The sequence below is a fragment of the Lactuca serriola genome, chromosome 2, assembly GCF_051521515.1.
Source record: "Lactuca serriola cultivar US96UC23 chromosome 2, Lser_US96UC23_V15, whole genome shotgun sequence".
Classification (NCBI taxonomy): domain Eukaryota; kingdom Viridiplantae; phylum Streptophyta; class Magnoliopsida; order Asterales; family Asteraceae; genus Lactuca; species Lactuca serriola.
The window spans coordinates 26,393,873-26,465,961 of record NC_136409.1 but is presented as its reverse complement, the minus strand read 5'-3'; the positions used below and the strand labels follow the sequence as shown (position 1 = coordinate 26,465,961).

At 37.7% G+C, this 72,089-nt stretch overlaps 2 protein-coding genes and 3 pseudogenes across 3 annotated transcripts; 1 reads left to right on the top strand and 4 right to left on the bottom strand.

Moving 5' to 3' along the window:
• Positions 1-6,387: 6,387 nt before the first annotated feature.
• LOC145089092 (uncharacterized) lies at positions 6,388-13,409 on the bottom strand (annotated as a pseudogene). The gene is made up of 3 exons (XR_013701379.1): positions 12,656-13,409; positions 6,924-8,272; positions 6,388-6,835 (listed from the first exon to the last, which is right to left on the bottom strand). The product of XR_013701379.1 is annotated as an uncharacterized LOC145089092 (transcript).
• A 1,714-nt stretch (positions 13,410-15,123) lies between these two features.
• Positions 15,124-21,332, bottom strand: LOC145089091 (uncharacterized). Its single transcript, XM_079027583.1, has 2 exons — positions 15,553-21,332; positions 15,124-15,467 (listed from the first exon to the last, which is right to left on the bottom strand). The coding sequence occupies exons 1-2, from the start codon at positions 21,248-21,250 to the stop codon at positions 15,172-15,174; spliced, it is 5,994 nt and encodes a 1,997-aa protein (XP_078883709.1). The 5' UTR covers positions 21,251-21,332; the 3' UTR covers positions 15,124-15,171.
• An 11,223-nt stretch (positions 21,333-32,555) lies between these two features.
• LOC145089090 (MDIS1-interacting receptor like kinase 2-like) lies at positions 32,556-46,544 on the bottom strand (annotated as a pseudogene).
• A 1,133-nt stretch (positions 46,545-47,677) lies between these two features.
• Positions 47,678-51,424, bottom strand: LOC145090254 (uncharacterized; annotated as a pseudogene).
• Positions 51,425-70,393: 18,969 nt separating this feature from the next.
• LOC145089089 (uncharacterized) lies at positions 70,394-70,864 on the top strand. The gene has a single exon (XM_079027581.1). The coding sequence runs from the start codon at positions 70,394-70,396 to the stop codon at positions 70,862-70,864; it is 471 nt and encodes a 156-aa protein (XP_078883707.1).
• The last annotated feature ends 1,225 nt before the right edge of the window (positions 70,865-72,089 follow it).

The following is a 72,089-nucleotide window of genomic DNA, read 5'->3' as shown; positions in this document are numbered from 1 at the left end:
CAACGCGGAGGAGACCATAGAGAAGGATCAACAAGTAAAGAATGTAGTTACAAAGCAAGAACTAAAGAATTACAAGCTTCAAAGGGTCGACATGTGTGTAATTATGAGAATTGCATGTGCATTCCAATATAAGACCATCCCGTACACACTTTCCCTATTCTTCTTTTGTGGAACGCTCTTGGTGGGCTTCGTAGACACCATGGTCGATCACACCCAATAACAAGCGAGAGACATTAATTTATCCGTTCTTTGATGTTTAGACTAACGGTTTCCAACAGCTAATAGGTAAAAAGAAAAAATATCAAAATTTTAAAAGTAACCTATAAATTTACCATTTCAAAACATTATTTTTCACACAATTCTTTTCTTCTTTTATTATATACGTACATAAATTTTGCAATCTCTCTATCACGGAAAAAAATAATAGCCCGCCAGTGAAATTTATTAGCCAAATTTAATATAGTTGAAATCTTTAGACATATTTAAACATAACAAATGTGACAATTATTAGCCACATTGGAACAATATGACCAAATGTCATCATTGGCCACAAATTTATTAGATATATGGAAAAAAATTTGTGATGGTTTTTATAAGAGATGATAGATTATTATATGGTCACACGAAGCAAATGTATATGTAATTGTACATGGAACAAATATTGACATTTGAATGTAGTGTAGCTAATCACAACCCAAAAATTAACTCTAATTAATAATCAGGATTTTAACCCCATAATTGAAGGTAAAACTTATACTTTAACTTAGTAAGGGCAAAATACCATTTTGATGTTCCCTTACATGACCCAACCAGACAAGGTCCAAAACCCCTAATTACCCAAGACCCAAAGATTTCTCAAGATTTTTTTTCTGGGCGTACGCCCTGCATACTCCTAATTACGCTCAACGTATAACTCGTTCTCGAAAGGGTTACGAAGCCGCAACCCATTACAACAGGCACTCTGTTTCACTGGAATTGGTGGCCTGTATTTATCAACAACAGGTTGATCAGAAGTAACTGAGTTAGAAGCAACAAATTCATAGTTCAAGGAGTCATTGGATTGTTCAATAGTGTTCTCCTTGTTCTCATCTTCCGCTACTTTACCTACACAGGAAGTAGAAACATCAGTATTCTTCACCTCAACACCCTCAGTTGGCCTTTATTGTTTAGTCTTAACTGAAGCTGGAGCAGGGGTTTAGCCATACTGAGCAGGCATTTCTTCCTCATTGGTCTCAAGAGGTGGGTTATAGTTGTGATTAAAAGGAGGTGGTACATTGTGATACCTTAAACCCATGGTTTGATTATCTTTAAAACTCAATTGTTTTTCTACTAAGGACTCGACTGTCTTATTTGACGCAGTATAATTTTTGAAACTAACATCTGTTTTTCCACACTTAATTTTCAAAGCGTCAAGTTCTTCAGTTACAACAACAAGTTTTTTCTTAATGTGATCGTAATTTTCACACTTGTTGCTGTAATCTTCTTGCAGTTTTCGGAAATCCTTGATTTTGGCTTCTAATTATGCTTTTAAGGGTTTTTGACATTTCCTTAGAGTATAGCCTTCATATTTAAGGTCCTCATTTTCTCTTTTTAATAAATCGATTTGATCGCGAAGAAATTTAATTGTAGCTTCACAAGATGGAGTACACGAAACTTCATTTACCGGAATGGATGAAGAACTCATTTTTATTAAAAAATATATATATTCCCCTTTGACTAAAAACTCAAAAGTCAACCTTAAAAGCCAAATTTAAAAAGTCAAACTTAAAAAGTCAAACTTAAAAGTCAAACCGAAAAGCTAAATTTGAAAATTAGAAAGTTAAACGAGAAAGTCAAAGTTTAAAGTCAAAGTTCAAATTTAAAGTCAAAGTCAAAATTTTAAGTAAAAACTCAAAAATAAAAGTTAAAAATTAAAAACTATAATTTTTGGGTGAAAAAGGAATTTAAAAATAAAAGTAAATTGTTGTTGGGGTGAAAAGTGTTAAAAATGCGAGAGTTGAATCGAAATAAGGACACTTTAACTTTTAAAAAGGGAAGGAAGAAACCATCCAACAAGCTAATTCAGATGGTAAGGCCTTTCTTTGATTAAGGGGATGGCGCAAGTTTGATTCCTAGCTACTACAAATTCCCTTCCTTTTTTTTAATAAGATGTTGCGAAGTCTTGAGCTGACCAGGAGCTCCGACGACTGAAGCCTCGCACACCGTCCGAAGCTACTTAGCCGAGAATACGGTCTGAAGCCGCACACTCCGAGCTGCACACCTTCAATATATTCGCAAAAAAACGACGTTTTTCACCCCTTTTTGCTCCAAAACTCGATCAAAAACTCGTTTTTATAAAAATGCAAAGAAGAAACCCCCCCTTATTTTTTAGAGATCTATCCAAAAACGCAAATATATTTTCAAAATAAGATCAAATAAGCTCCAGATCTGACAAAATTGACTGATACAATCCAAGCTCTGATACCACTTGTAAGTCCTCAATCTGATTGTGTATCAATCAGATCCAATTGATGGTGCAGAATCCCAATCAATTGGATGATATCAGATCAAATAGAAGAGAAGAAGAAGATGATGATGATGAATATTATGTATTGATGATATGAATTATGCTCCTTACACCAGATTATCGCTCACATACATTATTATTCTCTCTAGTTTTCTCTCTACAAGATGCTCCTCTCCTCTTACTCTTCTCTAGGCCTTCTTACCGTACACTTGCATGCACTCCTCACCCTATATGTATGAGACACCATCCGTACACCCGTGTACGACCGTACACAGGTGTGCGGCCGTACACACGAGTACGGCCGTATACAGCCACAAAATTACATATTATATTATAGAAAAATATATTTTCCTAGAAAAACAAAGTATAAACCATAATTTTGACCCAATATTAACTTTACTAATTAATTTTTTGGTTTGTTTATAAACAGGCAAACCTTGAAGCAACTGCATTCAGGACCAAAAAAATATATTCAAACTACAATCAATTGCTGATGTTATTTTCAGATGATAGAGCATCGGGATCAAAAGAAAAAACAGCAAAAGAAAAAAAATGTCCGGTTAAGCAAATCCAAAGAAATCAAAATTGAAAAAATTGCTGATGTGTGGATAAACTAATGGCAAACAAGTAGGTAATTTTAGAGATCGAAGACAAAGATGATGATGAGGACATTCAAATAGTGTCAGCAACATATGTTTCACCTGATGGGAGTTCAAAAGCCAATAAACTGGAGAGTAAAAAAAGAAAACTAGAAAGAAAACTTCAAGATGAAGATGAAGTAGTAGCTGAACCTGAACCCCAACCTCAACCAGAATCTTTTGAACACAATATTGTGCAAACATTTAAAGAAATCGTTGATGTTATGAGGGAAGGGAACAAATCTCGTGACTATACAGGTGAGGAAATCGAGAAAGAGTTAGAGTTGATGGGTTTGGATGACAATGAATTCGCAGATGCTTTCATATATTTGTTGTGTAATCAAGCCGACGCTAGGACAATTTTTAGTTCTTCAATGAAGATGCGAAAGATATTTTTATTAATTCATATTTTTCGGTTTTATGGGAATTTTTTATAGTAGGTTGCATTGGACTTCATTTGTAAGAGGGGGAATTTTGATTTTCTATTTTTTTTTTGTTGTTGTTGACTTGAGTTTATTTGATTAGTTGATTGTTTGATTAAATGTTTTTGATTGATTTTGATTTTCATTGTAGTTTATTCATATTGTTTACATGTTCTACGCATGATATGTAAATAAGGGTATAATTGTAATCTTTTAATTTTCTTTTCTTTCCCCTCCTAGCTCGGGAACACATAAACTAAAAATTTTACTTTCATTTCCTTCGAACTCGGAAACACGGATTAAATAAAATTTTCCTTCCCCTATCTTTCCTTCCGTTAATATTTTCCCTCCCTATCCTTTAATGAATTTATAAAAAACTCACGAACAAGGCGTAAGAACACAAGAGCACCACCATCGAGTACCACCAAAACACCCTCGGTGAGAAATTGAATCCTCCATATACAACAATAAGCTATTATCCTCTTCGAATCTTCTAATTTCTTGGAATCATCTAATTTCTTCTATTATCCTCTGTGAGAAATTGAATCCTCCACCTTTGTCCAATAGTAAGCTATTATCCGAATCTTCTAATTTCTTTCAACCCTGTCCCCGAGTTGTTTATTTGCATAATTTAATTAGAAGATGATATATGAATTTCAGTCACTGTTTTAGGGTTTACTTAATTGGATTGCTTTCGTTCTCTAATAGTACTTAATAGGAGGCCTTTCAAATGAGGGCCAATCAATTTGAATTTCATTTTGTTTTATATTTTCTACAAGCACTCGGACAAAAACTGGTTCTGTTTGTTGCAATTGTTTGCTGTAATGACATGACAGTAATTGAATTTAAAATTATGTGTCCTGGTTTGATTCAAAATGTTTGCTGCAAGCCTACGATGATATTTTTTTAGCTTTCAATTAGGTTGATCGGTGGTTTGTACTAACTAATAGATGATGCAATTTGCTTGAATCTTGAAAAAACAAAGTGTGAGATTACTCTTGTTCTGTGACTACTTCTTGGTAATTCCTTCTGATATAGATCGGGTTGCAGTCTTTTTTTCAATAATCTGATGTTATTGTCTTAAAATTGTTTATTTCCTAATAATTTATCATTTTGCCATGATCATCTCGCATTACAGAGTATCCTGGATGGCATAATTGGTCTTTCTTGAAAAGATCTTCAATTTATGTATCGAATAATGTATCATTTTGCCATTATCATCTCGAAGTTGTTATACTTAATATAAAGGATCCTGAGCCATTCAAAGGTTCTCCATTTTACTTTAGAGTGTGAATTGGCTCATCTTAGGTTATCCGTTATACCTACTACATACCACATATGTAGTGAGTGTCACATCAACACAACATTCCTCTACCACTAACATAGGATACCTATCACTAAACATAACACTCCACCTCATTTTTTTAATTAAATTTAATTAAAAAATACAAAAAATTCATATAATTTTTTTTTAAATACTAATTTCATTAATTTAAAATACTAAATTACATTAGTTAAAAACTACATTAAGTAAAACGAAAAAAAAATTAAAATAACTTTAAAACTAAAAATTACATTAACTAAAATAAAAAACAAAAAAATAACATTAAGAATTAAAAGGATAAAATATCAAACTTCTAATTTGTGTTTTTTTAAGCAAAGTTATTCCATTTTGGAGAATTCTTCAATTTTTGCTAAGCTTTGACATGTCTAAAACGTTGATGATTTGTGTTTTCATATTTCTCCATTGCCACATTAACTGGATCGATACCAGCTTCATGTATGTTGTTTACAATAAAATTGTAAATTTCATTGAACTCAGAACATTTGGGCCTCATATCGCGACACTTCAAACATATTTCATCAACATTTTGAATTGCACAACCCATAAAACCATGGAAAACACTTTCAACATTTATCCAAAAGAACCGAAAGTTTTACCAGCATCGTCTTCCGAAACTATCACCATGTGCTAATTTCTCTTCTTCCTCTTCTAACCATTTATTATTTTTGGGAGACATAGTTTTTAAAGGATCAAACAACAAAAATGTATCTAAATGGGAGAAGAATTGTATGAAAATAAGAAGATGAGTGGTAGTATTTATAGGTGAATGTTGAAGAAATAGAAAAGAAGCCGTTAGGGAGGACAAGAAAGTGGTCAAACGAGATTTAATGCAAGAAATTAAACTATTGGCCATTTGGGTTCGTTGTCCGGAGCACGGAGGGCCACGACCACGAACCACCAGGGTGTTGTGCATGGTCGTGATTCATGGCCACCTAGACCACGAACACTCCCGTGCTATCTATACCAGAAGGCCTTAGACATCAAGTTCACATAACGATTATTGCATTCACCATCTAGTAAGTAATCTAAGATATGGTTATGCTCTATGTATTGTTTTACTGGTTTCTATTTTCTGTATTGTCTTTGTAATGAATACCTATTATGATGGGCCTACGTTTCATCATCAGATTGTAAAATTATGATATTTCTCATTTGGCATTTAGGTAAACACAATACATTGCAATGTCACAATTGCTGTTTGAACTACGATTTGGAATGCAGATGATCAACACTAAAGAGTGATAGATTTGGGACCCTCATAATTATATGATATCCAATATGTCATACTTTACAACATTAATTTGTAGAAGGTTATAACATAATTCTAGCCAAAAATTCTGTATGCAAGTGCCTGGGTATAGGCATGTTGAAGATTTAACATTTAGTTCATACGTTAAGGATGCTACAGAGGAAGTCCGGTGTTCTTTAGCTCTACACAAAGTTTTGAATCTCATATCAGTTGCACAATAATGCACATCATGTTGATGTATTATGTATATGAGAACTAGTTTTGAATAAAAAACAATAAGACCACATAAACAGGTTTCACATAAAAACAAACGTGAAAGAAGTTTTAATCGGGAGGTACCGAAACAAAGATATGGTCATTAAGTACAAATGGTGACTCATCACTTGGATAATTCCTGAGACACGTTTCTCATTGTCGGATGAGAATTTGGGTCCATGCGAATGCATGCTAGTGCAACATCATAAACACGGAGAATTTCAATTTTAATCCGTCTGTCATCAGTTGGATAAGGGAGTCGCTTGTCAAATATACTTTCCAAAGTTGCACCTTCTCGGTTAGAATAGTTGAGAGACGTTAGGAGGTCTCCAGGATGCTTCCCTCCAATTGTTTCAAGTGCAAGCACTCCAAAGCTATACACATCACATTTTTCCTTCACAATGATGTTATACGCAAGTTCTACATGTTTATACCGAATATTTGTTAGTATAATTTCGCCTACTAATTAACATAGGTAAAGGAATCATTAGAATCTACACATACATACCTGGAGCAATGTATCCCAAAGTTCCTACGACAACGGTTTGGTCGGAGGAATTAGGGTCAAGCAATTTCAATGCTCCAAAGTCAGCAACAAATCCTTCCATTTCTTTGTTCAAGAGAATGTTGTTGCTTGATATGTCTCGATGAATGATGGGTGGGCTGCAGTCATTATGCATGTATGACAAAGCATGGGCTACCTGTTTGATAATGTTTACCCTGTCTTCCAATCCAATATGACAGCGAATTCATTGTTATTCAATGCACAAAATTGGCTCCCTTTTTCCATGTATTAATATATAAGGAAGTTGCATTGGTTATGCAAACAAAAGCCATAGAGTTTCACAATGTTTTTGTGCCTTAGGTTGGTTAAGACTTGGATCTCATTCTTGAAACTCTTGTCAAATGCGGGTTGCTTGGCTTCAAACCGATGGAGTTTCTTCAAAGCAAATGTTTTACCGTTAGGCAGTTTCGCTTCATAAACACTTCCATAGCCACCGGTTCCAATGCAATATTTGAGGTCGAAGTCCTCTGTTGCCTTGATGAAGTCTTCGAATGCAAGTGTCCCATCATAATTTAATATGGAGCACACATCTCCATGTTTTTCTATTTGTGGTTGACTTTTCTTTGTGGTAGCCTTTTTACGACGGTAAAGCACATAACCAATCACTAAAAAACAAAATCCAACAATCATGGGAATAAGAATGTCCAAACGGAGGATGGATTTGTGTTCTTTGGAGGTGTTGCATAGAAAGCCAATTTCTGTACAATATCCCCAACAAGAAACGTTTAGACTATATTGTTGTAACCATAAGAAATTTGAACAATTAACTGCTTGTCCAACAAAAATATTATCGCTAAGGTTTAGATACGTTAAATGGTAGCAGTTATTTAATCCGTTGTAACAAGTTAAAAAGTTATCAGAGAGGTCTAGATACTCTAATATACTTGGATACTGAAACGATACATTCCCAGACAAACGGTTTGATGAAAAATCAAGGTAAGAGAGTCTAGGAATTTGAGTTTGATCATGGAACCAAAAGACGGATGGATTCGACTAGTTAACCGATTTCGGCTAAGATCCAGAAATTCTAAATTTTTTAGCCTCCCCAACTGAGATGGCAGGGTACCAATGAAACTGTTACAGGAAAGGTCAAGGTGTTCGAATCGGGTGATATTGAACATGTAATTAAAAGATTGAAGGATTGGACATGTCAACTGATTGTGGCTAAGATCCAGAAACCTCAAGTTCTTGAGACTCCACAACTGAGATGGGAGGTTTCCGCTGAGATTGTTACCAGAAAGGTCAATGTATTCTAATTGGGTGAGATTGGTAAAGGATACAGGCAAGGTATCTCATGTGTTATAATTCCATGAGACAGAAATATAGGTCAGATTTTTCAGCAAGCCAATCTGGTGTAGGCTGTTTCTTTCAAGATTACTTTTTGAAATTTCTAACCTCTCAAGGCTCGGAAATGTTGAAAAGAGTAAGTTTTTTAGTACACTTTCATCACGACGAAATATGTCTATTTCAACTACACTTGCATTGTTGCAGGTGAAATGATTCCAACCACAATAACAATAATATAATCCTTGAATATCAGTAGGACACTGGGATGCTAACATGAAAGAAAGCATCATCAGCATGGTTAACGTGTGCACAGGAATGCTAATTATGGAGGAGGTTTTCCGCATTGTTTGATGGTGTGACTTGTAAGGACAATTAATAACTTCATTTTATGCAATATCGAGACTATAGAATTTTAGAGTCAATGTAGAGGAGGAGACCCGAAGTCAATAGGTACTTGTTTTGATATATTTTTTCTAACCCCTCGTATGGGTTGTGTTTCTTCTAGCGTATTTAGAGTCAATGTAGAAGAGGAGACCTGAAGTCAATATAGTTTTTGTATAATTATTATTTTTATTTTTAAATGGGTTGTTTTTAGAAATTATTTGCAAAAGTGGTTTGATTCTAAATTCATTTGTAAAATCAGTTGTTCTTACTTTTTTGGATGACCCCACACAAAAAAGCAACGACCACTTCTCGGTTAATGGTTTATTTTATATATTAACCCTTTCAAGTATTCTGTTATATTCATTTTACATCTTTTATATTAAATCAACAACATATTGTCTTATTCAATTTTTATTTTATATATCAACTATTTCAAGTATTATGTCATTTTATTTACATATTTTACATTAAAACCCCTACTTTTTGTTCTTTATTGTATATGACATAAATTTATGTATTAAAAATATAATTGATTCTTTTTTCATAGCAAATTATACCATTCGAAAAAACATACCAACAAATCCAAAAGAACTTAAACACAAATCGAATATATTACAATATCACAAAATTACAAGATTAATTAAACATAAAACTATAAGAAAACTTAAAAACCAAATTACTGAATGACTTAAACACAAATTACAAGACAAAAAAAATTACACAACTCACTTTGTATTAAATCTTAATCGAGAATTTGAACAATTTCACCAGGTTGATGATATATTCCACATCTATGGGGTTCATTAGGGTGACGAACGTTTTGACGAACGTTCACCTCATTACGAAATCGATTTGTACGTCGTCAACCTCAACTAACCGAACATTAATCTACTTTAATCACCCAATTAGTCTCCATCTAATAACCAACTGAGGAAGTGGGGAAAATCCATAGGTATATTGTTGTTTATACATCGCAGTTGTCTAAACAACATTCATAATGAAAATAAGTTATCCACTCTAAGCCGACTTACGAGAGAATGTGAATATGTGAATCTTTTCATCTGTCACTTACCACATATAGACATATTCTAAAAATAACGGACGGTGTGGGTAATTTCTCTGGTTCCATTTATCCATAATTTACCATTTAGGGTGTTGATATATGATTTTCAGAGAAATATAGACCATCCAATTCATCTCTTACAATGTTTGTGTATATATTAATCACAATTGTACTCGAACCAGGCACGGAAAGACTTAGGTTGCGTTTAGTTACGGAAAAACAATTTTCATTTTTCGTTTTTTGTTTTCCCTTTTCGATTTTCATTTTCCGTTTTCATTTTTCATTTTCCGTTTTCATTTTTCATTGAAAAATTTTGAAAACGCGTTTAGTTAAACTTATTCATTTTTCATTTCAGTTTTAGAAAATTAGAAAACGTGTTTAAATGTGTATTTTTCTATCGGTTTTCATTTTTAGAAAACGGTAGCGGTGGTAGGGTGTGGGTGGGGGCAGTGACGGTAGCGGATCGGCGGCGGCGGTGGTGATGACAGGCGATGGTGGTGGCGGCGGCAATTGTGTCGGTGGTGGTGATGGTGGCAACAGCGGTGGTGGTGGTGCTAGTGACGGGTTCGTAGTGGTGGAGGTGGTGATGGTAGGTCGGTGATTGTCGTGGTGGTGTTGGGTGGGTGGGGGTGCGAGTGTGTGTTTGTGGGGGTAGGTGTAGGTGTGTGTGTGTGTGTGGGGGGGGGGGTTGGGGGGTTGGTGGGTGTGTGTGTGTGGGTGGGTGGATATGTATGTGTGTATGTTTGTGGGTGGGTTTGTGTGTGTATGTGTGTGGGTTGGTGTGTGTGTGTTTGTGGGTGGGTGGGTGTGTGTGTGTGTGTGGGTATGTATGTGTATGTGTGTGGGTTGGTGTGTGTGTGTGTGTGCGGGTCGGTGTGTGTGTGGGTATGTATGTGTGTGTTTGTGGGTGTGTGTGGGGGGGGAGGGGGTATGTATGTGTATGTGTGTGTGTGTGTGTGTGGGTCGGTGTGTGTGTGGGTATGTATGGGTATGTATGTATTTATGTATATGTGTGTGTGTGTTTGTGGGTGGGTAGGTATGTATGTGTGTGTGGGTGGGTTGGTGTGTGTGTGTGTGTGAGTGGGTATGTATGTGTGTGTGTTTATGGGTTGGTGTGTGTGTGTACGGGTGGATGGGTGTGTGTGTGTGGGGGTGGGTGGGGGTAGGTAGAGGTGGATGGGGTGGAGTGGGTGTGTGTTTATAAAAAAAATTTGGAATTAGAAAAATGTGGAAAACAATGATTATCAGTTTTCCAAAATTTTACAACTTCTTTGTAATTTTAGAAAACGGAAAATTTTCATTTTCCGTGAAAAATTTAGAAAAATAGACGAACTAAACGCGTTTTCAAAATTCTCATTTTTTTTGGAAAAATTTTCCGGAAAACGGTGCATTTTTCCGCAACTAAACGCACCCTTAGTTTTTTAAGGAAAACCGAATAATTGACCATTTAGGGTGTTAATATACTGATTTTCATAGAAATATAGATAATCCAATGTGTATCTTACAATGTGTGTGTATCGTTTGATGATGATTGTACCTGAACCGGACACCGAAAGACTCAGTTTTTTTAAGAAAATCTGAATAATTTACCACTTAGGTTGTTAATATATTGGTTTTCATAGAAATGTAGATCATCCCATGTGTATCTTACAATGTTTATGTATAAATTGATGACAATCGTACCTGAATTAGGGTGTTAATACATTGATTTCTAGAGAAATATACATCATCCAATGCGTATCTTACAATTTTTATGTATATAATGATGACAATTATTCACAATGATTTTGTGCCTTAGGTTGGTTAAGACTGGGATCTCGTTCTTAACGTATAACTTGTACAAATCTTTCCATTTTCCAAGTCGATCCAATCCATTCGTTCGTAGAGCTATTTACTCGATCGCAGATATTTCTGGAACACCTCTAACAGAGGGACAAATAGTCAATTTTGAAAGAACTTATTGTCAACCTCTTTCAGATATGAATCTATCTGATTCAGAAGGGAAGAACTTGTATCAGTATCTCAATTTCAATTCAAACATGGGTTTGAAACTCTTGTCAAATGCTGGTTGCTTGGCTTCAAACCGATGGAGTTTCTTCAAAGCAAATGTTTTACCATTTGGCAGTTTTGGTTCATAAACACTTCCATAACCACCGGTTCCAATGCAATATTTGAGGTCAAAGTCCTCTGTCTTCGAATGCAAGTGTCCCATCGTAACTCAATACCGAGCACACATCTCCATGTTTTTGTATTTCAAGTTGACTTTTCTCTGTGGTAGCCTTTTTATTAGGGTAAAGGACATAACCAATCACTAAGAAACAAAATCCAACAATTATCGGAAGAAGAATCACCAAAAGGAGGATATGTTTGTGTGCTTTGGAGGGCTTGCGTAGAAAGTTAGTTTCAGTACAATATCCCAAATAAAGCCTAGACACGTTTAGACTATAGTACTCCAACCATAAGAAATTCAAACAGTTAACTGTCTCACCAACAAAAATATTATCACTAAGGTCCAGATATGATAAATAGTAGCAGTTATTTAATCCATGGTAACCAGTCAGGAAATTATCAGAGAGGTCTAGATACTGTAATCTACAGGTAGCTAGACTCAAAGGATACATTCCCGGACAAACGGTTTGATGAAAAATCAAGGTAAGAGAGACTAGACAAGTTTCTAAATTCAAGATGAATCACACCAGAAAGCTGATTATGATTAAGGTCGAGTTGTTTTATGTTCTTCAGATATTCTATATGTGGAGGAATGGAGCCACTGATGTTATTCATACTAAGGTTCAATGTTTCTAGCTTTTGTAGATTACAAAGTTCCTGTGGAATTGGCCCTCTTAGTTGATTTATGCTCAAGTCTAGGAATTTGAGATTGATCATTGAACCAAAAGATGACAGGGTACCAATGAAACTGTTACCGGAAAGGTCAAGGTGCTCTAATTGGGCTAGACTGACCATGGAAGCAAAAAAATTCAGGGATTGGACCGGTCAACTGATTGTGGCTAAGATCCAAGAACGTCAAGTTCTTGAGACTCCACAACTGAGATGGGAGGTTTCCGCTGAGATTGTTATCTGAAAGGTCAAGGTGTTCTAATCGGGTGAGTTTGGTAAAGAATACAGGCAAGGTTCCTCCTGTGTTATAATTCCATGTGAGAGAAACATAGGTCAGATTTTTCAGCAAGCCAATCTGGTGTAGGATGTTTCCTGTAAGATTACTATCTGAAACATAAAGCCTCTCAACACTTGGAAATGAGGAAATGACTACCTTTATCATGTCACTTTCATTACATCTATAGATGTATATCTCAACTACACTTTCGTTGTTGCAAGTGATATAATAATTCTCACCATTATGACATTGTTGAATATCAGTAGGACATCGGGATGCTAACATGAAAGAAAGCATCATGAGCATGGTTAACATGTGCATGGGAATGCTAATTTTGGAGTAGGTGTTCCACATTGTTTGATGATATGACGAGTAAGGACAAATGATAAACTCATTTTATGCATATCAAGATGGTAATATGATAGACTCAATTTAGAAGAAGAGACCTCAAGTCAATAGGTACTTTTTTTGTTATATTTTTTCTAACCCCTCGTATGGGTTGTGTTTCTTCCAACAGTTTGGACCACAATATTTATTCTCTTCAGTTATTTCATAAACCATGTCTGAGTATTTATCGCAAACTCTGGCATTCTTTTTTTTAAACAAATGTTTCTAAGCATGAATGATTTAGAAATATGACAGTGAAATTGTAAGGGAAGCTTCTATATAAACTTGCATAAAAATCATAATATATAAATTTACATAAAATCATAACATATAAACATTAATTTTTTACGTATAACTTTTTACATCTCTTCAAATCGAATCTGTTTAAGAATTCCCTCTCAAATTTCCATCTCCCTTATATCTCTTCTTACAAATCTTGATTTCCCGTAAATTATATAAATATATACAATTTTAGGACAGATTTAGAAAAACATGCGTATTTATGTAAATGATCCCTAAAAACATGCTTATTTATGCAAATTGTCTACCTATTTGTGTAAATGGTCCCTGACTAAAATATTACAGATACTGTCGTTATGTTTCATATAATTACAACAATGGGACTCTGACTAGGCCAAATTTACAAAAATGATCTCTATTTTTCAAAGTTACAAAAATGGTCCTTTTCTAATAAAAAACTTACAGATTTTGTCCTGTTGTTTCATAAAATTATCCCGTTCTTTGCTGTCGGAGCAACCACCAAAGACGATGACTTTTGGATGGCGCTACTCCTTTTTGAACGACATCTTATCCACCCTCTTTACACGACATCTTCTTCCCTCGCTAGAAAACTCCCCAACCAAATGTCTAGAGATTTTCATCGGAGACCTAAACAAAAGCAGAGCAAATCAAAGAAAGAAAGTGGGGTGAAATTGTTACCTTTTGTTTTATGCTTTGACTTACATGTGTATGAGTGATAAGGAGATGAAATCAATGATGACGAGGGGTCGTCGATTCAGAGTTCAATCGCAAAATTTATTGCATAACCAAATCTGATTACCTCACCTATCGATTGAATCATTGAAACCTGCTACTTATTAACTCCCCATGTCAGTTACGAGGGAGAGGGTGAAAATCAAGTTGGGTGATTCAGATTTGAATATGGGTTTTGATTTTAATTTTGAGGGGGGAAATCAATTTACAAGTTTCAGATTCTAATCTAGTAGAAATTTTAGAAATAAAGATGACGAACAAAGGAAAATTACTCAATCCACATCCAGTCTTATTACTCTTTGGTGTAAAATAGCAAAACTTTTGGAAGCAGTTCACATCCACTTTCATTTCTCTTTGTTTCTCCTGTTTGGTATCTAAGAACACAAGAGCTCCACCTTCGACAACCACCAAAACACCCTCTATGAGAAATTGAATCCTCCATATTCAGCAGTAAGCTATTCTCCTCTGCGAATCTTCTAATTTCTTTCAACCCTGTCCCCGAGTGGTTTATTTCGGGAAATTAATTGGCAGATCATATATGAATTTCAGTCACTGTTTTAGGGTTTACTTACCAAGCAATTTGAATTTCAATTTGTTTTATATTTTCTACAAGCACTCGGACAAAAACTGGTTCTGTTTATTGCAACTCTTTGCTGTAGTGACAGGAACAGGACAATAATTGAATCTGAAATTGATGTGTGCTGGTTTGATTCAATCTGTTTGCTGCAAGCCTGCAATGATATTTTTTTTAGTTTTCAATTAGGTTTACACCAAGTTTTGTATCTCATATCAATTGCACAAGAATGCACATCATGTTGATGTATTATGTATACAAGAACTAGTTTTGAATAAAAAACAATAAGATCACATAAACAGATTTCATATAAAAACAAACTTGAAAGAAATTTCAACCGGAAGGCACACGAACAAAGATATGGTCATAAGGTACAAATGGTGCAATATCACTTGGATAATTCATGAGAGACGTTTCTCATTGTCGGACGAGACTTTGGGTCCATGCGAATGCATGCTAGTGCAACATCGTAAACACAGAGAATTTGCATTTCAATCTGTCTATCATCAGTTGGATAAGGGAGTCGCTTGTCAAATATGCTTTCCAACGTTGCACCTTTCCCGTTAGAATAGTTGATGGATGACAGAAGGTCTCCGGGATGCTTCCCTCCAATTGTTTCAAGTGCAAGAACTCCAAAGCTATACACATCACATTTTTCGTTCACAATGATGTTGTATGCAAGTTCTACATGTTTATACCAAAGGATTGTTTAGTGTAATTTCATCTACTAAAAAAGCTAAAGGAATCATTAGAATCTACACATACATACCTGGAGCAATGTATCCCAAAGTTCCTACGACAACGGTTTGGTTGGAGGAATCAGGGTCGAGCAATCTAGCTGCTCCAAAGTCAGCCACAAATCCTTCCATTTCTTTGTTCAAGAGAATGTTGTTGCTTGATATGTCTCGATGAATGATGGGTGGGCTGCAGTCATGATGCATGTACGACAAAGCATGCGCCACCTGTTTGATAATGTTTACCCTTGTCTTCCAATCCAATATGACAGCGAATTCAGTGTTACTTAATGCGCAAAATAGGCTTCCTTTTTCCATGTATTCATATACAAGGAAGTTGCAATTGTTATGCAAACAAAAACCATAGAGTTTCACAATGTTTTTGTGCCTTAGGTTGGTTAGGACTTGGATCTCGTTCTTGAAACTCTTGTCAAATGCTGGTTGCTTGGCTTCAAACCGATGGAGTTTCTTCAAAGCAAATGTTTTACCGTTTGGCAGTTTTGCTTCATAAACACTTCCATAACCACCGGTTCCAATGCAATATTTGAGGTCGAAGTCTTCTGTTGCCTTGATGAAGTCTTCGAATGCAAGTGTCCCATCATAATTCAATACCGAGCAAACATCTCCATGTTTTTGTATTTCTGGTTGACTTTTCTGTGTGGTAGCCTTTTTATGACGGTAAAGCACATAACCAATCACTAAGAAACAAAATCCAACAATCATCGGAAGAAGAATCTCCAAAAGGAGGATGGATTTGTGTTCTTTGGAGGTGTTGCATATAAAGCCAATTTCCGTACAATATCCCCAACAATGCTCAGAACCTTTTAGGCTATAGTATTCCAACCCTAAGAAATTCGTACAATTAACTGCTTCTCCAACAAAAATATTATCACTAAGGTCCAGATACTTTAAATGGTAGCAGTTATTTAATCCGTTGTAACCTGTCAGGAAATTATCAGAGAGGTCTAGATACTGTAATATACAAGGAAACTGAAACTGAAAGGATACATTCCCAGACAAACGGTTTGATGAAAAATCAAGGTGAGAGAGTGTCGACAAGGTTGTAAAATCAAGATGAATCACACCAGAAAGATGGTTATGATTAAGGTCGAGATGTTTTAAGTTCAGATAATCTATAAGTCGAGGAATGAGGCCACTGATGTTATTCATACCAAGGTTCAAAAGTATCAGTTGGCTTAAACAACCCAAAGCTGAGGGAATTGGACCTTGAAGAAGATTGTCACCCAGGTTCAATGTTTCTAGCTTTTGCAGATTACAAAGTTCCTGTGGAATTGGTCCTCTTAGTTGATTTGTGTTCAAGTCTAGGAATTTGAGATTGATCATGGAACCGAAAGATGGAGGGATTGGACTGGTTAACCTGTTTCTGCTAAGATCCAGAAATTCTAAATTTTTGAGACTCCCCAACTGAGATGGTAGGGTACCACTAAAATTGTTACGGGAAAAGTTGATGTGTACTAATCTGGTGAGATCGACCTTGGAACGAAAAGATGTTAGTATTGGACCGGTCAATTGATTTTGGTTAAGATCCAGAATCTCTAAATTCTTGAGACTCCACAATTGAGATGGAAGGGTACCACTGAATTTGTTACGAGAAAGGTCAAGGTGTTCTAATTGGGTGAGATTGACCATGGAAGCAAAAGATTGAAGGATTGGACCGGTCAACTGATTGTGGCCAAGATCTACAAACTTCAAGTTCTTGAGACTCCACAACTGATCAGACGGGAGGGTACAAATGAATTTGTTATGAGAAAGGTCAAGGTGTTTTAATTGGGTGAGATTGACCATGGAAGCAAAAGATTGAAGGATTGGACCGGTCAACTGATTGTGGCCAAGATCTACAAACTTCAAGTTCTTGAGACTCCACAACTGATCAGACGGGAGGGTACAAATGAATTTGTTATGAGAAAGGTCAAGGTGTTTTAATTGGGTGAGATTGACCATGGAAGCAAAAGATTGAAGGATTGGACCGGTCAACTGATTGTGGCTAAGATCCAAGAACTTCAAGTTCTTGAGACTCCACAACTGAGATGGGAGGTTTCCGCTGAAATAGTTAGCTGAAAGGTCAAGGTGTTCTAATTGGGTGAGATTGACCATGGAAGCAAAAGATTGAAGGATTGGACCGGTCAACTGATTGTGGCCAAGATCTACAAACTTCAAGTTCTTGAGACTCCACAACTGATCAGACGGGAGGGTACCAATGAATTTGTTATGAGAAAGGTCAAGGTGTTCTAATTGGGTGAGATTGACCATGGAAGCAAAAGATTGAAGGATTGGACCGGTCAACTGATTGTGGCCAAGATCTACAAACTTCAAGTTCTTGAGACTCCACAACTGATCAGACGGGAGGGTACCAATGAATTTGTTATGAGAAAGGTCAAGGTGTTCTAATTGGGTGAGATTGACCATGGAAGCAAAAGATTGAAGGATTGGACCGGTCAACTGATTGTGGCCAAGATCTACAAACTTCAAGTTCTTGAGACTCCACAACTGATCAGACGGGAGGGTACATATGAATTTGTTATGAGAAAGGTCAAGGTGTTTTAATTGGGTGAGATTGACCATGGAAGCAAAAGATTGAAGGATTGGACCGGTCAACTGATTGTGGCTAAGATCCAAGAACTTCAAGTTCTTGAGACTCCACAACTGAGATGGGAGGTTTCCGCTGAAATAGTTAGCTGAAAGGTCAAGGTGTTCTAATTGGGTGAGATTGACCATGGAAGCAAAAGATTGAAGGATTGGACCGGTCAACTGATTGTGGCCAAGATCTACAAACTTCAAGTTCTTGAGACTCCACAACTGATCAGACGGGAGGGTACCAATGAATTTGTTATGAGAAAGGTCAAGGTGTTCTAATTGGGTGAGATTGACCATGGAAGCAAAAGATTGAAGGATTGGACCGGTCAACTGATTGTGGCCAAGATCTACAAACTTCAAGTTCTTGAGACTCCACAACTGATCAGACGGGAGGGTACCAATGAATTTGTTATGAGAAAGGTCAAGGTGTTCTAATTGGGTGAGATTGACCATGGAAGCAAAAGATTGAAGGATTGGACCGGTCAACTGATTGTGGCCAAGATCTACAAACTTCAAGTTCTTGAGACTCCACAACTGATCAGACGGGAGGGTACCAATGAATTTGTTATGAGAAAGGTCAAGGTGTTCTAATTGGGTGAGATTGACCATGGAAGCAAAAGATTGAAGGATTGGACCGGTCAACTGATTGTGGCCAAGATCTACAAACTTCAAGTTCTTGAGACTCCACAACTGATCAGACGGGAGGGTACCAATGAATTTGTTATGAGAAAGGTCAAGGTGTTCTAATTGGGTGAGATTGACCATGGAAGCAAAAGATTGAAGGATTGGACCGGTCAACTGATTGTGGCCAAGATCTACAAACTTCAAGTTCTTGAGACTCCACAACTGATCAGACGGGAGGGTACCAATGAATTTGTTATGAGAAAGGTCAAGGTGTTCTAATTGGGTGAGATTGACCATGGAAGCAAAAGATTGAAGGATTGGACCGGTCAACTGATTGTGGCCAAGATCTACAAACTTCAAGTTCTTGAGACTCCACAACTGATCAGACGGGAGGGTACCAATGAATTTGTTATGAGAAAGGTCAAGGTGTTCTAATTGGGTGAGATTGACCATGGAAGCAAAAGATTGAAGGATTGGACCGGTCAACTGATTGTGGCCAAGATCTACAAACTTCAAGTTCTTGAGACTCCACAACTGATCAGACGGGAGGGTACAAATGAATTTGTTATGAGAAAGGTCAAGGTGTTTTAATTGGGTGAGATTGACCATGGAAGCAAAAGATTGAAGGATTGGACCGGTCAACTGATTGTGGCTAAGATCCAAGAACTTCAAGTTCTTGAGACTCCACAACTGAGATGGGAGGTTTCCGCTGAAATAGTTAGCTGAAAGGTCAAGGTGTTCTAATTGGGTGAGATTGACCATGGAAGCAAAAGATTGAAGGATTGGACCGGTCAACTGATTGTGGCCAAGATCTACAAACTTCAAGTTCTTGAGACTCCACAACTGATCAGACGGGAGGGTACCAATGAATTTGTTATGAGAAAGGTCAAGGTGTTCTAATTGGGTGAGATTGACCATGGAAGCAAAAGATTGAAGGATTGGACCGGTCAACTGATTGTGGCCAAGATCTACAAACTTCAAGTTCTTGAGACTCCACAACTGATCAGACGGGAGGGTACCAATGAATTTGTTATGAGAAAGGTCAAGGTGTTCTAATTGGGTGAGATTGACCATGGAAGCAAAAGATTGAAGGATTGGACCGGTCAACTGATTGTGGCCAAGATCTACAAACTTCAAGTTCTTGAGACTCCACAACTGATCAGACGGGAGGGTACCAATGAATTTGTTATGAGAAAGGTCAAGGTGTTCTAATTGGGTGAGATTGACCATGGAAGCAAAAGATTGAAGGATTGGACCGGTCAACTGATTGTGGCCAAGATCTACAAACTTCAAGTTCTTGAGACTCCACAACTGATCAGACGGGAGGGTACATATGAATTTGTTATGAGAAAGGTCAAGGTGTTTTAATTGGGTGAGATTGACCATGGAAGCAAAAGATTGAAGGATTGGACCGGTCAACTGATTGTGGCCAAGATCTACAAACTTCAAGTTCTTGAGACTCCACAACTGATCAGACGGGAGGGTACCAATGAATTTGTTATGAGAAAGGTCAAGGTGTTCTAATTGGGTGAGATTGACCATGGAAGCAAAAGATTGAAGGATTGGACCGGTCAACTGATTGTGGCCAAGATCTACAAACTTCAAGTTCTTGAGACTCCACAACTGATCAGACGGGAGGGTACCAATGAATTTGTTATGAGAAAGGTCAAGGTGTTCTAATTGGGTGAGATTGACCATGGAAGCAAAAGATTGAAGGATTGGACCGGTCAACTGATTGTGGCCAAGATCTACAAACTTCAAGTTCTTGAGACTCCACAACTGATCAGACGGGAGGGTACCAATGAATTTGTTATGAGAAAGGTCAAGGTGTTCTAATTGGGTGAGATTGACCATGGAAGCAAAAGATTGAAGGATTGGACCGGTCAACTGATTGTGGCCAAGATCTACAAACTTCAAGTTCTTGAGACTCCACAACTGATCAGACGGGAGGGTACATATGAATTTGTTATGAGAAAGGTCAAGGTGTTTTAATTGGGTGAGATTGACCATGGAAGCAAAAGATTGAAGGATTGGACCGGTCAACCAATTGTAGCTAAGATCCAAAAACTTCAAATTCTTGAGACTCCACAACTGAGATGGGACGTTTCCGCTGAGATTGTTATCTGAAAGGTCAAGGTGTTCTAATCGGGTGAGATTGGTAATGTATACAGGAAAGGTACCTCCTGTGTTATAATTCCATGAGACAGAAATATATGTCAGATTTTGCAGCAAGCCAATCTGTTGTAGGATGTTCCCTATAAGATTACTATGTGAAATTTCTAGCCTCTCAACACTCGGAAATGAGGAAATGATTACCTTTATCAGGCCACTTTCGTCACAGTAACCGATGTTTATCTCAACTACACGTCCATTGTTGCAAGCAAAATTAGTCCAAGCATTATGACATCGTTGAACATGATCAGTGGGACATGGGGATGCTAACATGAAAGAAAGCATCATCAGCATGGTTAACATGTGCACGGGAATGCAAATGTTGGAGGATTTGCTGCTCATTGTTTGATGATGTGATGAGTAAGCGCAATTGATTACCTCCTTTTATGCATATCGAGACTATATAAGTTAGAAGAGGAGACCTGAAGTCAATACTTGTTTTGTTCTATTTTTTCTAACCCCTTGTATGGTTTGTGTTTCTTTTGACACTTAGGACCACAGTAATTATTCTCTTCAGTTTCATAAATCATGTATGTAGTTTTTATTGCATATTCTCCAAATCTTTTTAAAGAAATGTTTCAAAGAGTGAGTGTTTAGAAATACGACTCTGAAATTGAAAGTGAAACTTGTATATAAACTCATAAACATCATAACATATAAACATTAATTTTTTTCTCATGTCTCTTCACAATTCACATCGAATCTATTTAAGAATTTCCTACCAAATTTCCATCTCCATTTTATCTCTTCTTATAAATTTTGATTTCCCGTACAATTTCCGGACAGATTTAAGAAAACGTGTCTATTTATGTAAATGGTCCTTGAAAACATGTCTATTTATGAAAATCTTCCCTGAAACATGGCAATTTAGGCAAATGGTCCCTACTTAAATTATTGCCGAAATGGTCTTTATGTTTCATAAAATTACAAAAAATTGACCTTGCCTATACAAATTTACAAAAATGGCGTCTATTTTTCAATGTTTAAAAAGATCATTTCCTAATAGAAAATTCATAGAAATTGTCTTTTTGTTTCACGAAATCATGAAAATTCGTCCAAACTTTTGATTTGTTTAAACAAAATTATAGAAATGGTCCCATTTGTTTAAGAAAATCACATAAATGGTCTCGTCTAATGCATCTAAATAACAAAAAATTGTCATCGTGTTAGACCAAAATTACATAAATGTTATCTACATGCTATTGAGTTTACTGACATGGTCCACGTATTTCACAAAAATTACAAAAATAAACCTCAAGTAAGAGATTATTATAAAAATAGTTTCAAAATCTATAATTATTAAACCCTAAGGTTCAAATTAATCGGTTATCATCACGCGAGATGTCCTTGACTGTCAACTTCAATCGCAGCCTTAACTCCTTCCTTCTCTTCCAACAATAAGCTATCCTCTTCGAATCTTCTAGTTTCTTTCCACCCTCACCCGAGTTGTTTAATTCTGGAATTTAACTGGTAGATCATATATGAAATTCAGACACTGTTTATTTCTGGAATTTATGTTTATCTCAACTACACTTCCGTTGTTGCAAGTGAAATAATTCTGACCATTATGACATTGTTGAATATCAGGACACCAGGATGCAAACATGAAAGAAAGCATCATCAGAATGGTTAATGTGTGCACTGGAATGCTAATTTTTTAGGAGGTGTTCCACATTGTTTGATAATGTGGCAAGTAAGAACAACTCATAACTTCATTTTATGAATATTGAGACTGTAGAAGTTTAGAGTCAATGTAGAAAAGGAGACCTGAAGTCAATAGGTACTTGTTTTGTTATATCTTTTCTAACCCCTGTATGGGTTGTGTTTCTTCTGACAGTTAGGACCACAAAATTTATTCTCTTCAATTATTTAATAAACTATGTATGTAGTTTTTATCGCAAACTCGACATTCTTTTTAAAGAAATGTTTCTTTCTAAGAATGAATGATTTAGAAATATGACATGAAATTGAAAGGGAAACTTGCATGTAAATTACTAATGTATTATGTCAACTTTTAGATTCAAATTCAATGTTCAACACATGTTTAATGTGAAGTTATCTTAATATAAAAAGAAATGTTCTACTTAGCAGGTTCAACATGGCGACACCAAAACCATAAGTTTAGTGTTTACCTATCAAACGTTTCATTAAAGGACAAAAATTATGCATATCCAATTGCAAAATTACAAAAATGGTCACACTTGTTTACCAAAATCATATAAATAGTCCGATGAAATAACAGAAATAGTATCTACATATTAATTTACCAACATGGTCCCTAGTTTGACAGAAATTGGAAAAATAAACCTCATATAAGGTATTATTACAAAATTTATTTCAAATATATATAATTAGTATAACACAAATCGGTCGCCACAACTCCCTCTCGTCCCTAGTCTGTGTTTAGCATCACCCCAAATGTCTTTGACTGTCGACTACAATCGAAGCCTTTTAACTCCCTAAGTTGCACGGAAACGGATACAGCAACAGGAAACGGGTACGGAATGGAAACGGGAAACGATAAAACTCAAAAATTCAAGATACGGATCCGGCAGAGATACAGCGATATAAAATTATAAAAAAAAACATATATATTATAAAAAAAATCATGGTTACAAAATTGAAAATTCTTAATAATAATTAAGAACATATTGATAATCTAAACATTTAAAGTTTAGGGATTATATTTATGGAATCTGTAAAACCACAAGGGTGTTACTGCAAATTATTTGAACAATTTATATTGTCTTAAGTGTATCCATTAACCAATAGGATGATAGCATTTAGTCACGTATCCAATCAAAAGCCTCCACGTACGAAAAGCTAACGTGGATTCTAGAATATATATATATATATATATATATATATATATATATATATATATATATATATATATATATATGGAAAAGTGAATATATGTTATAGCCCCACACAAGCTTAGGTATGTGTGAATATATATATATATATATATATATATATATATATATATATATATATATATATATATATATATATATAACATGCTACTTGAAGACTCCTTTCTACTACCGCACCATTATTTCGGAAGCGTTTTGTCCAATCTCTGATTCTGAAGAATCAATGATTTACACTTGATACCAAGATTCCGGCACCGATGGAGTCACACAACGTCGGTCTCCTCCGTGCTTTGGAGCTCGCATTTTGCGTCGCCGGTATTTGGATAACTTATATATATACCAACAAAGCGTTCTTCGAGAGACTCTGTAACTAAGGCTTCTTCCTCAACTAATTTATAGTCTTTTTTTTTTTTTTTTTTTCGTTTTATCTCTTAAACTCTGTAATGATCATTTAATTGATTTCATAAGTATTCGTCCAATAAAAGTTTCGAATTTTGGATTTATGGCAAACAGTTGTTTAAAAAAATGGAAACTTTGCAGAAACTTCACAGAAACGTTTCTTGGATAGCTGATACGTCACTGAAACGTTTCCACAGCGTTTCCATGGCGTATCTGTTTCTTGGTCGTTCCAGATACGGGAACGTCGCCCAAAATGGAGTTTTCGTGCTTCTTAATTCATTCTCGCCATCAATAAGAAATCCTCTTCGAATCTTCTAATTTCTTTCAACCCACGCCCCGAGTTGTTTATTTCCGGAATTTAATTGGAAGATCATATTGAAGTTCACACGTTTTAGGATTTACTTAATCGGATTGCTTTCGTTCTTTAGTATTTATTAATAGGAGGCCTTGACGTTTTGGATTGTTCCAATTATTGATCCTTTCCTTATCTTATTCACGTAACTTTAGTCCTTTTATTATTGTGTTTCTTTTTCTAAGCGTAAAAGACAGGATCTCTAGTTTCCTTCCTCTGTATATATTTTTTCTTTGTATTCCCCTATTAATGTAGGTATACAAAATATACTTGACTTCCAAAATTCATATGGTATCAGAGCGGGTAACGGCTTGAACAAAACCCTAAAATCACAATCTCCATTCAACATGGTTGGGGAAGATGACAATGGCAGCGGCTCATCAAACAAGACTAACGAAGAAACATCCGACCATGGCTCTCCTTACTATATTCACCCCTCAGACTATCCGAGGCAAATGCATGTGAATGAAACATTAATCTTGATTGGTTTCAAGAAATGGAGAATTTTCTATTTGCGAAAAATAAAATAGGGTTCGTTGACGGAACCCTTCAGAAACCAGAGAAGACACACGATAATCACATGGGGTGGCTTTGATGCGATGCCATGATTAAAGGGTGGCTGACTACAGCCATGGAAAGGGAGATCAGATCTAGTGTCAAATACGCTAGCACTGCCGAAGAAATCTGGAACAACCTCTGTGATCGTTTCGGGAAGGAAAACGCACCTAGGGCGTGTGAACTAAACCAACTTCTCACAACAACTAAGCAAGATGGGGCTTTTGTCTCTACATATTACACCAAGCCAAGGTCACTTTGGGACGAGATAAGTTCAGTTTTTAATATACCTAAATGTTCTTATGCAGGTTGCAAATGTGGGATCAGTAAAAGACTCACTGAACTAAGAGACAAGGAGAAATTATATGAGTTCTTACTCGGACTCGACAATGATCAGAACCCAAATATTAGCAATGAAGCCTATTCCTACTTTAGGACACATACCATCTTGTGGCAGAAGATGAGCAGCAAAGAGCATTCTCAACTGGAAAAAGGACCAATAGTGAAACGGCTACATTTCAAGCTCACATAAAGCATGATGTTGATGTGTGGTCACAGAGAAAAATGGGTCCAAGAAATGGAAAAAGAGGAGGAAACGATAAAGTTGAACATTGTGATTTTTGCGGGAAAGATGGAAACACTCGCGACAGTTGTTTCAAGCGGATCGGGTACCCGGAATGGTGGCCCAGCAAAGGGAACCAGAAAAAGGAAAAGCGAAAGCAGCTTTTGTTGAAATAGAACGAGACTTAATGAATGATAAGCATGGTGATGAAAAGATTACTATATCCGGACTAAGCAGCGAACAGTATAGGGAATTTGTCAATCTTTTCACAGCGAAAAAATCTCAGAATATTGATGTTGCTCAACCGATAACCAACATGGCAGGTATATTTGATGAAGGTAACAATTGGTTTGTAGACTCAGGTTGTACCGAGCATATAACCCACATTATCGACTCTTTTCACAACAATGTTGAATCATGACATGAATTACTCGTGACCATACCAAATGGCGACTCTATTCCTGTAAAAGGAAAAGGAGCTTGTACTTTACCTAACGCGAGTGAAATCCGAGATGTTTTATATGTTCTGGACTTCACGTGTAACCTATTATGTGTTATCTGGTTAAAAAAAGGACTTAAATGCGCCATAACATTCTTTCTAGATTTTTTTGTCATGCAAGACTTGAGTTCGAGGAGATTGATTGGGACGGGTAGTTGCCAACGAGGTCTATATCGGATGAAAGTCAAAGAAAATAAAAGAGAAGCCTTAGCAACAACAAGTGAAGTATGGCACAAACGCTTGCGACATGCCTCACATAGCAAACTTTCACATTTTGATTTTTTTCTTTAAGCTCGAACAATATGGTTTGTGACTCTTGTGCAAGGGCAAAGTTTACTAGATTTCCCTTTTCTACTAGTTCTATCAAATCAACAGAGTGTTTTGAACTTTTACATTGCGATATATGGGGAAAATATCGAACATCTTCAATTATGCATGCTAATTATTTTCTTACGGTTGTTGATGATTTTAGTCGGTCAATATGGGTTTTTCTTTTATGACATAAATCTTATGCAAGTGATTGCTTGATTGGTTTTTGTAAAATGATCAAAACTCAATATAATAAAAGTGTAAAAAGCGTCCGGTGTGATAATGGGGGGATCTCACCTCGAATCACATGGTGAACTTCTACACAGAATGAGCAATTCTTCTCGAAACCACTTGTCCTCATACCCCTCAACAAAATGGGGTTGTTGAGCGAAAACATCAACATCTATTCGAGACAGCACGAGCAATACGATTTGAAGCCAAGTTACCTTCTACCTTTTGGTGTGAGTGCATCTTAACAGCGGCTTACATCATAAATCGTCTCCCTTCCAAGACGATTGACAACAAAACCCCATACAAAATTGTTTACAACCAAAAACCAAGTTATGGCCACATGAAATTTTTCGTTGTCTTGCATACTATCGCAACACAGAAACGAGAGGAGATAAGTTCGAGGAAAGGGGGAGACCGGGAATTTTCTTGGGTTACCCATGTCGCACAAAGGGATATAAGATTTTTGATATAAAGAACAAGAAAATGGTGGTGTCAAGAGATGTAAAATTTGTTGAGAATAATTTTCCCCATGATAAAGAAAAAATACAAATTGAAAGTGAAGAAGGCGATATATTTGAAGCACCCACATGGCATCATAAAACCTTTACCGATGAACAAACTATCACTAATAAAGAAGATGACCAAAGTGGACCAGTGGACCATGAAGAAGTTAATGTTCCTCAAAATATGCATGAAGGTGATTTCCCCATGCACAACAACGTTAACAGTGTGAATGTAAATTCGAATGGTATGCACATGGAGTCAAATAATTCACACACACATGAAGAAGATTCGGTGGAAGTTAATATTGAAAATATGTCACTCACTAGAGAAAGAAGGAAATAGGTCGTGGCCGGCCTACCTCGATGACTTCATTGTCAACTTGCCATCATCCATAGACCAAGCAACACCCGTCACCAATCGAGACTCCTCTACGGTACATTCTATAGCTAATTTTATTTCTTACAAAAATTGCACTCATTCTGAGAGAGCATTCCTAGCTGGAATTAGCACCAATAATGAGCCAAATAGTCTCAACCAAGCTGTACAAAATGTGAATTGGAGAGAAGCCATGAAGAAGGAGATACGATCCCTTGAACAAAATGGTACATGGACCCTTGAAGAATTGTCAAAAGGGAAGCGCCTGATTGATTCAAAATGGATATATAAAATAAAATACAAACCAAATGGTGAGATTGAAAAATACAATCCGTTCGAACCCTTTTAGCAGTGGCGGTCAAAAGAAATTGGATTATCAATCAACTTGACGTAAACAATGTCTTCTTACACGGAGATCTACACGAAGAGGTCTATATGAAAATCCCAAAAGGTTTCGAGAAAGGAAAGGAAAAAAGTATGTCGTCTCAGAAAATCCCTTTACGGTCTCAAGCAAGCTTCAAGGAATTGGTATCAAAAATTTACTTCATCATTACATATGATTGGTTTCAGACAGTCTCAAGCGGACCACTAATTATTCATCTTTAAAACAAAAAACTCATTTGAGGCGACACTCATATATGTAGACGATGTCATAATTGTGGGAAACGATGTGAAAAGGATCAAAGTAACAAAAACATTCTTGAATGAGAATTTTAGCATTAAGGATCTAGGCCCCTTGAAATACTTCTTAGGTATCTAAGTGACTCGTACTCGAGATGGAATAGTGCTCAATCAAAGGAAGTATATTCTTGATATCCTGGAGGATAACATAATGATGGGTGTCGGCCTAGCACTTTTCCCATGGAGCAAAATGCTAAACTCCGGAAGAATGATGAAGATAAGCGAGCGGATGCAAATAAATATAGAAGACTAGTAGGAATATTGTTATACTTACAAGCAACCAGGCCCGACATTACCTACTCGGTTAATGTTTTAAGCCAGTTTGTGGCAGATCCTCGTGAAATGCACATGAATGCTGCTATAAGAGTGTTGGGATACTTGAAAGCTACACCAGCACATGGGATACTTCTTCCAAAGGAGGGTGAAGAAAATTTAATTGCCTATACCGATTTAAATTGGCTTGGGTGTCCAGATACAAGAAGCTCGAGGACCCGTTACTTATTACTTCTTGGGGGCGCCTTGATATCATGGAAATCGAAAAGGAAGTTTGTTGTGTCTCGGTCTTCCACAAAAGCTGAATATTGAGCAATGGCAACTAAGGTTAGTGAAGTCATTTGGCTTCGATGGCTTCTAAAAGAGTTAGGTCTAGAAGAAAGTGATCCTACCCAACTATTATGTGACAACATAGTTGTGAAACACATTGCTAGCAACCCGGTATTTCACGAGTGCACCAAGTACGTTGAAATGGATTGCTATTTTGTCCGTGAATGCGTCGAGTCAAAAGAAGTGAAACCTTTACACATCGACACTAAGTCTCTAGTTGTGGATTTGTTTACACAAGCTTTGGGAGCTAAACAACTCCAATATCTACTTGACAAGTTGGGCATTTGCAACCTTCCTGCTCCAACTTGAGGGGGAGTTTTGGATTGTTCCAATTATTGATCATTTCCTTATCTTATTCACGTAACTTTAGTCCTTTTATTATTGTGTTTCCTTTTCTAAGCCTAAAAGATAGGATCTCTAGTTTACTTCCTTTGTATATATTTTTTCTTTGTATTCCCCTGTTAATGTAGGTGTACAGAATATACTTGACTTCCAAAATTCATATGACGCACTCTTCAAATCAACACCAAGCAATTTAAAATTTCAATTTGTTTTATATTTTCTACAACTACAAGCACTCAGATAAAAAGTACTGCAATAATTGAATCTCATGTTGATGTGTGCTTTTTTGACATTTGATTCAATCTATTTCCTACAAGCGTTCAATGATAATAATAATAATAATGATAATAAATAATTAGCTTCCAATTAGGTTGACCGCTAATATTTACTAATTAGTTAATGATACATGTTGAAACCAGACAAGATAAATTTCCCAACAACTTCATTTCTTATATCATTAGAGGATTAAGAAACAGAAGGTTTTCACGAACTTACAACTGAAAACTCACTACACAAACCCTAATCTACTCTCACAACTTAACACTCTTAGCCTAATCTAATCAATCAAACTGATAATACATCTGAAACCAACACTCAAACAAAAAAGAGTAAAAAACACTCTCAAAGATTACAAATGAACAAACTTGATCAAGGAGTGAAAGAAAATTGAAAGAAACCCTAATCGACTAACCCTAACTTTGATCTGAAGAGATGAGAACTGAGCGATCCTTCTCTCTCTCTCTCTCTCTCTCTGTGTGTGTGTGTGTGTGTGTATGCATCAGTTAACTGGATATAGTATCAACCCAAAGAGAACTGACCCAAGTTGATGACCCGCGTGTTTTCCCTGCACTTTTCACTTAACAACCAAAAGAATAAACTTTAAACATAAGAGACCTTTTACCAACAATAATTTTCATTTAAACCAATAAATATGAGATTGTTATTATATATAATATTTTCAACATCCCCCTCAATCGAAATATTTATTTTTCTTTCTTAAAAACATCAACAAGACCCATTTTCTTAGACAAAAAATCATGTTGTTTTATATTTAAAGATTTAGTAAGAATATCAACATTTTGTTCATAAGAACTTATTTTAACCAAATTTAAAATTCCATTAGAAACTTTTTCTCTAACAAAATGCAAATCAATGTCAAAATGTGTTGTTTTTTTCATGAAACACAGGATTAAGAGCTAACTTAATTGTTGAGTCATTATCACAAAAAATAGAGACTGGAATAAGTTTTTTAATTTCCAGTTCAAACAAAATTTATTTTTATTGCAAACTTGCCATTCTTCCGACAGTTAGGACCACAAAATTTATTCTCTTCAATTATTTCATAAACCATGTATGTAGTTTTTATTGAAAACTTGCCATTCTTTTTAAAGAAATGTTTATTTCTAAGAATGAATGATTTAGAAATATGAGGTGAAACTGAAAGGGAAACTTGTATGTAAACTAATGTATTATGTCAACTTTTAGATTCAAAATCAATGTTCAACACATGTTTAATGTGCAGTTTTCTTAATATAAAAAGAAATGTTCCAGCATGGACACCTATCAAAAGTTTCATTAATGGACAAAAATTATGCATATCCAGTTGCAAAAATACAAAAATGGTCGCACTTGTTTAACAAAATCATAGAAATTATCCGCAAAATAACAGAAATAGTATCTACATATTAATTTACCAACATAGTCCCTAGTTTGACAGAACTTCAAAAAATAAAACTCATATAAAAGATTATTACAAAATTTATTTCAAAAATATATAATTAATAAACCCCAACCGCACAAAAGGTACAATGTTCACATTAATCGGTGGCCCCATCTCCCTCTCGTCCATAGTCTGTCTTTACCATCACGCGAACTGTCCTTGACTGTCGACTACAATAACTCCTTCATTCTTGCCATCAGTAAGCTATCTTATTCGAATCTTCTAATTTCTTTCAACCCTTGGCCGGAGTTGTTTATTTCTGGAATTTAATTGGCAGATCATATATGAAGTTCACTCGTTATTTTAGGGTTTACTTAATTGGATTGATTTCCTTCTTTAGTATTTTATTAATTAACTAGATGAGAATTAGCTACGCGTTTGGCCCCGTGTTTCGTTTTTTCGTATCATTGCAATAAATTAAAGCTAGGTTAACTGCAATTTCTGAAAGATGGAATTATAGACAATGAGTGAGTGGATTGGATTTTTTTATTAGAAAAAAAAAAAAAACTTAAAAAACATACCAGTAGCTTATTTTCTTGTTCTCGAATCATTACCATCTAGGTTTTCTTTCGCATCAATCATGCAGTCAACTAAAGCCTTAATAATCGACTCTACATCAAAGTTAACCAAATTATGAAAATTACTAATAGCATCTTAACAGTCAATTAAATGACACATATAAGGAAAGAATTCGGTAAACAAACGTTCAACTTTCTCTTTTCCAAGTCAAAAGTTTGAGATTAATCTTCAAATTTCTCGGTTTTTTGGTTTGGGTTTGCTCACCCCTATTAGACATCAAGTTCACATAGTCTAATATTTTTCATTTGCCATTTAGGCAAACACAATACATACCAATGTCACAATGGTAAGTATGTTAGTACTGGTATCGTAATTTCACTAAAAATTAATATATATTAGTTAATGTGAGGATCTATTTGCCTATTCAAGCCAACAAGTCCAAAAGATAAAAGTGTGTTCAGTTATCGCAAACAACCTGACATTGGGTCATAATTAAAAATAATATCAAATAATGAGGGATCATATTCAGTGACCGTGCTTGAAGTTATGATTTTTTTTGGCGGGGAGGGGGGGGGGGGGGGGGGGGACAACCCTCTTTGCCCTATACAAGCTCTGTCCTTGTTCGGTGTTGCCATTAATAAAAAAAGGAACATTTTGAACTAAGATTTGGAAAGCGGATAATGAACACGAAAGGGTGGTAGATTTGGGATCAATGATATCTAATATGTCGTACATTGCAACGCTAATTTGTAGAATGTTATAACATAATTATAGCCGATAATTCTGTATGCAATTGCTTGGGTATATACATGTTGAAGATTTAACGTTTGATTTATACATTAAGGATGCCACAGAGGAGGTCCGATGTTCTTTGGCTCTACACCAAGTTTTGTATCTCATATCAATTGCACAAGAATGCACATCATGTTGATGTATTATGTATATGAGAACTAGTTTTTGAGTAGAAAACAATAAGACCACATAAACAGGTTTCATATAAAATCAAACATGAGAGAAGTTTTAATCGGGAGGTACCGAAACAAAGATATGGTCATCAGGTACAAATGCTGCCTCATCACTTGGATAATTCCTGAGAGACGTTTCTCATTGTCGGGCGAGACTTTGGATCCATGCGAATGCATGCTAGTGCAACATTATAAACACGCGGTATTTCCATTTTAATCCGTCTGTCAAAGGGAGTCACTTGTCAAGTATACTTTCCAAAGTTGCACCTTCCCGGTTTAAATAGTTGAGGGACATCAGGAGGTCTCCAGGATGCTTCCCTCCAACTGTTTCAAGCGCAAGCACTCCAAAGCTATACACATCACATTTTTCGTTCACAATGATGTTGTATGCAAGTTCTACATGTTTATATCAAACGATTGTTTAGTGTAATTTCATCTACTAACAAAGCTAAAGGAATCATTAGAATCTACACATACTTACCTGGAGCAATGTATCCCAAAGTTCCTACGACAATGGTTTGGTCGGAGGAATCAAGGTCGAGCAATCTGGCTGCTCCAAAGTCGGCAACAAATCCTTCCATTTCTTTGTTCAAGAGAATGTTGTTGCTTGATATGTCTCGATGAATGATGGGTGGGCTACAGTCATGATGCATGTATGACAAAGCATGTGCTACATGTTTGATAATGTTTACCCTCGTCTTCCAATCCAACATGACAGTGAATTCATTGTCACTCAATGTGCAAAATAGGCTCTCGTTTTCCACGTATTCCTGTAAAGATAAGAAAGATAAGATCGGATAGTTTGTTATAGTTTTAAATATATTGTTGTATTATCATCAGATTCTTAATCATAGGATCTTCAGTTGTATATTCACGTTATATAATGAGATCGATACCCAAGAGGGTTATTAATCCAAATACAGTTTCTAACTTGGTAACAAAGCTGAAAATCCTTCGTTAAACCATAGTTCTCATCCGACTCTTTTGGTCTCCTTCCAAAGGGTATCTCTTTCTCTTCTTCAACATGTTGGCACCGGTGAAATCCTCCATTATCGCTACCGCCGTATCCTGCAAATTAACCCGCACCAATTTCCTCCTATGGAGGGCACAAGTAATCCCGATTCTAAAGGGAGTTCAGCTCTTTAGCCATCTAGATGGCACTACACCGGCGCCTCCAGCCAAAATAATCACAAGTACCAGCACCACAGGAAAAGAAACAATCGAGCCGCCAAAAGAATCTCCAAACCCAGAACACGACACCTTGGTAGTTCAAGCTCAAACAGTAATTGGGGGTCTTCTGCCTTCCATGACAGAAGAAGTTCTTCCTCAGTTAATCCGCTGCACTTACACTGCTCAAAAATTATGGACTGCCCTTATCACCATGTTTTCCACTCAGCATCGTGGAAATTCTATCGAGATTCGCACTCAACTCTCAAATACAAAAAAGGGATATTGTCACACCCCCAAACCAAGGATGGCGGAAACTTCCAGGGGTGGAGGACTTCATGTAGAGTATCACAACGAGTATAATAGTGCTCAAAGTAAATACAACCATCATAAATATTATTGAAAAAGTTACACCAAAGTATATGTTTACGTGATTCAAATCAATTACATTATGATACAAAATGAACTGTTTGACGATTTATCGTCCCATCCTCAAAACGCTGTTGATTTCCTGTTTCACTGAATTCCTGAGAATACAAGTAGTTTTGAAAAGTGTCAACACAAAGGTTGGTGAGTTCATAAGCTTTTAACAGTAAGAGTTTGAAAATCGATCTTTGTAAAGAGATGTATGTTACCAAGAAAAATCCAATATTTTCCTGATAAAAGTTATGTGGTCCTAAATACCAGGACCCAAAAATGAACAAGTATTTGTCATACTTAAAGATATAAAAGTGGTTTCAAATTTGCGTAAAAACCCTTTCTGATTTGAGAAAACTCCCGTAATGAATGGTGTGTAGTCTTAAATACCAAGACCAAAAATATACAGCAATATCTGTAATTATTGATATAAAAAGTGATTTTAAATCGACATAAAACCCTTTTTGATATGAAGGCGTACAAGTATTTTTCCATACTTAAAGTGATTTCAGTGAGCTAAATCGACATAACTCGTTAATTTATAGTTAGAACCCGTAAATATTATGATTTGTTAATACCACATGTGAGTTATCATAACCATACTTAACTTAGACGGTCTCGTAATGCGACGATCTTCAGGCGTCGCCGTTAAATGACACTTCACACCCCAGACCTGCCGGTCTAGCTGTTGCAAGCAGCTCAGGTGTGGGTTCTCCCTACAAGAGACTCTAGTTACAATTTACAGGACTTTTTGAATTGGTTACTTTGGAAGTAACCCGAAGCGAATGACTCACAAATTTATTCATTAACAGATTTACGTGAACTAAACTGAAAACTTTTGGTAAATAAGTTTGAGAAGTAAATGATACATAAACTATACCTATTATAGTTTATCCAAAACGTTTGTAATGTATAAGAACTATTTTATGAAAATGCATTAGTGTTATGAATCCATAAATTATGCTTATTATAGCTTAATATACGTGTTCTAAATGAATGAATAATCTTATCATGAATGACTAAGAGGGTGTTTGTTTTTTCTCTGCAGGTCTGCGTGACCTCTTCTGTCTGCGAGGCGCAGACCACACGCAGACATAATGGTTTGCAGTCTGTTTGTTTTTTCTGAAGTGCGCAGACATAAAAACATCTGCGCGAGGTCTTCACCACACAGATATGGGATAGCATCTTCTAAAGTCTGCAAGCCCTTTAACCTAAAAAAACGCGTCTTTTTTTTTTTTGCTTCCGCCTCCGGTCCTCGTCCAACCCTCCCAGAAAAAACCCTCGATCGATCGATCGTACTCCACCTTGCAGCGACCACCACCGTCGCAACCCTCCTCTCCGATCAAAACCATCGATCGCCGCCTTCCTTTCCGATCCGGCGTCCTCCGATTTTCCGACCATCACAGTCGATTGCAGCAGCCGGTGAACAACAAGGTCACAACGACAACTTCAACTAGCGACCAAGCGACGAATCCTCCCCTGCTCGCCGCCGTTAACCAGCGCCTCCCCTGTGAAGCCACCGGCCGGAGACCGTCGCCCCCACAGCTACACCGGAGACTTCGACCTCACAGCTACAGGTTCGTTTTTTTTTCCTGCTGTCAGTCTTCCTTCTTCTCCCGACTTTCTGTTATTCCCTTCTTATCCGTTGCATTGAAGCTATAGTTCAGAATTTATGTTAATTGATGCATAACTCATAAAAGAGCTGTAAAATAAAAACATTTGTAATGAAAGTAATTTATCTTTGAATGTGAAATTGGATTTGATTTTGAATGAAATACCGAGATGTTAAACCTGTAACATCTCCAGCTTGGTCTGTTTGATCGAAAAAGTCCAATTGTGTAAGTGTTTGTGCTTCAATTAGCAATTGAACCTAGATGTTAAACCTGTAACAGTAGCACCCAAATTTTCTGTTTAATTATGTTATTGTCAAGCCTGGGCATGCCTCCTGTTGTTTTGAATGATGTTCTTATGATGCTTATATGATACCTTGAATGTAATTTAGGTTATGTACACCAACAATGTTAAATTTCCACTCACCCATATTATCAACAATGCTTATAATTAGAATTGATTGTATTACTTAAATATGCAGTAATTCAAAGTTGTGTGTGTGTGTATATATATATATATATATATATATATATATATATATATATGATTATTGATTGTGTATATTTATATGATAGTGTATATGTATATGATTGTTGATTTTGTATGTATATGATAGAAAGCATCAAAAAGAGACATAAGTTTTGTTTATTTTATAGAAGTAAAGTTTTTGTCGTTAAAGTGAAGTTTATTTGATTTATAAAGTTTTTTAGAAAACTTTGAATTAAAACACTCTAATTGAGGTTATTTATAATTGAATAAAAAGTTTCACATTATTGTGATTGAAAATAAAACAAAATTACAAATTTGTCGTGAAAATAAAAACTTTTTCTTGAAATAATGATGTTACTTGTTCACTGTTTATTGTTATTTGGTTATTAGAGATAGGAGAAAAACAACAATGGACCAATGAGCACTTAAAATGCTTATTGGATACTTGTATTGAAGAAGTAGAGAGTGTTGGTAGAAAAGGATTGAGTTTGCAGAAAGATTCATGGATAAGGCTTGGAAGTGTTCTTAAGGAGAAATTTGGGGTTGAGTTAACTCAAAAACAAATGAAAAACGCATATGACAATCTGAAAGCCAAATACACTGGATGGGTATATTTAAAAAACAAAACCGGTAATATATACAATTCTCAAACAAACACGTTTAATTTAACAGCCGAGGAGTGGGATGATTTTAAGAAGGTACATATACATTAATATACAATAATATATATATATATATATATATATATATATATATATATATATATATATATATATAACATTTACGTTTGAAGTTGCCAAATATTCTTATATTATTTCTTGTTACATTTGGGTTTAGGGGCATCTGAAAGCTGCTTCTTTGAGAACAATTCCACTGCCTTTTCCAGATCTTTGTGCACGTCTTTTTGATGGAAATAGTGCTACTGGTAATTTTAGGAGTTACTAAACCCAATCATCATCAGTAGCTGGCGCATCCTCCTGTCGTGTTCCACCACTTCAGATCACCGCCACCCCTTTTGATGCAATGGATGATGATGGTGTTGACACTTCTCATCATGAGCCACCACCTTCTACTGCTTCACCTTCTGCAGCTTCACCTTCTGCTGGTTCACCTTCTGCTGCTTCACCTTCAACTGGTTCACCATATACTGCTACACCATCCGGTAACCCCAACAAAAGGTCTAAACCCTCAACTCCTGTAGCTCCTAGTGCCTCACCGTCTGCTTCTTCACCTGATGGAACTTCTGTTACTGCTGACGATTTAGCATTTGAAATGAAGAAAGCTCTACAAAGTTTGACTAAAGGGTATACAATTCCTCAATGTTTAGAGAAGTTAGAGGTCCTTCAGTTAGGCCCTACAGATCCTTTACGCTTTGTCGCATATCATATTTTTGGAGGAACCACGAACATGAGAGAGATGTGGATGCATTTGCCCGATGTTCCCGAGATATTATGAGGGTGGCTTGAGATGACGGGTACCAGTTTAGGAGTTTTGAAGGATGGGAAGATTGTTCGATGATTTTCTAGTGTTGAAAGTATTTGTTATGTCTTTTTGCCCTTGTTGGAACTACTTTGTTAAATGTTTTTGCCTTTGTTGGAACTATTTTGTTAGGACTTTTTGCCCTTGTTGGAACTACTTTGTTAAATGTTTTTGCCTTTGTTGGAACTATTTTGTTAGGACTTTTTGCCCTTGTTGGAACTACTTTGTTAAATGTTTTTGCCTTTGTTGGAACTATTTTTTTAGGTCTTTTTGCCCTTGTTGGTACTTGAAATATGATTAATGGAATGTTTATTTGATACTTGAAATATGGTTTATGTAATGTTATTTTGGCTTGAAATATGATAAATGGAATGTTTATTTGATACTTGAAATATGGTTTATGTAATGTTTTTTAAAGTTCTACTTTATTGATTTTAGGTTCATATGGATCACGATCAAAAGTTACTTCTCGTAATTCTAATGTACCTATACATCCGTTATTTTTGGAAGAGGGGTGTGAAACGATTGCGGGATAATGATTCAGAAATGACGGGACACGAATACACATTGGAGTTATTACACCGTAATCGTTTACAATGTGTTGAAGTATTACGCATGTCCCGTGAATCTTTTGTACGACTATGTGCTCATTTTAGAGCAAATTACTCATTAAAGGACAGCAAACATGTATCAGTTGAGGAAAAGATGGCTATGTTTTTGATGATGATCGGACATAATCAATGTTACGTGATTATCAAGCGGAGATTTCAACACTCGAAGCAAACAATTGATAAATTTTTTTATGAAGTGTTGGAAAAAATGATGCTTTTCGCACAAGATGTTATAGTACCAGCATCTTTTAATCCGAATCCAAACATTCCAGGACATAATAGGAGGCTACGAAGGGTTTTCAAAGGAGCAGTTGGTGCACTTGATGGCACTTTGATACATGCTGTTGTCCCTACTAAGAAACAAGACTTATATAGAAGTAGGGGAAAGGGAGATTGCTACCAAAACGTATTGGCAATATGTGACTTCAATATGATTTTTACATTTGTTGTGACCGGGTGGGTAGGGATAGCGCATGACTCTAGAATATTATCAGAAGCAGTAGCCGATCCACAAGCATCATTCCCGTTTCCACCAACAGGTAATTTTTGTTTTTTTTTTTTTTTAATATTTTCATTTTAATTTGAAAATTGATTAGTGTTTTGCATTTTTTTCAGACAAATATTATCTTTGTGATGCCGCGTATACACACACTCGAGGATTTATGGCCCCTTATCGTAATGTGAGGTATTGGCTTGGAGATTTTCATCAAAGACGTGCATTGACCAAGAAAGAAAAATTTAACCATGGACATGCAAAACTTCGAAATGTCATTGAGCGTGCTTTTGGTGTTTTGAAAGCACGCTTCCCTATATTGAAGAGGATGGCACCATTCCCGTTTGTGACACAAAGAAACATTACCATGGCATGCTTTGCGCTTCATAATTATATAAGGAAAGAAGGATTGAGTGATGAGTAATTCGCACGATACGATGAACCCAATGTCCCGTTTCGAAATAACAATGTGGCCATTGATGATGATGAAGACGGGATTCCAACACATGGTACTGCAGCAGACCGTGAATATATGACCCAGTTACATGATGAAATTGCTGATCAGTTGATGCACAATATAGATTGAATTGTTTTAAATGAAATTGTTATTGTAAAACATTTTTTTTTATTGTATGACTAATTTAGTTGCAAGAATTTTATTTTCAATGTTATAAGACTATTATTATTAAAATTTTGGTGTTGAAAATCATTTTAAGTTTGTAAAATAATTTTATTTAAAATTCAGTTTATTTCAGCAGCCTGCAGACGTTAAAAAACAAACAGTCTTATTGCAGACTGCAGACGTTTGGTCCACCTCTTCTGCTGCAGAGGTTTGCAGATGTGGTCCGCAGATTGCAAACATTTTGGCTTCAGAAAAACAAACAGCACCTAAGTTTCAGTTTATGATGATAAACTAACAAGGAAACACATTCAATATTTAGAACTTATTGTTATACACTTTGTTCAACATAATACAAAGTGTTATGAAAGTTATAAGCTTTTAACTAATTTTTAACCTTTCTGCGCTGTTTTAGAAAAGTCATAGAAAAATCATACGAAGTCGAAAACTAAATCCGTAAATTCTGAGAGTTCCCAAAATGTGTCTAGTTTACTCATAATTTTTATCATGATTTTTAATGACTTCCAACTTGAGTGAAAAAGTCCATAATCACAGCCTGGTCTGGATTGGTGTTTGAAATAGTAGGCAGTTTTGTAAAAATCACCATAAATTGTAGAAAAATCGTATGGAGATGTGCAAGTAGTCATTTTAAAGCTAAGAACTGGAACTACTTACACCTAAAACAGTTTTGAAAACAAAAATGTTTAAGTTTCCCAAAATAGTCCGTGAATGGAGTCCAACTTTTTGATGAAAGCTATTAGAAATGTTTAGTTAGGTTCTTAGTGTTTTAACTTGTATTCCCCCCCCCCCCCCCCTAAAAACTTAATAAACATGAAAATGTAAGGGGTATGAACTCACCTTAGGTGATTTCAATAGATGGATGGTGGAGAAAAGAAGTGTTCAACTCAAGAACACTTTGGGAGATTGCTTGAAGATTCAAAGATCTAACACCAATAGGATGGAGTTTGTGTAAGATATCTATGATTTGAGTAGAAGGAAGTGAAATAATCATATGGAGGATGTTAATTCTTACCAAAAGTAGAAGAAAACCTTGCAGTATAGCCTTGAATCTCGAATTTTAAAGAGAGAAAATGAAGTTTTTTCTTGATGGAAGAATGAGAGGAAATAAAAGAAATGTGAGGAGATAGGAGGGTTTTCTTACCCTTAACCAGGTGTGTGGCTAAAAAAATGGTCGAAAAAGTACCATGAAATGACTAGGTATGGGCTGATGGTGAATAGTGACATGGAGTGGGTATGGGAGTGGTTGTTTGTGTCATAGAATAAAGAAAAGTCAACACTCCACCTCTTGTACTTCATACACTCTTCTTGGATAAGGTTTATCCCCAAAAACGTGGATAATTAGAATATATGGGGCCTTATATGTTAAAATAAAGTTTTGGGTGAAAATCTCGCGTTAAAACAATTGAAAACGGAGCTAAAAGGAAGTCGTAGTCGAAAACCGGAAAGAAATGGGCTTCCAGCGAGACCTCTCGGTCCTGGCCGGAGGTTCGGTCCCTTCTGGTGCTGGGCCGAAGCAAAACGAGGCGAAAGAGGGTAAGAGCGAAATGGAGCGAAATAGACCGAAATGAACCGAAGGTTCGGTCCGAAGGGGAGGGTTCGGTCCCTTATGCGGGGCTCGGTCCGAAGGGAGGGTTCACTTCTGATGCCTTCGCTTCTAACAAGTTCGCTTCTAACAGGTTGGGTTCCTAAGAGGGGTTTCGGGTCCTTAAGAGGGTTCGACTCCTTAAGAAGGGTTTCGGGCCCTTAAGCCTATTTTACTCGTTTTTACCCCTGTTTTAAGCCGTTTTTGACCTGGTTAAGGGTCGGGATGGCCCGAAAGACTATAAAAAGTTTAAGGAACTTTTGAGAGAGACTTGGGAGAGATTTGACATTCTTGGAGAGATTTCACATACAAAGAGAGATTTGGGAGAGATTTGACATTCTTGGAGAGATTTCTCATACAAAGAGAGATTTGGGAGAGATTTCACATTATTGGAGAGATTTCTCATACAAAGAGAGATTTGGGAGAGATTTGACATTCTTGGAGAGATTTCTCATACAAAGAGAGATTTGGGAGAGATTTCACATTCTTGGAGAGATTTATCATAAAAAGAGAGATTTGGGAGAGATTTCACATTCTTGGAGAGATTTCTCATACAAAGAGAGATTTGGGAGAGATTTCCCATTCTTGGAGAGATTTGGGAGAGATTCTAGATAAAGAGAGATAGAGTGAAAACGATTGAGAGAGGTTTCGTGTGTGACATTTGTGAGTGTTTGGCTCTGCAACGCAAGGTCCGTGAACCCCGTTAAGCCAGGTTTTAGGATCTTACACACTCCCGATGAGTATGCAACATTGTTTTGTTCATTGTTTAGCACTAAGGCTAAGGAAAATTAAACACACAAAATTTCCAAGTGATGTTTTCTTATTAAAATAGTGAGTTATACAGTAATTACATAACACAAACCTTAATATACAAGGTTTAATTGAGTTGACCGGTTTGACTTGATGACTTTGTTCGAATTAGACTTGACCCGAATTTGACTATTGTCACAGATATCTAAGTGTTGCAGAGTAGTACCAGAAAATGACTGGTTTTGCAGATACCATGGAAATCATTGGACAACTAATGAATGATGAAGAGGTAATTGGCTATATACTGGTAGGATTAGGGCCAAGACATGGCGACTTGTTCACCGCCATAACAGTCCTCAGCAACGAAAGGAAAGTCACGCTTCCAGAGTTCTACTAATATTTGATTGCACACGAGGTTCAAGCCACTGCCATGGGAAGCATAGTGGAATTTTTGTCCTCTGCCAATAATGTCACACACCAAGAAAGTAACAACAACAGTGCCTCACCTTTTCGCAATTATAACAATTCAAATGGGCACAATAACTATAATCATAGAGGAAATTCTCTAGGAGGAAGCTATCATGGACGAGGTAGGGGCGTGGTCATGGAAATAGGGGACCCCGCTGCCAAGTGTGTGGTATACCTGGCCACACAGCTCTCACTTGCAGAAATCATTTCAACCACTCGTATCTGGCAAAAGATTATCGTGGGGAAAATAGTGTGACCTCCGCAGGGTACCATCCAAAACCAAATTGGTTTATTGATTGTGGAGCAACAGACCATCTGACTAATGAGATTGACCGTCTCACTGTCCAAGAGTGTTATCACGGGAAGGATCAAGTCCAAGTGGAAAATGGTGTAGGTTTGTTTATTTCACATGTTGTTCAGTCAATAATTCCCGGTTTAACTAGACCTCTTTATCTCAAAAACGTTTTACATGTCCTACATATTAGCAGAAATCTTTTGTCCGCTCAAAGGCTTATGGCCGATAATCATGTATTTACTGAACTTTATCCTAATGTTTTCTTTGACAAGGACATAGCAACGAAGAAAATCATCCTACTAGGTAGGAGCAAAGGCGGGCTCTATCCACTTCCCATCAGTTGTTGTAGAAATCTTCCTCAACGTCAAGGTCTATCAAGTGTCAACGTCTCTCGGTCTTAATGGCATCAGCGTTTTGGTCATTCCACTTCAACAATTGTCAAAACGATTTTAAATTCAAATAAGTTAGGATATTCGTTTCATAATGAGTCTTTAGTTTGTGATGCTTGTCAACGTGGGAAAAGTCATTAACTTTCTTATAGTAATTCAGTTCGTGTTTCTACATTTCCTCTTGAACTTGTGCATACTGATGTTTGGGGTCCTGCCTAAGTTTCTAGTGGGGGTTTTAAATATTATGTTAGTTTCTTAGATGATTACAGTCGATACAGTTGGATTTATCTTATCAAAAACAAATATGATGTTGAATAAGTATTTTATAATTTTCAAAAACATGTTGAACGACTCTTAAACACCAAGATTCGTAGTGTTCAATCAGACTGGGGCGGAGAGTGTCAAAGGTTGCATTAGTTTTTTCAAACAGTAGGAATCACACATCGTGTGTCCTGTCCTCATACATCCTAACAAAATGGAACGTCATATAGTTGAAACGAGCTTAACTCTCTTAGCTCAATCATCCCTTCCTTTTCGTTTTTGGGATGAAGCCTTTCTAACTGCATGCTATCTGATTAATAGGATGCCTACTCGAACAATTGGAAGTGTCACCCCTATTAAATAGTTGCTAACTATCAATCATGAATGTTCTTTTCTTCGAGTCTTTGGTTGTGCCTGTTGGCCATGTTTAAGAAAACACAATACATGAAAACTTAGTTTTACATCTACTCTGTGTGTTTTCTTGGGTTACAGTTCTATTCATAAGGGTTATAAATGCCTAGATAAATCCACTGGTCGTGTTTATATCTCTCGAGATGTTAATTTTGATGAGAGTTGTTTCCCTTATGCTTCAAACAATGGCCAAATTCGTACTTCTCCTACGTCCCATCCAATATCTTTTCCTCAAATGAATCGGCAATTACTAATGACCACATATGCAAATATGACTTATCTCTATTGCTAGATAATAATTATGATGCAGATGCAGTTCCAGTTAAGTTCTCTCCTGCTGCACAAGTGACTTCCTCCTCACTACCAGCACTAGCACCAACATAGGTTTTGCGTGAGGAGCCACAAGAATTCACATGCTCCTCAATTGCATCTGAAGCCACTCCGCCATCAACATCAGCATCATCTGCTCTAACTCAGGAACCACCAACACCACCAACTACAGTGGCTTTCATCCCTCTGTCTCCTACATCAGCTGCCATACCATCCTCACCTGGTGCCATGCCTTCTCCGGTTCCGCACACCCCTGAAGCCTCTCCTCCTAGTATGACCACGCGTGCACGTGCTGGAAAATTCTTCCCTAAGAAATTCACAGATGGGACCATTCCTTATGATCTTTCTAAACGAGCCTTCTCTGTTTGCACTCCCACTTCACATCGAGTTGCAGTGACTGATCCTAATTGTAAGGCTGCCATGGAAGTAGAATTTACAGCATTACAGTCAACTCGCACTTGGGTTCTTGTTCCTAGACCCACTGGTGTAAATATTGTTGGGTGTAAATGGATTTTTAAGTTAAAACAAAATCCAGATGGCACCATTGATAAGTACAAGTCTCGCTTGGTTGCTAGAGTCTTCAAACAATAGTATGGAATTGATTATCAGGATACTTTCAGTCCCATTGTAAAGCCTGCCACAATACGACTTGTTCTCTCACACGCTGTCTAACGTGGGTGGCATCTTCGTCAAATAGATGTCAATAACGCATTTCTTCATGGCATTTTAAAAGAAGAAGTATATATGCAACAACCTCCCGGCTTTGAAGACTCTAAACATCCTCAACATGTGTGTAAGCTTCGCAAAGCTCTTTATGGCCTCAAGCAATCGCCTCGGGCTTGGTTCTCATGATTGCGTGACAAGCTTTATTTTCTTGGGTTTCATTCTTCTAAGGCAGACACATCTCTTTTTTTTCTCCATCAAAAGGATGTCACTGTCTATATGTTATCTATATACTGGTGTACGTTGATGACATTGTTATTGTGGGTTCATCTCAAGTTGTTATTGACAAACTCGTCAAGCACTAAGCTCTTCTTTTCCTATCAAAGATCTGGGGAAGTTACACTATTTTCTAGGAATTGAGGTGCTTCACAATTCAGGGGGAATCACATTGTTACAGCAAAAGTATGCCTCTGATCTGTTAAAGCGTACTAATATGGAGAATTGTAAAGCAGTCTCAACTCCAATGCTGGTCACAGACAAGCTGTCGCTAAATTCTGGAAAACAGCTCAATGAGAAAGATACGTTCAAGTATAGGAGCATGGTTGGTGGTCTGTAGTATCTTACTTTAACAAGACCCGATATTTCTTTTCCAGTTAACAAAGTCTGTCAGTTTTTGGCCAAACCCACAGATGTGCATCTCGAAGCAGTAAAGAGAATATTAAGATATATAAAGGGCACGATCAATACAGGGCTTCATGTTCGAAAGACCACCTCCACATTGTTAAGTGTGTTCACTAATGCAAATTGGGCAGGTTGCATAGACTATAGACGATCCACTGGCGGTTTAGCAATATTTTTAGGACCCAACTTGATTTCATGGAGCTCGCGAAAACAACCGATAATGTCTAAATCAAGTACCGAGGCGGAATACAAAGCTTTAGCAAATGGGACAGCAGAAGCAACGTGGATTCAATCAATACTCAGAGAGTTAGGTGTTAAACAAGCTCGAGCCCCGATTCTATGGTGTGACAACTTAGGAGCTACATATTTGACTGCTAATCCAATGTTTCATGCTAGAACAAAGCACATAGAAGTTAATTTTCATTTTGTTAGAGAAAAGGTAGCAATGGGGGCTTTAGATGTTCGATTTATATCCTCAAATGATCAATTGGCAGATGGTCCGACTAAACCCACAACTCGAAACATGTTGGAGAAAATGAGATACAATCACAACCTAGTTACGCTCAAGATTGAGGGGGAATGTAAAGATAAGAATGATAAGATCGGATAGTTTGTTATAGTTTTAAATATATTGGTGTATTATCATCAAATCCTTAATCATAGGATCTTTAGTTGTATATTCACGTTATATAATGAGATCGATACCCAAGAGGGTCATTAAGCCAAATACAGTTTCTAACTATTCGTAGAAGGAAGTTGCAATTGTTATGCAAACAAAAACCATAGAGTTTCACAATGTTTTTGTGCCTTAGGTTGGTTAAGACTTGGATCTCGTTCTTGAAACTCTTGTTGCTTGGCTTCAAACCGATGGAGTTTCTTCAAAGCAAATGTTTTACCGTTAGGTAGTTTTGCTTCATATACACTTCCATAGCCACCGGTTCCAATGCAATATTTGAGGTCAAAGTCCTCTGTTGCCTTGACGAAGTCATTGAATGCAAGTGTCCCATCGTAATTCAATATCGAGCACACATCTCCATGTATTTGTAGTTCTTGCTGACTTTTCCTGTGGTAGCCTTTTTATAATGGTAAAGCACATAACCAATCACTAAGAAACAAAATCCAATAATCATCGGAAGAAGAATCTCCAAAAGGAGGATGGATTTGTGTTCTTTGGAGGGCTTGCCTTCATAAAATGGTCGCACTTGTTTAACAAAATCATAGAAATTATCCGCAAAATAACAGAAATAGTATCTACATATTAATTTACCAACATAGTCCCTAGTTTGACAGAACTTCAAAAAATAAAACTCATATAAAAGATTATTACAAAATTTATTTCAAAAATATATAATTAATAAACCCCAACCGCACAAAAGGTACAAGGTTCACATTAATTGGTGGCCCCATCTCCCTCTCGTCCGTAGTCTGTCTTTACCATCACGCGAAATGTCCTTGACGGTCGACTACAATAACTCCTTCATTCTTTCGGAGGACCAAGCAATTTGAATTTCAATTTGTTTTATATTTTCTACAAGCACTCGGACAAAAACTGGTTCTGTTTGTTGCAACTCTTTGCTATAGTGATAGGAACAGGACAATAATTGAATCTGAAATTGATGTGTGCTGGTTTGATTCAATCTGTTTGATGCAAGCCTGCAATGATATTTTTTCAGTTTTCAATTAGGTTTACTGGTGGTTTGTAGTAACTAGTAGATGATGCAATTTGCTTGAATCTTGAAAAAACAAAGTGTGAGATTACTCTTGTTCTGCGACTACTTCTGGGTAATTCCTTCTGATATAGATCAGGCTGCAGTCTTTATTTGCTAATAATGTATCATTTTGCCATTATCATCTCGCATTACAGAGTATCCCGGTTGGCATAATCAGTCTTTCTTGAAAAGTTCTTCAATGTATGTATCTAATAATGTATCATTTTTCCATTATCATCTTGAAGTTATTATACTTAATATAAAGGAGCCTGAGCCATTAAAAGGTTATCCATATTACTTTAGAGTGTGAATTGGCTCATCTTAGACATCAAGTTCACATAATGATTATTGCATTCACCATCTAGTAAGTAATCTAAGATATGGTTATGCTCTATGTATCCTTTTACCGGTTGCTATTTTCTGTATTGTCTTTGTAATGAATAGCTCTTATGATGTGCCTACGTTTCATCATCAGATTGTAAAATTATGAGATTTATCATTTGGCATTTAGGTAAATACAATACCTTGCAATGTCACAATTGCTATTAATAAGAAAAAAAAGGATACACTTTGAACTACGATTAGGAAAGCGGACGATCAACACGAAAGCTTGATAGATCTGGGACTCATTCATATGATATCCAATATGTCGTACTTTACAACATTAATTTGTAGATGGTTATAACATAATTCTGTATGCAACTGCCTGGGTATTGGCATGTTGAAGATTTAACATTTGGTTCATACGTTAAGGATGCTATAGAGGAAGTATGATGTTCTTTGGCTCTACACCAAGTTTTGTATCTCATATCAATTGTAGAAGAATGCACATCATTTTGAATAAAAAACAATAAGACCACATAAACAGGTTTCACATAAAAACAAACTTGAAAGAAGTTTTAATCAGGAGGTACCGAAACAAAGATATGGTCATTAAGTACATATGGTGACTCATCACTTGGATAATTCCTGAGAGACATTTCCCATTGTCGGATGAGACTTCTGGTCCACGCGAATGCATCCTAGTGCAACATCATAAACACGGAGAATTTCCATTTTAATCCGTCTGTCATCAGTTGGATAAGGGAGTCGCTTGTCAAATATACTTTCCAAAGTTGCACCTTCTCGGTTAGAATAGTTGAGAGACGTTAGGAGGTCTCCAGGATGCTTCCCTCCAATTATTTCAAGTGCAAGCACTCCAAAGCTATACACATCACATTTTTCGTTCACAATGATGTTATATGCAAGTTCTACATGTTTATACCGAATGTTTGTTAGTATAATTTCGCCTACTAATTAACATAGGTAAAGGAATCATTAGAATCTACAAATACATATATGGAGCAATGTATCCCAAAGTTCCTACGACAATGGTTTGGTCGGAGGAATCAGGGTCGAGCAATCTAGCTGCTCCAAAGTCAGCCACAAATCCTTCCATTTCTTTGCTCAAGAGAATGTTGTTACTTGATATGTCTCGATGAATGATGGGTGGGCTGCAGTCATGATGCATGTACGACAAAGCATGCGCCACCTGTTTGATAATGTTTACCCTTGTCTTCCAATCCAACAAGACAGCGAATTCGTTGTCACTCAATGCGCAAAATATGCTTCCTTTTTCCATGTATTCATATACAAGGAAGTTGCAATTGTTATGCAAAAAAAACCATAGAGTTTCACAATGTTTTTGTGCCTTAGGTTGGTTAAGACTTGGATCTCGTTCTTCAAACTCTTGTCAAATGCTGGACACTTGGCTTCAAATCGATGGAGTTTCTTCAAAGCAAATGTTTTACCGTTTGGCAGTTTCACTTCATAAACACTTCCATAACCACCGGTTCCAATGCAATATTTGAGGTCGAAGTCTTCTGTTGCCTTGATGAAGTCTTCGAATGCAAGCGTCCCATCGTAATTCAATACTGAGCACACGTCTCCATGTTTTTGTAGTTTTGGTGGACTTTTCTCCATGGTGCCCTTTTTGTGATGGTAAAAGAAGCAAAATCCAACAATCATCGGAAGAAGAATCTCCAAAAGGAGGATATGTTTGTGTTCTTTGGAGGGCTTGCCTTCATAAACACTTCCATAGTCAGTTTTTTTACAATATCCCCTATCAAGCCCAGACACGTTTAGACTACAGTACTCCAACGATAAGAAATTAAAACAGTTAACTGCTTCTCCAACAAAAATATTATCACTAAGGTCCAGATACCTTAAATGGTAGCAGTTAGTTAATCCGTTGTAACCAGTCAGGAAATTATCAGAGAGGTCTAGATACTGTAATCTACACGGATACTGAAAGGATACATTCCGGGAAAAATGGTTTGATGAAAAATCAAGGTAAGAGAGACTAGACAAGTTTCTAAATTCAAGATGAATCACACCAGAAAGCTGATTATGATTAAGGTCGGGTTCTTTTATGTTCTTCAGATATTCTATATGTGGAGGAATGGAGCCAGTGATGTTATTCATACTAAGGTTCAATGTTTCTAGGTTTTGCAGATTACAAAGTTCCTATGGAATTGGTCCTCTTAGTTGATTTGTGCTCAAGTCTAGGAGTTTGAGATTGATCATGGAACCAAAAGACGGAGGGATTGGACTGGTTAACCTATTTTTGCTAAGATCCAGAAATTCTAAATTTTTGAGAGTCCCCAACTGAGACGGTAGGGTACCACTAAAACTGTTACCGGAAAGGTCAAGGTGTACTAATATGGTGAGATCGAGCTTGGAACCAAAAGATGTTAGTATTGGACCGGTCAACTGATTTTGGTTAAGATCCAGAATCTCCAAATTCTTGAGACTCCACAATTGAGATGGAAGGGTACCATTTAAACTGTTACTAGAAAGGTCAAGGTATTCTAATCGGGTGAGATTGAACATGGAAGCAAAAGATTGAAGGATTGGACCGGTCAACTGATTGTGGCTAAGGTACAGAATCTCTAAATTCTTGAGACTCCACAATTGAGATGGAAGGGTACCATTTAAACTGTTACTGGAAAGGTCAAGGTATTCTACTCGGGTGAGATTGAACATGGAAGCAAAAGATTGAAGGATTGGACCAGTCAACCAATTGTGGCTAAGATCTAGAATCTCTAAATTCTTGAGACTCCACAATTCAGATGGAAGGGTACCATTTAAACTGTTACTGGAAAGGTCAAGGTATTCTAATCGGGTGAGATTGAACATGGAAGCAAAAGATTGAAGGATTGGACCAGTCAACCAATTGTGGCTAAGATCCAGAATCTCTAAATTCTTGAGACTCCACAATTGAGATGGAAGGGTACCATTTAAACTGTTACTGGAAAGGTCAAGGTATTCTAATCGGGTGAGATTGAACATGGAAGCAAAAGATTGAAGGATTGGACCGGTCAACTGATTGTGGCTAAGATACAGAATCTCTAAATTCTTGAGACTCCACAATTGAGATGGAAGGGTACCATTTAAACTGTTACTGGAAAGGTCAAGGTATTCTAATCGGGTGAGATTGAACATGGAAGCAAAAGATTGAAGGATTGGACCAGTCAACCAATTGTGGCTAAGATCCAGAATCTCTAAATTCTAGAGACTCCACAATTGAGATGGAAGGGTACCATTTAAACTGTTACTGGAAAGGTCAAGGTATTCTAATCGGGTGGGATTGAACATGGAAGCAAAAGATTGAAGGATTGGACCGGCCAACTGATTGTGGCTAAGATACAAAATCTCTAAATTCTTGAGACTCCACAATTGAGATGGAAGGGTACCATTTAAACTGTTACTGGAAAGGTCAAGGTATTCTAATCATGTGAGATTGAACATGGAAGCAAAAGATTGAAGGATTGGACCAGTCAACCAATTGTAGCTAAGATCCAGAATCTCTAAATTCTTGAGACTCCACAATTCAGATGGAAGGGTACCATTTAAACTGTTACTGGAAAGGTCAAGGTATTCTAATCAGGTGAGATTGAACATGGAAGCAAAAGATTGAAGGATTGGACCAGTCAACCAATTGTGCCTAGGATCCAGAATCTCTAAATTCTTGAGACTCCACAATTGAGATGGAAGGGTACCATTTAAACTGTTACTGGAAAGGTCAAGGGATTCCAATCGGGTGAGATTGAACATGGAAGCAAAAGATTGCAGGATTGGACCGGTCAACTGATTGTGGCCAAGATCTAGAAACTTCAAGTTCTTGAGACTCCACAACTGAGATGGGACGCTTCCGCTGAGATTGTTATCTGAAAGGTCAAGGTGTTCTAATCGGGTGAGATTGGTAATGTATACAGGAAAGGTACCTCCTGTGTTATAATTCCATGAGACAGAAATATATGTCAGATTTTGCAGCAAGCCAATCTGTTGTAGGATGTTTCCTATAAGATTACTATGTGAAATTTCTAGCCTCTCAACACTCGGAAATAAGAAAATGATTACCTTTATCAGGTCACTTTTGTCACAGTAACCGGTGTCTATCTCAACTACACGTCCATTGTTGCAAGTGAAATAATTCCAACCAGTATGACATCGTTGAACATGATCAGTAGGACACAGGGATGCTAACATGAAAGAAAACATCATCAGCATGGTTAACGTGTGCACAGCAATGCTAATTTTGGACGAAATCTTCCACATTGTTTGATGATCTGACGAGTAAGGACAAATGATAAACTCATTTTATGCATATCAAGATGGTAATATGATAGACTCAATTTAGAAGAGGAGACCTGAAGTCAATAGGTACTTGTTTTGTTATGTTTTTTCAAACCCTTATATGGGTTGTGTTTCTTCCAACAGTTTAGACCACAATATTTATTCTCTTCAGTTATTTCATAAACCATGTCTGAGTTTTTATCGCAAACTCTGGCATTCTTTTTTTTTAAAGAAATGTTTCTATGCATGAATGATTTAGAAATATGACAGCGAAATTGTAAGGGAAGCTTCTATCTAAACTTGCATAAAAATCATAACATATAAATTTACATAAAATCATAAGATATAAACATTAATTTTTTACGTATGACTTTTTACATCTCTTCAAATCGAATTTGTTTAAGAATTTCCTCTCAAATTTCCACCTCCCTTATATCTCTTCTTACAAATCTTGATTTCCCGTAAATTATATAAATATATACAATTTTAGGACAGGTTTAGGAAAACATGCGTATTTATGTAAATGGTACCTAAAAACATGCCTATTTATGCAAATGGTCTACCTATTTGTGTAAATGGTCCCCGACTAAAATATTACAGATATTGTCGTTATGTTTCATAAAATTACAGATATTGTCGTTATGTTTCATAAAATTACAACAATGGAACTCTGGCTAGGCCAAATTTACAAAAATGATCTCTATTTTTCAAAGTTACAAAAATGGTCCTGTTCTAATAAAAAACTTACAGACTTTGTCCTGTTGTTTAAAAAAATTATCCCGTTCTTTGCTGTCGGAGCAACCACCGAAGACGATGACTTTTGGATAGCACTATTCCTTTTTGAACGATATCTTACCCACCCTCTTTACACGACATCTTCTTCCCTCGGTAGAAAACTCCCCAACCAAATGTCTAGAGATTTTCATCGGAGACCTAAACAAAAGCAGAGCAAATCAAAGAAAGAAAGTGGGGTGAAATTGTTACCTTTTGTTTTATGCTTTGATTTACATGTGTATGAGTGATAAGGAGATGAAATCAATGATGATGAGGGGTTGTCGATTCAGAGTTCAATCTCAAAATTTATTGCATAACCAAATTTGATTACCTCACCTATCGATTGAATCATTGAAACCTGCTACTTATTAACTCCCCATGTCAGTTACGAGGGAGAGGGTGAAAATAAAGTTGCGTGATTCAGATTTGAATATGGATTTTGACTTTAATTTTGAGGGGGGGGGGGGGGGGGGGGAATCAATTTACAAGTTTCAGATTCTAATCTAGTAAAAATTTTAGAAATAAAGATGACGAACAAAGGAAAATTACTCTATCCACATGCAGTCCTATTAGTACGAGTCACTTGTCGAAAATAGTTTTAGAAACAGACATTATAGAAATTGATAAAATGAAAATTTTAGTAAGCTATTATCCTTTTCGAATCTTCTAATTTCTTTCAACCCTGTCCCCGAGTTGTTTATTTCCATAATTTATTTGGCAGATCATATATGAATTTCAATCACTGTTTAGGGTTTACTTAATTGGATTGCTTTCGGAGGACCAAGCAATTTGAATTTCAATTTGTTTCATATTTTCTACAAGCACTTGGACAAAAATTGGTTGTGTTTGTTGCAACTGTTTGCTGTAATGACAGGACAATAATTGAATCTAAATTGATGTGTGATATTTACGTGATTATTGGGTATGGGGAGGTCAGATCTATAGGATAGAGAAATAGATCTGACCTCAGAAGGTCAATTGGGTGATGGATATGGAAGAAACTCGTCGAGTCCATAAGGGGACTCGACGAGTTGAGGCGGGTTGCCCCGCGACTCGTGACCGGATGTAGCCCGTTGAGTGGAAGGTTCACTCGACGAGTCAAGTGAGGTTTAGAAAGATCCAGAGTACACGTTTGGATTCGCCGAGTCACCTATGTGCACTCGACGAGTCTGGTCAAAGTTTGTGTTGGATTAGTGTCTAGTTCCATAACTATTTTGGTATGTACTTGACCCGATGGTGCATGGTCCTTTTGGGTTGCCTTCACCAAAGCAACTTGATAGGATGAATAATGGAGAGAAAGGATTAAATATGATTTATTAATATAATGAGAATAATATATTAAAGGAGAAATCATATTGTTTAATTAATATTAGTCAAGAATTAATTAGTAATTAGTTTTGTGACTAAAAGAGATTAATTAAACTTAAGGGACTGGAATTCTAATTATAAGATAATTGCAATTTGGGCTATGGATTGCCTTATATTAAGGAGTGGACGAATTCTATGGGAAAACCCATGGGGAAATCATCCAAGGCCTTAAGGAAAGGAATCCATGGGTTGCTTAGGGCTTAAGCATCCAAATTAGGGTTTCCTTGTTAGATAACCCTAATAGCCTCCTATATATATAGATCCCTTATGAACCAAAAACGTGGCTAAGCATCCTTCTAGGGTTTCACACGTTTTAGGGCAGCCTCCTTCCTCTCTCCTCTTCATCGTCTTGCTCTTGGTGTTTGTGAACCATTAGAGGAGTGACATTTGTGACTCTAAGCTTTCTAAAGTCAATACAAGGAGGATTTGGGATTGTTATTGCTACATAACAATCAATGTATGATCTAAACCCTAATTATATGTCATAGTGATTATCATATGTTAGATCTAAGGTTTATAGTCTTGGATAACTTGCATGTACAATAGAGAAACCTAGATCCAAGCATTAGGGTTTGTATGAGCACATAGGATGTTCTTATGACCAAAACCCATCAGTTTGACCATTGACTTTCGTTGACTTTTAGGGTTGGGTCAACACTTGGACTTTTGAACCAATAGAAGGGTAAAATGGTCTTTTAGCCTTCTGAGAGAACTTAGAGAGGGAATAGCCTAGCCTTTCAGAGTCGTATTGATTAGAGTAATTATTTTATATGATTAGGCGGAGGCTAGATAAGTATTTTCGAGTTCGAGAGTTACCGAGTTTCCCGAGGTGAGTCTTCTCACTATACTTTACCTAGAGTGGTAATTAGAGTTATGTGACAGAGTGTCTTGTATGCTATTTATGTGATTGTGATGCACTGCATTATTTCCATGTGATTTATGCTGAGTATGTTCCAGAGTTTACATAGTTAGGACTGGAAGGTCCACAGAGTTAGGACCAGAGGGTCCATAGAGTTATAGCCTCGAGTGGCTAATATGTGTTATATATGGTATTTTGGGGAGCTCACTAAGAATTTATGCTTACAGTGTTGTATGTTATGTGTTTCAGGTTCCAGTGAGGATCGCGGGAAGGTGCCGGCATGATCGTACACACAGATGGAGTTTTATTTACATTGAGATCTTGGGATTTGGTTATTGAGAGGATGTTGATACATGGATTTTGAATTATATTGTGAACTTTTATTATGTTTTTAAATGAAAATTTATTTTGAAAATGTCGTCGTTACACAGAGACTTCTAAGTGCAATATCAAACAGTGTGAATCTGACCAAATTACACCCAACCTCTCACAAGACCCAATAACAGGCATTTCAAACAGCCCCTAGGTTCATTGAGTATTTCATGTTCTTGTCATCTTCTCTTTCCATTCCAAAAACATTTTACACTATGAGCTCAAACCTAAACTAGTTCTTGTTTTAAAAAATTTATGTTTTTTAATATAATCCTCTTATTCATATAATTGCAAACTTTTTGGTAACAAATAATGCTGATAAAATAGTAGTCTTGATATATTTGTAAATAAGTCTATCCTCAATTTCGCATTAGAGAGCATGCTGGTTAGCATAATCACTATTTCTTGAAAATTTATTCAATGTATGTTTCTTATGATGTATCATCTTGCCATTATCATCTTGAATGTATTATATTGATTATAAAGGATCTTGGGCCATGAAGGGTTCTCCGTTTTACTTTAGAGTGTGCATTGGCTCATATTAGACATCAAATTCACATAGTGATTATTGCATTCACCTTTGGGCGTATCTGAACTCAAACTGGGGATTTGAGAAAATCTTTCATGGTAAAACAATTTTCTAAAAGAGTAGAAGGTTTTGAAACAAGCAGAACAGAGCAGTGTGTACGATCAGCCAGCGCCCTTGATTTCCCAAAATACCCTTATATTATGTGTTATGAGATATGATATGATATGTTATGCATGCTAAAGTAGGCTAGGTATTCATACTAGGACTAGAGTGACCTGATTTGTGATGCCTTAGTCTAGGAGATTACTACTGCTATGAGATGCTTGAGAGTGAGTAGGTAGCAGTGAGGAGCTTATGAGGGGTCTGCTGGAGAGTGGCTTATGCATAGCGAGATTAGAGTACTTGTGATCTGGGATCCTAGGAGGAGGACTTGGGGTAAATACTGATGCAGTGTGGACGGTAGTATAGGGCCCGTACTACTGAAGACACCAAATCAATCCTTAGGGTACTAAGGAGCAAGTAGGGTTGAGTTATCGAGTGCGAGTATACTCTATCAAGTCTCTGATATTTCTTATGTTGTATTTCAGAGACATCATGGTTGTGACACGCCACAGACCAGAGAGCAGCAGCGTGAGTGACGAGGAGCTTCGAAAGATGATCCACGAGGAGGTGACCGTGGCTATCTGCGTGGAGATACCGGAGATGTTTGAGTCTATCAAGACCACTTTGATCGAGACATTTGAAGAGAGATATGTAGAGGTGATTCGTTGTTGTTCCGGGAGTTCAGCAACACGAAGCCACCGGAGGTTGATGGGACACAGGATTCGATTGCTGCGATGAGATGGATTTCTAACATCGAGGGATGCTTCTACACGTGTTCATGTCCGGACCATCTGAGAGTTCGGTTCGCGCTGAACCAGCTTCGCCTGGGAGCGAAGGACTGGTGGAAGTTTGTGACGGTGCATTTCACTTCTGCAGAGCTTGCTGCGGTCACCTGTGAGAGGTTCACCACTACGTTTTGTGATGAGTACGTTCCCCCGGTGGAAAGGGAACGGTTGGCCCAGGAGTTCCTAACCCTCAAGCAGGGTACTGAGTATGTTACTGTGATCACCAGGATGTTTCACGAGAGGGTAATGTTCTGCCCTAAGCATGTGTCTTCCGAGCAGGCACGCATGAGTCGATATCTGAGAATTTTGAGGAGAGACATCCGCGAGTTCGTGGCAAACTCGTCGTACCGAAGAGGGAGATTAAGCTTGAGACTCGGGCTAGGGAGGAGGCGGAGTCTCAGGGGAGGGATCGGCGACCGGCTCAGTCCCATCCGGCAGCCAAGCAGGCCAAGCCCGCCGATTCAAGATCAGGGAACCAAAAGGGTCGCACTTGTGGGAAGTACGGTAAGAGTCATGAGGGGATCTGTTGACCAGGGTCTTGCTACAAGTGTGGCAAGGAGGGGCACATGGCCAAGGATTGCCCCAAGGGATTTGCAGTCTGTTTTCACTGCAACCAGACCGGACACCGGAAGGCCGATTGTCCACAGCTGCGGGGGTCGGCAAAGGGAGCACTGCAGGGATCTACCCTTGCTTCCATACGAGCTACTAAGGGTCGGATAGTGAAGGCCGACGCACCAAACACATGGGGGAGAGCCTTCCTGTTGACCACGGATGAGGTCTGCGCAGCGCCCGACGTCGTGGCTGGTATGTAGTCTTTCATTTATTTATGTTAAGTTGAGATATTGTGCTTATTTTATGATCTACGTAGGTATCTTTCTTGTAAATTTTGTGCCTGCTTTGGTGTTATTTGACTCGGGTGCGAGTCGATCCTTTGTGTCGTTAGCGTTTAGTCAGCACATCAGTATTCGACGAAAGGTGTTGAGTCGACCTCTACGAATTTCCATAGCTGACGAGCGAGCGATGTATGCTACTGATGTGATTCGAGGATGTATAATTGAGATCTTCGATTTTGAGTTCCCGATTGATCTGGTTCCTATTGCGATGGGGGATGTATGTGTCATCGTGGGCATGGACTGGTTGAGCAAATTTGGAACGGTTATCGACTGCGAGCGACAGCCGGTGACCATACGAGACCCTAGTGGGGGAGTGCTTACGGTGTACGGTGAGGGTACCCGTTCTGGGTCAGTGTTGTGTTCGGCTGCTAGAGCGAGGCAGAGTCTACAGCAGGGTTGTAGTGGGTTTTTGGCCTATGTGATTGACATACGAGTGGCAGCGGAGAGGCCGGGTTCTGTTGATTGTGTACCGATAGTGCGAGAGTTCCCGGACGTTTTCCCTGAGGAGCTGTCGAGTGTGCCTCCCGAGAGGCAGGTGGAGTTTCGTATCGATTTAGTTCTGGGAGCGGTGCCTATTGCCAAGGCACCCTATCGCCTTGTGCCACCAGAGATGCAGGAGTTATCCCCGCAGCTTCAGGAGCTGCTGGGGAAGGGGTTTATTCGACTGAGTAGCTCGTCATGGGGAGCTTCGATCCTTTTTGTCAAGAAAAAGGATGGTTCACACCCGATGTGCACTGATTACCGGGAGTTGAACAAGTTGACGGTCAAGAACCGTTACCCCTTACCGAGGATCGATGATCTGTTCGATCAGTTGCAGAGAGCGTCTTGGTTCTCCAAGATTGATTTGAGGTCTGGATATCATCAGATGAGAGTGTGTGATGAGCATATCCAGAAGACGACGTTCAGGATTCGTTATGGGCATTACGAGTTCGTGGTGATGCCTTTTGGACTCACCAATGCACCGGTGGCATTCATGGACCTCATGAACAAGGTGTGCAGGACAATGTTGGATTGTTCGGTGATAGTGTTCATCGATGATATATTGGTGTATTCGAGACCCAGAGAGCAGCATGAGGAGCATTTGAGGGAGATCCTCGGAGTTCTGAGATCGGAGAGGCTTTACACCAAATTCTCCAAGTGCGATTTCTGGTTACGAGAGGTTCAGTTCCTGGGACATCTCGTCAACCAGAATGGGATATTGTGTAACGCCCACAGATCCGGGCTAGTCAATTTTGAGGCAATAAGTGTCGAAAATGACTTTTCGACAAAATATTATGTAGAATAAATAATCTTAACCAAGTTTTAGCATATGTCTCAAGGTTTCCGTAATATAAAGAACGCCGAAATCCGAGTTACAACGAAGAAGTTATGACCCGTCGAAGTTTTATGGCTAAATCGGCACGACACCGGGAAGCGTAAAAAGTGAATTTACGATAGAGCGAGATTTAGCCTTAAAGATCTAAACGAAAGTCGTAGAATATGTTAAACTAAGAACATCGATAAAAAGAACGCCCAAATCTGACTTCGTATGAAGAAGTTATGATTTTTTAAAGTTTCGGCTTAGTAGTGTATAGCCCGAAACTCGAATTTTAGTTCGAGCGGTTTTTGGCTTACACAACCTAAATGAGAGTTAAAGATCTCATTAATAGATGGATGAAAACGGAGTTCGTATGAAGGAGTTACGAATTCTTCGCGGTCATTTAACAGTCTACAGGCCTCCTACTGTTAAATTTATGATCGGTCAAGAATTAGCCAACGGAATCAAAATGAAAGTTGTAGATATTATTTTTACCTATGCATGGATATAAAGAACGTCGAAAACGGAGATAGTATGAGATAGATATGGACGAAGCTTAGTCTCTACTCTTCGAGCGCGATAAATTCGATACAGTTTTATAAATCCGAGATAGAATGAGAATTAGCCAACGGGGTCTAAATGAAAGTTGTAGTACTCGTAAATACCAACACGTGGATATAAATAAAGTCAGAAACGGAGCTCGTATGCGAAAGATATGGACGAAGCTTAGTCACTACTCTTCGAGCGCGATGAATACGATACAGTTTTTGTAAATCTGACATAAAAGGAGAATTAGCCGACGAGATCTAAATGAAAGTTGTAGTCCTCGTAAATACCAATGCGTGGATATAAAGAACGTAGAAAATGGAGCTCGTACGCGGAAGATACGGACGAAGCTTAGAGACTACTTTACTATAAAACTCCTATAAATACAAGGGTGAACCCTTCATTATTTCTTCACACCATAAGCATTTCTTTCTCTCTCTAACTTCTCTCTAGCCTCCCTAAACCCCTCCCAAGTCTAGGGAATCTCCCTAGCACGAGAAGAAAGCCCCGGAGCGCCCGACGGCTCCGAGAAGAAAAACTTTCGGCTCGGAAACGCTGCTCCAGCGAAGCCCGGTTTTTAATAAAAACTCGCTGTAAGTGAGCTACGCCTATACTATATTTAATATAGATTTTATTTAATTATAGTAACATTATTAGGACCTTAAAATAATTATTTTGGATATTATTATGAGTTATATTGAGTGTTATTTAACGCTTATATAATAGTAATAATAGCTAGACTATTAACTAGTCGCAGTTAACGTTAAAAACTAAACCCTAGTGGTATTGATACTAGGTTTTGTCGAGGAAAATTGTTTTGAGATAATGAAGTGCTGTCTGAGTTCAGAATCACCACCTAATCAGGTGAGTGCATAGTTACTTTCAGCTTACACATAGATATGAAGTATTTTATTACGTGCTATGTGTGCATATTACCTGAATACTTGCTATTTATGCTGGATGAACATTTTATATATGTTTTCAATGATTTAAACTGTATATTTATTTTATATCTATGAAAATGTGTTGGGCAAAACATGGGTAGATGTAATAGTTGTTGTGTGACAAAATAAAATAATGAGGGGCCTCGTTATAGTTGTTCTTGATGATCTTGTGATCTAGCGGAGTATCGATAGTGACCACGGACTATTCTAGACAGTCCAGTGGAACACTAGCAGGCTCGCAACCTGTAGGTGTTTATTCGAACTATGTGTTTATTCGAACTATGTGTTTATTCGAACTGTGTGAACTGTGTGCTCACCAGGTATACTCCATCCCAATGATAGTCCTTTGACTAGGTCCCTTGTGTTAGATGTTTTAGGGACGTAATGTGAGGATAACGGGAATGGGTAATTGGGTTGATTGTTTGGTGTTTAAAAATAATAATTATATTATTGTGGGTTGAAAACCCTATGTGCTCACCAGGTTTCCCAACCTGACCCACTCAGTTTATTTATATGACAGGTGTTTATATGAGGTGACATTACACTGAGAGATTTAAAGAGATGTAGATCACTAGTGTAAATAATTGTAAGTTCTGTTTATGCTTATGTTTCTGTATTAACGATGACATCCCAAACGTTTTAAAATGAAATAAACACGTTTCTTCGAAAATGTTTTAATAACGTATTTACCATGTTTTTCTAGGAACAAATTCCGCAACATTTTTATAAAATGAAGTACTCTGATTTTTATAAAGCATAAACAAAATCGGTCTTTTCTGGCCGTGATTTTAGGGATGTCACAATTGGTATCAGAGCATTAGTTTAAGTGAATTAGGAATTTGTAGGAAATTTCTAGACATAAACGTAGAATGCTAAGCGGTGATTGTGAGATGAGTGTCTGCTATAATTAAGACACGAGCACTAGTTTATTTTAGGAAAGATGCCTGAAATGTTTTATGTGCTAAATGATTTATGTTATAGCTATAAAAATGCCTTATATGCTCTTATTTGTTTGGATCTATGGTCTATTGCTGACCGGATCTAGAAACCTTATGTGTTCAGGATTCTAAGTGTATGATAACGATATTAGAACTTGCATGTAACGTTTCAGAGTAATTAGGAGATTTATACGTCTATCGTAAATAAGATCTTTCCTATCTTAAATTCTCGTCTCGGTACACCGAATGTCTGCTTGGGTGTACAAAACAAGAGGAAGATGACAACCTGAGCCTAAGAATGTGATGGGTCATACATCGGTCGTTGCGCCTACACCCGAACCTATCACAATGGCAGAAGTTCAGGAATTGGTGTGAACCATGATAGACTGAGAAAATAGAGGAAATAAAAAGGCTTACGATACTAAATGGTACCTATCAGAAGATATCGGAAGAGTGATATCATGCCTTTAGAATGCGTCTAATAAATAATACGTCTAGTACGGGAGAAGTACATGTTTGATTAGCAGAAAGAAAGATTTTTGGTATAATCCATGAAGTTATCACATCGTCTGACGTTTCCATCACCAACCGAGTGAAGCAGAATTGATGATTAAAGATACGTATGGAAGAAATCCTAGTAGAGTCTAGGGAAAATTATATGATTGTTTGGACACATTTGTATGTGTTAAAATTGTTTATGTGATAATGACTTGGAAAACTGCGAGACAATACTTGGGACGAGTATGAGTAGGTGTGAAAGGTAGTAGATGCATATACTACCAGAAGCACAAGACTCATGCTTGGATCAGGGAAAGTCACAAGGTTACCAAGAAGCCAATAATTGATTTCATTTTAGTCAAGTATGTCGTTGCCATTGTTTTGGTAATGACTAAGAAGATTGTTGTTATCTCGAACCTAGTGGTCATATCGAATTGAGTCCGACTACGATGAGAATGTTACGTGATTCAGAGAACCAAGTTCGATGTACCACCGACTTAAGCCAGAAGAATTAATCAAAGCGATCGGTTGAAGTATCACGATGGTTGCTAGAGATGATACCTTTTAAGATGTTACTAGAACATGAAGGAAGGTATAGACTATTCTGGAATTCGACTCTAAGAGACCTGAGTATGAGCATTGCAACATACGATGAGAGGTCATTAGAATATGACACATCGGTCCAGTGTAGTAGTAAAAGAACTCATCTTAAGTTCGTATCCATTAAGGATCAAGATTGTCACTTGAAGATCATAATCTAGAGTCTAAAGTGAGATATGGAGCAAGTACAAGATCAAGCACCGCCTACAGTCAAGGAGTCCAAGAGTTAGATACTCGTTCGAAGAAACATCGAAGTTATGACTTAGGATGAATAGATAACGAAAGGAGTCATCATTTGAGCCCTGTTTCTTTGATGATTCCGGGACGTAATCATCCTAAGGGGGAGATAATTGTAACGCCCGCAGATCCGGGCTAGTCAATTTTGAGGCAATAAGTGTCGAAAATGACTTTTTGACAAAAGATTATTTAGAATAAATGATCTTAACCAAGTTGTAGAATATGTCTCAAGGTTTCTGTACATATAAAGAATGCCGAAATCCGAGTTATAACGAAGAAGTTATGACCCGTCGAAGTTTTACGGCTAAACCGGCACGGCACCGGGAAGCGTAAAAAGTGAATTTACGATAGAGCGAGATTTAGCCTTAGTGATCTAAACGAAAGTTGTAGAATATGTTAAACTAATAACATCAATAAAAAGAACGCCCAAATCTGATTTCGTATGAAGAAGTTATGATTTTTCAAAGTTTCGGCTTAGCAGTGTGCAGCCCGAAACTCGAATTTTAGTTCGAGCGGTTTTTGGCTTATGCGACCTAAATGAGAGTTAAAGATCTCATTAATAGGAACTCAACGGTAAAAAGATGGATGAAAACGGAGTTCGTATGAAGGAGTTACGAATTCTTCGCGGACATTTAACAGTCTAAACGTCTCCTACTGTTAAATTTATGATCGGTCAAGAATTAGCCGATGGAATCAAAATGGAAGTTGTAGATATTATTTTTACCTATGCATGGATATAAAGAACGTCGAAAATGGAGATAGTATGAGATAGATATGGACGAAGCTTAGTCTCTACTCTTCGAGCGCGATAAATTCGATACAGTTTTATAAATTCGAGATAGAATGAGAATTAGCCAACGGGGTCTAAATGAAAGTTGTAGTACTCATAAATACCAACACGTGGATATAAATAAAGTTGAAAACGGAGCTCGTATGCGAAAGATATGGACAAAGCTTAGTCGCTACTCTTCGAGCGCGATAAATACGATACAGTTTTTGTAAATCTGAGAAAAAGGAGAATTAGCCGACGAGGTCTAAATGAAAGTTGTAGTCCTCGTAAATACCAGCGCATGGATATAAAGAACATAGAAAACGGAGCTCGTATGCGGAAGATACGGACGAAGCTTAGAGACTACTTTACTATAAAACTCCTATAAATACAAGGGTGAACCCTTCATTATTTCTTCACACCATAAGCATTTCTTTCTCTCTCTAACTTCTCTCTAGCCTCCCTAAACCCTCCCAAGTCTAGGGAATCTCCCTAGAACGAGTAGAAAGCCCCGGAGCGCCCGACGGCTCCGAGAAGAAAAACTTTCGGCTCGGAAACGCTGCAAACCCGCTGTAAGTGAGCTACGCCTATACTATATTTAATATAGATTTTATTTAATTATAGTAACATTATTAGGACCTTAAAATAATTATTTGGGATATTATTATGAGTTATATTGAGTGTTATTTAACGCTTATATAATAGTAATAATAGCTAGACTATTAACTAGTCGCAGTTAACATCAAAAACTAAACCCTAGTGGTATTGATACTAGGTTTTGTTGAGGAAAATTGTTTTGAGATAACGAAGTGCTGTCTGAGTTCGGAATCACCACCTAATCAGGTGAGTGCATAGTTACTTTCAGCTTACATATAGATATGAAGTATTTTATATAAATTAAGTGCTATGTGTGCATATTACCTGAATACTTGCTATCTATGCTGGATGAACATTTTATACATGTTTTCGATGATTTAAATTGTATATATATTTTATATCTACGAAAATGTGTTGGGTAAAACCTGGGTAGATGTAATAGTTGTTGTGTGACAAAATAAAATAATGAGGGGCCTCGTTATAGCTGTTCTTGATGATCTAGTCATCTAGCGGAGTATAGATGACGACCACGGACTATTCTAGACAGTCCAGTGGAACACTAGCAGGCTCGCAACCTGTAAGTGTTTATTCGAACTATGTGTTTATTCGAACTGTGTGAACTGTGTGCTCACCAGGTATACTCCATCCCAATAATAGTCCTTTGACTAGGTCCCTTGTGTTAGATGTTTTTGGGACGTAATGTGAGGATAACGGGAATGGGTAATTGGGTTGATTGTTTGGTGTTTAAAAATAATAATTATATTATTGTGGGTTGAAAACCCTATGTGCTCACCAGGTTTCCCAACCTGACCCACTTAGTTTATTTATATCACAGGTGTTTATATGAAGTGACATTACACTGAGAGATTTAAAGAGATGTAGATCACTAGTGTAAATAATTGTAAGTTCTGTTTATGCTTATGTTTCTGTATTAACGATGACATCCCAAACGTTTCAAAATGAAATAAACATGTTTCTTTGAAAATGTTTTAATAACGTATTTACCATGTTTTTATGGGAACAAATTCCGCAACATTTTTATAAAATGAAGTACTCTGATTTTTATAAAGCATAAACAAAATCGGTCTTTTCTGGCCGTGATTTTAGGGATGTCACATATTGGTCGATCCGGCTAAGATCGAGGTTGTGATGGGTTGGGAGGTGCCGAGATCCCCTCCCGATATCAGGAGTTTTCTGGGGTTGGCTGGCTACTATCAGAGATTTATCAAGGATTTCTCCAAGATTGTTGTTCCTCTCACCAGGTTGACCAGGAAGGGTGTGGCTTTTAGTTGGGGTCCTGAGCAGCAAACCTCATTCGAGACACTTTGCCAGATATTATGTGTAGCCCCGGTGTTAGCCCTTCCGGAGGATTGGAGGATTTTGTGGTGTATTGTGAGGCATCAATGTCGGGGTTGGGGCGATGCTGATGTAGAGAGGGCACGTGATCGCATACGCATCGAGGCAGCTGAAGCCTCATGAGACGAGGTATCCCACCCACAATCTGGAGTTGGGGGCGGTGGTATTCGGCCTCAAGATCTGGCATCACTATTTTTATGAGGTTCGGTGTACCATATACACGGACCACAAGAGTTTGAAGTATTTGATGGATCAGCCCAACCTGAATATGTGCCAGAGGAGATGGTTGGATGTTGTAAAGGATTATGACTGTGAGATCCTGTACCACCCGGTCAAGGCTAACGTTGTAGCTGACGCCCTGAGCCGTAGGGTGGAGAGTGCCCCGATACGAGACGTCTGTATGAGGTTGACGGTGATGACTTCGATGTTGGACACCATTCGGGAGGCCCAGACAGAGGTTGCGAGGCCGGAGAACCATAAGAGAGAGCGGGTGATCGGGCAGGTATCTGAGTTTGTTGTCGATAGCCGCGGGCTTATGACCTTTCAGGGTCGAATTTAGGTGCCATTTAAGGGCGGGGCACGTATCATTCTGAAGGAGGAGGCGCACAAATCGAGGTTCTCGATCCATCCCGGGGCCACTAAGATGTATTTGGACCTGAAGAGAGACTATTGGTGGCCCTGTATGGAGAGGGATGTTGCGTGGTTCGTTGAGAGGTGCTTCGCCTATCGCAGGGTTAAGGTCGAGCACCAGCATCCGCATGGCAAGTTGCAGCCATTTGAGGTTCCCCAGTGGAAGTGGGAACAAATTTCTATGGATTTTATCACCAAATTGCCGAGGACCGCGAGGGGTGTCAATGCAATTTGGGTGATCGTTGACCAGCTGACAAAGAGTGCTCACTTCCTTGCTATCAGGGAAAGCTCTTCAGCAGAGAGGCTGGCAGATTTGTATGTGAGAGAGGTGTTATCGCGGCATGGAGTACCGATCTCGATTGTGTCAGATCAAGATGTGCGTTTCACTTCCAGGTTCTGGAAAAAGTTCCATGAGGAGTTGGGTACTAGGTTCCATTTCAGTACCGCCTACCACCAACAGACGGACGGACAGAGTGAGCGGACAATTCAGACGCTTGAGGACATGCTTCGAGAATGTGTGTTGGACTTTGGAGGAAATTGAGACACGTATATGTCGTTGGCTGAGTTTTCCTATAACAACAGCCACCATTCAAGCATTGGCATGCCTCCCTTTGAGTTGTTGTATGGGAGGAGGTTCCGGACTCCCATCTACTAGGGAGAGGTAGGGTAGCGAGTGATGGGTAGCACTGAGATATTGCTTCAGACAACAAAGTAGATATAGCAGGTCAGACAGATATTATTAACAGCTCAGAGTCGCTAGAAGAGTTATGCGGATAGGCGACGATCCGAGCTCGAGTTCCAGGTGGAAGACTTCGTTCTCCTGAAGGTATCTCCTTGGAAAGGAGTGATCGAGATGTTCGTTTCACTTCCAGGTTCTGGAAAAAGTTCCATGAGGAGTTGGGTATTAGGTTGCATTTCAATACCGCCTACCACCCACAGACGGACGGACAGAGTGAGCGGACAATTCAGACGGTCGAGGACATGCTTCGAGCATGTGTGTTGGACTTCGGAGGAAGTTGGGACACGTATCTGCCATTGGCTGAGTTTTCCTATAACAAAAGCCACCATTCAAGCATTGGAATACATCCCTTTGAGTTGTTGTATGGGAGGAGGTGCCGGACTCCCATCTGTCGGGGAGAGGTAGGCCAGCGAGTGATGGGTAGCACTGAGATAGTGCTTCAGACGACAGAGCAGATACAGCAGGTCAGACAGAGATTGTTGACAGCTCAGAGTCGCCAGAAGAGTTATACGGATAGGCGACGATCCGAGCTCGAGTTCCAGGTGGAAGACTTCATTCTCCTGAAGCTATCTCCTTGGAAAGGAGTGATCCGATTCAGGAAGAATGGCAAGTTGGGGCCCCGATACATTGGTCCGTTCAGGTTGACCGCAAGGGTGGGCAGAGTAGCGTATCGCTTGGAGCTACCTAATATGTGCAAAATTAGTTAATCATTTAGCATACATTTTTATTTATTTTTAACTAATTATGTGTATAATATGGACAAAAGTTACTCAATATAGTTTAAATTTTGTTTTCAGTCCAAAAGACAAGCTTGGAAGCGAAAGGAAGCGGGAGAAGCGGTTAGAAGTTCGGGAATTGTTCAAAGAAGAAAAACACTAAAAATAAACCCCTACTCGGCGAGTAGGGTCGACTACTCGGCGAGTCCGAGTGAAGATTCGAGAAGATAAGGACTTGGAGACTCAGAGGCTTATCAGATACGGGGATTAAGAGATGGACTTGGCGAGTCGGCACCTGACTCGAAGAGTCGATTCGGATATAAATATAACTCTTTAGATTGACAGAGGGGAGATTTTGGAACCCTTTTGGAGAGATCAACTGCGATTGAAGAGCCAGAGAAACCCTAGAGAACGAAGACACAACCTAGAATCCAATTACGAAGGAGATTTAAGGCAATTTTCATCATTCTACTTAATCTTTTGTTTTCCATTATGGTTAAATACTTAGAATTCGTTTGTTTGCTGTTATTTACCTTAATCATGAGCTAAAACTCTTAAACTTTTGTTTGGGGATACAAAATTGATACTATGGTTTGATTATTGGTAGGATTAATTTAATATTGGTGATTTTTGTTATTTTAGCTTGCTAAAGAACCTTGTGTGTGAATGATAATTAATTTTCTGTTAATAGGAAGGTTATTAAGTAGTATGAACATCTTTTGATTACCAGCCTCATATGTTTATGTGACCACTTAATCATATGTCTAGGATTAATGAATATGAAACTAGAATTAATAAGAAAATTAAATAAATTCATGTGTGAGCGTGTATGATGACCATCAACAAGAAGTTAACTAAAGGACCAAATTAGTTGACATTTACAAGTTTAAATTAATCCGAATAATTAATCTAGTGAATTTAATTAAATTAGACAATTGGCCACTGTTTGAGTTAGTTTATTCACTAAGGGTTAGTGTAGCGAATGCGAAATTAATCACTTTAATCGGTAGCCAATAATTGAGTTAATCCATTGCACCATTACCATAAAATCAACCATAAGATCAATTGAGTTGAACTAAACAGAAGTTCCTTCCCATTATTGAATCTAGTTAGTTCTTTGCTTCCCTAGTTTTAGATTAAGTAATAATAGTAAGTTTCTAGTCTTTTAAAACTAGAGAAAACCCCTACTTATTAATTAATTTAGATAGAATTAGTTTTTAGTTTTAATTTACCGTTCCCTGTGTTCGATACCCTACTTATTTAACTATACCACAATTGATAGGTCCACTGCCTTTGTGTGTTTATTTTATAATTAAAAGTAGGTTTAAAACTAAGTGAGTTTGCACACATCAAGTTTTTGGCGCCGTTGTCGGGGAACGGTTCTAATTTAGCACTAAATTTTAGTTTAATCGATCCTTTGTGTGAGATTTATCTTACACAGAGTTAATTCTTAGGGATTTAGTAATTGGTAAAAAGTTTTAATAATAGTCCATTTTAAAAGAAAGTAATTGAATTTATCTGTTTTGCCTTCGACTCGGCGAGTTCATCGCTGATCCACAGTTTTGATTTTTAATTATTTTTAGTTCTTTTTATGCGTTTTCTTTTAGTTTACATTCGTTTCATGACCCGAGGATCTGATACACCTCTGGTCCCTCCTTTTGAAGACCCGGAATCCGCACTAAGGAAGAGCAAAGGAAAAGCTAAAGGAGAAACCACTTCTTCCAAGAAGTCACCATTGAAGAATTTGAAGTCTGTTTTCAGCAAAAAGAAAGGCAGCAATTTAGGAGCATCCAATGCCTCGTTAGTCATCGAAGAACCGGTTAAGGAAGACATTGAGTATGAGACCGAAGAAGAATAGGAATCTACATACGAGCACGAATCCAATTTTGAAGATGATTTAGCTATCACTATGGTTAATATCGATGAAGTCCCCATGGGGGAATGGAAGAAAAGGATGCACGATGACACTGGCCCGAGACTTGTGCAGCCCGTAATTCCCACTACCGCTACTTTCAAGCTAAAGGGTCATATTCTTGCTCAACTCAAGGAGATTCCTTTTTATGCGAAAGACCACGAAGACACCTACAAGCACTTGGACGAAGTGAATGATGTGGCTGACTACTTTAATGTACCAAATGTGCCACGCGAAACTCAGCTACTTCGCATGCTTCCAGTCACATTCAAGGGAGCTGCAAAGGATTGGCTCAAATCACTTCCTCCAGGTTTGGTCACCACATGGGCCAAGATGAAAGAAGAGTTCATAGATCACTTTTGCCCGCCTTCCAAAATAGCCAAGCTAAAGAAGGCCAATTGCAACTTCGAACAACAGCCCGGAGAGTCTCTTTATGAACCTTGGGAAAGTTACAAAGGTCTTCTTAGAAATTGCCCACACCATGACCTAAACAGCCAGCAAGAGGTCTCCATCTTCTACGATGGAGTCAATTTCACTACAAGGCAATTACTAGATTCGCATGGCCCGCTCACGAAGAAGCCACCTCCGGTGATCAAGGAGCTAATTGAAGAATTCTCTAAACATTCTAGAGAATACCACAATTCGAGAAATGAAGTAAGTCGGGGGGTAGTGAACTCGGAAAATGATGGCATGGCGGCGATGATGGCGAAGCTCGATAGCTTAGATAGAAGAATGACAAAAATGGATCAAACAATCCATGATATTCGAGTTGGATGTGAGAATTGTAAAGGGCCCCATCTCACAAAAGATTGTGATTTGGATGAAAATGGAAATAAGAAGGCTCAAGTGTTCTACTCAAGAGGCGATCGTTACGACAAGAATTAGTGGAAAACAAAGAAGGAATGGCTCCCATACGAAGAATACAAGAAGGCTAAGGAGGAGAAATACAAGCAGAAGGAGAGAGGGTTTTATCAAAAGGAAGAGCCGGTAATGGAGAAGAAAGCCGATCTAGAAGAATTGTTCACTAGATTCATAGCCGCGTTCGAAAAAAGGCATAATGATCACGATGTTGCAATATAAGAGACCAGAAATATGCTAAGGAATCAGCAGGCATCCATTCTCAACATTGAGAAACAGCTAGGGCAACTTGCACATCAAGTGAACGAAAGAAGACCGGGTCAACTTCCAAGTAACACCGAAAATAATCCTAGAATGGAGAATGTGAGTGTTGTGACTTCTAGTTATGAAAAAATTTTCACACATGCACAAAGGATTTCCAATAGGAAGACAGAAAAGGTAGAAGAGTCGGCTCCAGATAAGACCGACCTGACTCGCCGAGTCCCTCGCATGGACTCGACGAGTCCAAGAGTTAATGACAAAACTGTCATTCCCTTAAAGCCATATAAACCTCCTTTTCCATTCCCAATCAGAGCCATGCTGGGTGAAAAGGTTGAATCTTTTTAGCTTTTATGGAGCATGTTAGAGCCCTACAAGTCAACGTTCCATTTGTAGAGACAATGCTTAAAACGCCCAAGTATTTTAACTTACTAAAGCTTCTCTTTGTAGCTAGGAAGGATTTAGCTGAAATTGCTGAAATAATATTGAGTGAGTTACCCGAAAAGAAGGGCAATCCGGGGAGTATCATAATTCCATGCCAATTTGGAAATGCACTTTTCACTCAAGCGTTGACCAACTCGGGTGCAAGTATCAACTTGATGCCTGTCTCTTTTTCCAAGAAGCTGAATTTACCGGAGCCAAGGCCGGTAAACATGAAGATCCATTTGGTCGACAAGACAACAATTCACCCAAGAGGTGTTTGTGAGGATCTTCTCATTAAAGTTGACAAGTTCATCTTTCCAGTAGACTTTGTGGTGCTTGATATGGAAGAAGACCCTGAAGTTCCAATTATTTTGGGGAGGTCATTTTTAAACACCGCATGAGCATTAATTGATGTATGTGAGTCTACACTAATGTTGAGGGTGGGCAACGAGTCAGCAATATTTAGAGCTTTACCAGAAATCAAGAAAGGAGAGGAAGGAAAAGAAGGAATCTCATTTATCGATTTTGATGATGAGATACTACAAAAAGAACTTACACTTTTGCAACATGAAGATCCAAGCAAGTTTTTGCTACCTTCTAGTAGTAATGGAGAATTTGACAAAGACTTGGAAGAGATAGAAAAGTTGCTGAAGGGAGCCAACTCGGAAAGCACAGTGGAAATTTTGAAAAAGGATCCGACTCGCCAAGTCGCTTTCCAAGACTCATTATCAATAACTTGGACGGCTCATATCTGCTTGTTGCTAGTTCTCTGGATGTGTTGGATAAGGAGATTTTTCCTCGTTCTTTAGAAGAACAAACAGCAGAAGGGGAAGTGGATACGGGAGTTCAACATGTTCATATAGCATGTCTTGATGCAATCCCACTTGAAGATGAGGAAAGAACTGAAAAAGAGGAGAATAAAAGGGGTAGGAGAGTTGATGCTAATCACCCATTCGTTACCAAACCTAGAGAACAAGCTTTCATAAAATATGAAGTAATAAAGTTCAAGGAAAAGGAAGTGCAAGAGAAGGTGAAAAAGAATGGGGTGAAGAAGAAGAAAAGGAGAAGGGAATTTCAAGCAGCTGCAGATGATGCTGTAAGAAAGAAGAGAGAGGAATTAAGATGGGACTACAAAAAGAAGATTCACGCTTATAAAACAAAGTACAAACCACAAAAGATTAGGCATGCATTCCCCATGCTGGAAGATGACAAGACGTAGATGGGAAGGAGTCCAGCTAACAACTCCTTAAAAAGAAGCGCTTGGCGGGAGGCAACCCGTTATTTAGAGTTTGCTTTCTTTTATCTTTTTATTTTTGTTTGATTTTCGTTTTTTTAGGATTTTTAATCTTCCAAATTGTCGGACATGTCTGCTTGAGAGTGCGTATGGACTAAGTGTGGGGTGGAATAAATATTTTCTTTTCTTAATACATGGAAAAATTATTTAAGTTTTGAATTATTTGCAAGAGACTCGCCGAGTCTTACCCAAACTCAACGAGTCCATTCAAATTTCAGAAGAAGATTAAATCGCGAAGAGACTCGCTTAGTCTGACCCTGACTCTACGAGTCTGCTTTATTTACAGAAAAAAAAAATTTACATCCGGTAACTAGGGTTTTTAACCCTAATGA

Bases quoted from the DNA above. Each gene is read 5' to 3' on its own strand.
- LOC145089091 (XM_079027583.1), bottom strand. From the start codon at position 21,250: ATGAGCAGCAAATCCTCCAACATTTGCATTCCCGTGCACATGTTAACC. The intron at 15,468-15,552 runs GTATGTATGTGT...ATAAACATGTAG, and splicing joins TTTGGGATACATTGCTCCAG to AACTTGCATACAACATCATT.
- LOC145089089 (XM_079027581.1), top strand. From the start codon at position 70,394: ATGGAGCATGTTAGAGCCCTACAAGTCAACGTTCCATTTGTAGAGACA.